Here is a 50,556-nt window from a genome sequence, read left to right on the forward strand (position 1 = left end):
AAAAATGTGCGGAGCAACTTGAACATGACCATGTTAAAAAATATGAAACTTTAGTGATGCGTATCATGGATGCAAATACGCATTTAGTGAAGTCCACTCTTCTTAAAAACTGTGTGCTTAATCTCAAGAGCAAGATAGCAAAGCAACGCTGAAGCTGCAGAGTTTATGGACATGGTCTGAAACTACACAAGACACTTGAATATGAAAGCATTTCAACTTTATAATCTTACCATTTCCCTCAACAGTTGTGCATTCGCTGCCTCGAGTTGTGTTACCATATTCTCTAGTTCAACTGTATATGCCTGTAAAGAACGTTAAACTGATCAGCTTTTGCAAATCAATTACCACTTGGGAAAAAATCTGAATAAACGGGGAAAATGGAAGTTAAAACTCACAAAATCGAGAAAACACAAAATGCTCAATAACCCATCCTCTATTGATTAAAGATAGAGCTAGCTCCCCGATATTATACGACTTAACAAAATTTTCAATCAAATCATCTTACCAAGCGAAACTGATTGACTAACAGCATACAATTGGAACAATTAATTAATTTATAGAAGAATTATGTTATATAAGAAAAGAGAGGTAAAAATAGAAGGTGAAGTAACCTGCTTGCGTTCTCTGGACCTAGCTGCAGACTCTCTGTTTTGATCATCCTTCTCTGCTTCTGAAGCGTAGCCTTATCAACGGGTTCCTCCACAACCCTCCTCTTCCCTCTTCCCGCTGATGCTGCAACTCCAACAACTGTCCCGTCAATCCCATTTCCAAAAACCTCCATGGATGGCCCCTCCTTACCCTGTACCGGCGGCGTCATCTGGAACTGAGCGCCACCGTTGATGGCAGCCGCCGCCCCCGCATCCACGCGGAAACTCGCATGTCCAGGTACTACGGTAGGAACTCCCCTCACATCCTCCTCTCTTACAGCCCCCGCCTTGGCCAAGAAATCCTCCAAAGTCATGGCCTCCAAACCCTCCCCTGCTGCACCCATCCGCCTCTGATCACCACCCTCCACCATCTCCTGCCACACCTCCTCCGCCGTCCGGTTGCCCAATTCCGCCGCAGCCGCAGCCGGGTGGAAATTGGGGTCCGGCGGGAGGTGACCCGGGTTGGGATTGTTATTAGGATCGGACGAAGAAGAAGAGTAAATGGACTTAAGGAGATCATCCATGCTCATAGAACCCAAGGCCTTGGAAGGGTCGTCGGCGCAGTTGGGGTCGTTGTGGTTGCTGGTGTTATTGATGTTGGTGTTGGTGTTGTTAGTGTTGTTCTGGAGATCAGCGAGCATAGAAGAAAGGGAACATATAGAAGATTGGCGTGGCAGATCCGTATTCGTCGTGACCAACTTCGACGACGCCATGCCGGTGCCGGATTTTTAGGGAATCCTTGGGAGATAACTCCAGGGATTTCTCTCAAGGTAAGTCCCACTCTCAGTGTATGAGGCTGTGAGAGAGTGAAATCGCTGCTATTTCGGGGTCGGGCTACAGAGTGAGAATGAGATATATAGCTCAGAGAAGACGACTCAGAAAAAAACAACTTCGAAATACTATGCGAGGAGAAGAGATTGGAAGTTGAAGCACAGAATGCACCCATATTTATAGAGACAAAAGAAAAGAGAAAGTTATGTATGCTGACAAAGTTAAATAAATATACAAATGAAATTAAGTAATGCAATAACATTATTATTTAATTTTTGTAAATTTGTCTGATATTTTCATTTTTAATAAAGTGAAATATTTTCCAATTATTATATGTTAAAAATGATTATTTTAATTGAGTTATTAATTAAAATAAAATGAAAAATTAGTACTATTTTTAGAATCATCGCAGTTTAATATATTTAATTGTTATTTATATATTTTGGAGTATTTTTGTCATTCTTTCTTTTCAATATCTATTTTTGTTAGTTTTAAAGTGAAATATTTATTACTTTAAAGCTATAAATTAGATTTTAAAAAAATATAATATTTAGTCCCTATAGTTTTATCAAATATTATTTTTAATCTTTGTAATTTTTTCAATATTTTCAATTCTTATAAAAATAAAAACACTGAAAAATTAAAAATTATAGAGACCTAAAAAATAAATATTATCTAATTTTTTAAAATTATAAGGATTGAAACACTATAAAAAAATACAAAAACTAAAAATAATATCTAATAAAATTATGAGATCGATTATTGTGTTTTCCCTTTAAAAAAAACCAGAGGAAAGAAATCAATAGATAAATGACAGTTTTTGGTAAGTCCCAAAGCTTTTCAGTAAATTAGTTAAAGAACTTTTTTAAAAAAAAAGTAAATTAGTTAAAAAAAAATGTTTCTTTTTCTTAGCTAAAGAGAAAAATAGAATCTTCAAAAATATTGGCACCAAAATGAAATCTGAAGAATTAAATTAGATTTATGGGGTTGAAAATTTTTTATTAAATGAAAAAATAATGTATTTTAAAATAAATAATTATCATTTAGTAATTGATGATAATCAATTGGTTTAGAAAATTTTTGGCCCAAAATTGATTTAGAAAATGTTATTCATAATCAAAAATAAAAATGTCTTTAATATATTTAAGTGTTATAAATTTATAATTAAAAATAAAATTTAATAAGAAAACATCAATTTTTTTTTAAAATTCATAACTGAAAGAATCTTGGACATATTTTTATCTGATTAATTTTTTTAGATATTTTAAAATATATTAGGAAAAGTGATAATAAAATCTCTCTATAATATATAAATAATAATTTAATCTCTCAAAATATCATAATTTTCTTAAAATTTTTAAAAACTTTCTATTATTAATAAATTTATATAAATTATCAAATTGTCCTTGTTGAAAAAAATAATTTACAACTTTTTTTCTTATGTTCACAACTTTCTTTTTCAAATTTATAACAATGCAACAGCAATCACAATTTTACATGTCAAATTCTTTATTTATTGTTGTATTGTTATGAATATAAAAAAGAAAATTATGAATATAAAAAAAAGGTGTAAATTATTTATTTTCAATAAGAATAATTTAATAATTTTTATAAATTTATTAATGATAAAAAAATTTTAAAAACTTTCAAAAAATTATAATATTTAGAGAAATTCAATTATCATTTATATATTTTAAGAAATTTTATTATTATTTTTCAATATATTATGAACTTTCGTAAAACACAAACATTCTTATCCGCCATATCTGTTTCTTGCATATGCCATTTGTCAAGACTGTACCTTTGTTTCAAAAATCAAGACTTGCCAGTCCAATTTAATCTGGCATAATCTGTAATAAATTACTGATGAAAACTGTTTTTTTATAATCAAGTACTGATAAAAACTTACTATTCTTTTTATTTACCAGAATAAAAATTACTATTCAAGGAAACAATTTTGGTGACGGGATTTATTTTAAAGAAAAATATGAATTATTGTTTTGAAGGTTAAGTGATAATTTTGCTCTTAAATTATAGATTTACGAGCATTTAAAACTTTAAACTTATTTTTAATATCATAATTTTTTTAACTTTTAAAAATAATACAATAATGCCCTAGTGTTAATAAATATTAATTTTTACTATTAGTTGATAATCAAATTACAAAAACTGAGTTAAAAATTAGAGAAAAAATAAAAAAATTTCTCAGTCATTTTCTATAATTTTTAAATCATTTCCAGTTATTTTTTATTCTTTTTTATAATTTTTGAAGTTGTTTTCTATAATTTTTAAGTTAATTAATGTAACATCTCGAATTTCTAATCATGCATTAATGAATGATTACAGAATAAATTAGTAACTTAATGTGAGATTAGAATTATGAATATGAAGTGTTATTTTAACTCATTGAGATGTTATATGAGCAAATATGAGTAGAAGAAAGAAGTTATAGAGCTGGGAATACGGGCGGGCCCGGCCCTTTAGGGCCTGAGCCCTAAAGCTCGATTTCCCATTTTGACCCCCATTTCTCAAGCCCGGCCCTTATACTCAGGGCTCAGGGCCAGGCCCGTAAGCCCTTTCTTAAAAAATAAAAAAAATTAAAATAAAATTAAACATTATAAATAAATTAAAATATTTTAAAATTAAAAAAATTAAAATCATCATAATTTTTTAAAAATTAAATAACATACATTAGAAGTCTAGTAATAAAATTTAAATCTTCATTTAAAAAATAATTCATTTTTTTTATAAATATACAAACATAATAATTATAGAAAAATAAAAAATATCATAAATTTTATACTATACACTAATATTTATTAAATTAAATTAAATTAATTTTAGAATAAATTAAAATTAATAATAATATAATGTGTGTAGGATCAGGTGAGCAGGTCATTGATTTCAAACACGTGTTTTACTAAAAAAAATAATAATAAAAATAATATAACAGGGCTTGAAGGGCAACCCAGGCCCGAGCCCTATTTTACAGGGCTTATTAGGGCCAAGCCCTCAAGCCCGATTACTTTAAAAAAAAATTATTTTTAAAGCCCGAACCCTTATTTAAATAGGGCTTTCAGGCCCGGCCCTCCAGGCCCGGCCCTTATTCCCGACTCTAAGAAGTTACGAAGCAAAGTATGTGAGCATAATAAGAATTTTTCTTACTGTGCCATGCGCTGCAGCTGAGGATGGGTGCATCGCAGTGCATGGTATAGAACTTTGATAAATGACTTTGTGTCTACTCATTAAGAATAGAAGGAGAGATAGAGTTAAAGGGGTCAAGCATGGAGAAAGAACTAGGCTTTACTAGGGCAAGCGATTCCAGGAGAAAGTATGACGTTTCTAACCTATTACTTATCAGGTAAGTCTCGTATTACCTTAACCTCCGATTCTACCCTATTTTTTCTTAGGTTTAACTATTGAGAAATTGAATTTAAAAGTTTTAAGGAGATGATTTCTTATTCTATAATAATAGAAAGGTTTTCCGAAATTAAACTGGTATTTTATGACTGGTTTGAGTCAGAATGATAAAATTTTGAAGTTGTAAGCACAATTTGCCCTAATCTAGAGGGAGAGTAGTAAGAGAAAATTTAATTGTAAGAAAGTTAATACATGTTGTGAGTGAAGATTGGCTATAGCAAGTGTGTGTGAATACAAATAAAGGAAATGAAAGTGATTAGGTGCTTGATTATTGTAATTGACACTTTTTGTCAATAGTAGAATTGACTTTAGATGCCCAATTGTGTAGATTATCCTGTGTGTGATGTGTTGAAATTTACAAAACAGAGTAAAATAAGGTTTTGGGTACGCGGGTAACCCTTTCTTGCGTACAGAAAGGGTTGAGGTAATAATATAATTTATTATGTTTATTAATTATTATAACCGTGTAAGAGTAAGAAATTGTTATTTTATGAGTTGTATGCATAATTGAGCATTGCAAATTATTTTAGCATGAAATTGAATTTTGAATAAAAGTTGATGATTTTCTAGCTTTGTTTTATATATTTATATGTATGTATGTGGTAGAAATTGTAGAAAAAAAGCAATAAAAATTGTGTTAAAAAACATGAGCATAGGGGGTGAGAGTTCACCCAGGATATCTGGAGATGTGTGTGAATATGTGAGTGAAAAATTCACATAGTCGAGATGGCACCATGAGACATTCGGTGCAACATATTATATGCTAGTAACACGGGTAATCTGATATAGCACATTATAGGATTGTTATCATGGGATATTCGAGTAGTCTGCCAACTCTCTAATGCTCATTAGGGTGCAGTTAGGAATCAATGACATCTCTATTATAAGTGTGTAAAATAAGGAAAACTATAGTTCGTAAATAAAATAGATTACCTTTGGTCAGGTGTTTCTACCACCGAAAGTGTGCTCGGGTCAACGAGTGATTGATCTAATAAAACCTATGATTTCATGTCGGGAAGTATTGGAGGTTTGATGGCTAGATGATTATGCTAGTATGTATTTATGTAGAAATACTTTGAAAAGAAGAAATTCTTTCATACTTTGATATATATTTGCTATTACTCTAGTTTTGTTACTTTTTGACATAATTATTTGTGGTAATAGATATTAAATGAATTATATTGATTATTGAGATTTTTATCTCACTCGTGATTATTTATATTTTTTAGATTCTCGTAGTAGAGTTGCAAAGGAAAAAGACATAGGTTGAGTTGATATATCTCATTAAAGCCTTTTTGTAAGAATTGGTGGAATGAATTTGTATATTATTAGTTATGAACTTGTTTATAAGTTGCCATAGAAAATTAAGTGCATGTGCATAAGATGTGAATATTGTGTTTTGGTGGCTTTGGTTTCCTAACCTTTTATATATGTGTGAATGAAAATGTGCATATATGTGGATATAAGGTATAATCGGTATGTTTGTGGAAATTTGGCCTTGTATATGATTTAGATGAAAATGTGAATGTTAGACCAAATTATACGTAATGGGTAATTTATAGGTCAATTATGTGTATATCTGATTGGTTAATCAGGTGTATATTGTCTATTTGGACGTGGTTAAGACCTCAAAAGTGGCCAATGACTTTTGATTTCGATTGGTAATACTCAAGTGATAAATTTTGACTTAAAATAGTTAAATTGCACTTAGGTGTTCAATTTTCAAATGAAATATTAAATTTAAGCGAAACCAGTGTCATTGGTTAAATTATGAAACAAGTCTTGCATGAATGCTTGAACCACCCAAATCGAACATCTGATGCGAAAGGTACCTCCTATTTTGACTTAATTTAAGTGAATTGCACATGTTTTCTTGTGGATTTAGAGGTGCTGCTGTATAATGCTTTTGATGTGTACTATTTTGCAAATCAATTTTATTATTATATAATTTTGGAAATATTTTACTTGGAATTCCAAATTTTTCAAAATAAATAATTTGAATTGATTAATAAATTGTGTTGGAGGATTATATGATAATATCAATTAGGGCATTACAACTAACAATTAGAGTTAAATTTTATTAATGGTAAGGACAACATCGCATCACTTTTAAAAGTTGAAAAGAAATATTGTATCAAAAATGAATTTAAAGTCACATATACTTATAGACTTATAGTTTAATAATAAAATTACCCTTTAACCCAAATTAACAATACAAATAATACGACTGACTATCTTAATATTTAAAAATAATAACTATTAAAATTAAAAGTTTAGGTGATGCTGTGAAGTATAATTATTACAATTTTAATGATATCTTCTTATTGTTAGGTTATCAAAAATTAATAAATTGTTGCCATAAAGTTAAAACCATTATAATTATGTAAGCAACATTAGAAAAGGATAAGTTATCATGTTTCTTATTCATGAATACTGCTTTAATAAGGGAATATTATACTATGATTTTTTCTTTGTCGTACATTCAAAATAATAAATAATATACTCTCTGGTCGCTACCAATAATTTTCCTAAATTTTGAATGGAATAAGGTAATAGACAGATGTAAGTGAAAATATTTTAAAGCATTGAAAAGTAAAACGATGTAATATATTAAGCCAAACGGAAAAAATAACTTTTTATGAAATTAAAATTTTACTCGAAAGATATTCATTCCAACAAACATGTAGAATAAAGTTTCATAAGATCATGCACATCTCTACTCTATTTTAAAGATATTCTTAAGTCTAAAACAAAACTTATATATCAACCAAAGTTAAGGTGAGTAGTTAGATTTCTTGTTATCTAAGCTAGTGATTAATTTCTACAATCGACGGAGCCTATTTTTTATGCTTACAAAAAATCAAAACAAAACTTATGTTGTTATTAGAGCTATCAAAATGAGCTCAATTCGATAAGTTTACTTGTTTAACCCATTAATTCGATAAGTTGAATTAAAGTTTTCTTTTAAATTTTAATTTTTTTAGTGAAATCAAACGAACCTATGATCTAATTTAACCTGCAAGTTAAATGACCCTGCACGTAAGTTAGGTGGGTGGCTCGTTTAACTCACTATAATATTAAAAAACTAATCTTAAAATCCAAATTAATGTATTGTATAGTAATTATATTAAACTTGACTTATCTCATTAATTATATTTTTGGTTAACTACTCTCAAGTTATCAATAATTTATATTTAGATATCGGAATATATCAACTATGTCAATGGAAAAAGTTTCTTATATAGGGAAGTTTGAATTGGAACATTACTTGGAGGAGGCAAACATTATTGATCCTAAGTATTTTTCTTTTAAAAAAATAGATGTCTTGGAATATTGGAAGAAAACCAAACATCTATTTACTATACTTTCAAAAATGGCTGGCGAAAAAGGTGAGTTAGGCAACACTCTTTGTTTATATCTATTGGGACATTTGAATCAATAGATGGAAAAAAGTTTTCAATACTGATAGAGATCGATCATCCATTTAGTGACATTATTGAGGAAGCTAGTAAGATATACCAGAGAGATTGGAATTTAGAGATTTATCATTTTCTTAGGGAATGCAATATTTATGCAAATTATTTGGCCAAATCTTGACATAGCTTAGATGTATCATTTTGTTTCGTTAATTATTTCCCACCTAGCGGTGAATAATAAGACGGATCCTTTGATTATCAGTGACATCATAATTATTTCTTTTTGATAAATGGATGAAGAGTTGGGAATATGAGTGAATCCAGCTCTTTTGAGCCCCATTTCTTAAGCCCAGTCCTTATGTGAAGGGCTCAGGGCCAAGTCAGTAAGTCCTTTTTCAAAAAATAAAAAATTAAAATAAAATTAAACATTATAAATTAAATAAAATATTTTAAAATTAAAAAAATTAAAATTTTCATAATTTTTTAGAAATTAAACAATACACATTTAGAAGTTTAGTAATAAAATTTAAATCTTGGTTAAAAAATAGTTCATTTTTTATAAATACACAAACATAATAATTGTAAAAAAATAAAAAATATCAAAAAATTTATAATATACACTGATATTTATTAAATTATATTAAATTAATTTTAGAATAAATTAAATTAATAATAATATAATGTGTGTAAAATCAGGTAAGCAGGTCATTAGTTTCAAATACATATTCCACCAAAAAATAATTATAATAATATAACAGGGTTTAAAGGGCTGCCCGAACTTAGGCCTTTTTTTACAGGGTTTATCAGAGCCAAGCCTTCAAGCCCAATTACTAAAAAAATTTATTTTTAGAACTCAAACTCTTATTTAAATAGACCCTCCAGGCCCAGCCTTTAGTCCCGACTCTAAATGGGTGACACTATAATTTACTTGAAAAGTACTCTCTCCGTCCCAAATTATAAAGCACTTTTGAAGGAGTTTTTCTATCTCAAAATATAACACACTTTGAGCAAATTAAAGTTTTATTAAATACACTATTTTCAATATTACCCTTTTTCTCTTTATAATTAATTTTCGTCCCTTCTCTTTTTAATGTATTAAACAATGGGTACTTTGAAAAGTTTATATTTTTATTTTGAAAAAATAAGGTTGTTAAGTGTATTTAATGAGGTTTATTGGTATATAAAATTTTGTCCAAAAGTGTTTTATAATTTGGGACGGAGGAAGTAATATATTTTTAGCTTTTTATTATGAAAAATGGCTTGTGATTTATTTAGCAGCTCAATCACTACTATGATGAGTGAATCAACTTTTAATGTATTGAATGAATATAGAATTTTTTTTTATCTCTATATAATGTTCAAGCTTTTATTTTGCTCCTAATAGACTGCATGGTTTTTAATATAATGACGATACTAATGATTTACTGATATATTGATGGCAACACTACGTCTAGAAGAGCGCGAAAAAACATAAGGTTGAGAAAATAGAATGACGAAGGATATTGCAGAACGTCAATAATAATGATATTATTGATCTTTTTATTAAAAAAAAACAAAGAGGAAAATCAAATGTTATTGAATGTTAATTAAGAAAGTCAACATGTTTCTTTTTCTTTTTCTTTTTTTTTGTTATAGATATTAAAATTAAATGTTGAGAGTTAAATGTTGAAGGGAACACAAATATTTGTGTGTATTTAAATTTCTTGTTTTTTCCAATGAGTTAAAAGGGTTGGCTTGTCTAACGCATATGGTGAATCAGGTTTCAATTTTCAACCCACCAAATTAAGATGAGTCAAATGAATTAGCCTGACTAACCTGCAATCCATGAAGGACTAACTCATTAAATTGCTTTTCCGGGCAAAAAACAAAAAAAAAAATCATTAATCTGCTTTGAGGGTTGTAACTTGGGTTTGATTTCAATTTTTGGACTAAGAAATAAGTTAAATAAGCTTAAATATGCATCGCTAATTTAAAACATTTTCCAAGACCATCCATAGTAACTTCTCATTTGCAGGCCGAACATTTTGGTTGAAGAAAAATGGGTCATAGCAACTAATTTAGGAGTTAGCCTAACTGATGAGTTTGGAAAATATCTTCGTACTTGTGTGGATGTTTGAAGATGCAAATCAATTATTTGCTCTCAAGTTCTAAACTCAATTAAAAGCAATTGAGTTTGGATGAAAAAGGTTAAAAAAAAGGCAGCACATTCAGTGCCAGATCATTATACAGTGGAACTCACGTTACTCGAATGCTTTTGCTTTTTAAAAGCATACTAAATACACTAAGTTTTGGTTTTTTTTTTTTTTAATACCATCTGTATTGCTTCAGATCAGCCCTTTGGTAGATTCACAGTGCTCAAAAGAATCTCAAAACTAACTACAACATCCTTGAGAGAGTCGACTGTACTTGAAAGAAGTTTTTTAAGGCTTGCTCTATTATCAAACTAAGTGTCAGAATAATATTGTTACTATGGATGTCTCGACTACACTTCTCTCTGATTTTCAATACTATGAAATTATCGTCTCGCAGAATGACTGTTTTTTTTTCTTCCTATTTCTAGTTTTTCTTCTTGGTTTTTTAACTGTATAATTATACCTTAATCTTATTTTATATATATATATATATATATATTCTTTTTCTTCAAAAAAAATCCATTGCTTTGGAAATTGGAAATTGGAAAAGGTTGAATGATACTATTTTGATGCATATAGATACATACATATAGTATACACTAGTTGTGAGGGACATTATTACTTAGGGTATGTTTAAGAATATATGATAGAATGGAAAGGAATGGTCATTGATGAAATGAAACATGTGATGGAATGGAATGGAGTTAAATAGAATAGAACATTTCATTGTTTTGAAGTTTCATTAAAATAATAAATGATTTTATTTAATTATTATTTAAGAACAATTATAAATTTAATAGATTTAAGTAAGATATAATTATATTTTTTTAAAAATTTTAAAGTAAAGGGGAGTGAAAGAGCGAGAGGAAGTGAGAAAGATGAGAGTAATTTTATAAAAATATTATTTATATTATATCATTTTATCTGGAGAGTCAAGAAAATTGAATTTAGGATAGCAAGGGTTGGCTTGAAAGGTCATCCCAAGTCATTCCATCTTTTTTTAAAAAAATATTTTCTTCCAAACAATGGTATAAGGTTTTTAACTATTCCATTTCATCATAAAAAAAAAAAAAACTCCCAAACATTACCTTACTGTGAACCAAGCTTCTCAGTGAAGATTTTTTTTGCCATGGAGTCTCCTCTTAATGCATGTTAGAGAAGTGTGATTACAAACAAATCAATAAGCATATCCAAGCCAAGAAAAGTCCTCCATCAAATAGGCAGATTATTTAAAATTTTAATATTAAACCTATCTTTATCCCCTTGATGTGCTAGGCAATATGCACACAGATTAGCTTCTCTGCACGTATGATTGACAGAAATTAACTAGCCAATTGCCCCAAATATGAATATCCCCAATTCCTTCGGTGATGTCAAACAGAGAATTATTCTGATGGTATTCACTTTATATGAGCTTAATTACTTCTTTTAAATCATAGTGAACATTGTACGAGCTTAATTACATCTATGATGCATGATACTTGTTAGTGCATTTTAACTCGTATGTAATATTGGGCACCATCATTCAAGTCATTCTTTAAAGATACCCCAACTTGAGGATTTTGAAGAGTAAACTCTCATTTCGTGATAAGTAGACTTATACTTTGTTGCTTTTTTTTTTTTAAAAAAAGAACATAATTTTAAGTTTTATAATTTAAATAATGTAAAAATTGTTCAATGTGATTAGGAATTTAAAAAATAATTTATAGCATATATTTTTATTTTTGAATGCATCTAAGTTAATAAAAATTAAAAAGAGTTTTTTTTTGGGTAAAATTAGTAGTATCCTTTGTAACATACATGAATATCTAAGAAGTTGAAAGCCAAGAACAAGAGTTAATAGTGATTTTGTTAAGAAGGGTTTAAATACACTAATACTTGTTCTGATTTTATTTAGGAGAGAATTTTTTTATTTTATTTATAAATCATATAATTAAATTTTTATATTAAGTTTTCTTTTTAACCCTACATTAAATGTGTACGAGTAAAAAATATAAGTAAAATATGCATATTTAATAGAGACAAAATTAAAAATTAATAAAAGTGCCCATGGAATTGGAGCAAACAGGCAATTAAATATTTTTATTTCTTATAAATAGAAGAGGGAGTAGTTTTGGTTTGGGGGGTTGTTGGTGATATATTATTAATTAATTCTGAAAAAAAGTGTTGAAAATTATGGTTTATTATTAAGGCATTTTTATTTCCAATTATGACTGTCTATTGAGTTCGAAATTGGAAGTCAGGACAAGTACATCATTGTTTATTATATACCAATTTTTAAACAAATTGATTGACGGCATCAAAGATTCTCATTTCATTTTGTCTTGGCCAAACTGTCCATTAGCTCAAGGGTTGGTGAATTATTAATATGAATATTAATTAATATAAACTTTATTTTAAACTCCAGCTTTTGGCTTTTACAAAATTCTGCTCAAAGTAAGAGGCTACTTTTGCTGATATATTTGAAGAACATCAGAATTACTCTCTATACCGATATTTATAAGGCACGGATAGAATAATTTTTTTAATTTTATTTATAAATCATATTCTTAATTTTTATCATAATTTTCTGCTACTAAATGGTGACAAAAAATGTTATTGTAATATGTATATTTAATAGAGATAAAATTAAAGGCTTACTAAATTTTTAAATAAAGTTAATAAATTTTAAAATTTTTTTTAGTTATAATAAAACATCTTCGAAGTTACCAGAAGAGTAGGAAGGAACCGTCTATTCATACTTTGTAAGATGCATGTAAGATGTAATATTTTAAAATTTTATTTTATATTTAGTTAACAAAATGTTATGATCATCATTTCCAAATGCTTATAATATTAACAGAATGACCAAGTGACCAAAAAATGTTTAAAAAACAAACAAACAAAGGAATCAAGGGTGTCTAATAATTTTTAAAGTCAAAGGTAAAATGATATATAGTATATATTTCTTACTATCTTATTTTATTGTTACTAAAAAATCAATATACAAGTTTTTAAATGTGAAGATTTATCTCATAAAATATGCATCTGATAAAACATTAAGTTGAAATTTGAGAAATGTCAAATTATTCAATTACAATAAATTTAAGAATGCATTCTAATTCAAACTTTTAATTTTGTTATACAATTTTCATATTATCTATTTTATATCAAGCCTTTTTTTTGGTTTGAATGAGAAACCAACTCTTGGTCTTATTTGATCAACCCCCTTAAACTAGACAATTGATAAAATGGTCAACAACTAGCTAACCCAGTCAAAAGCGAATTGATTCTAAGCTTATGAATTGAATCAAATTTTGTTAATAGAAAAAAGAAGAAGAAAAAAAAAGAAGGAGGCAAAGCTTGTAATTTTCACATGGGTTAATAGTTGTAATTTGTGAATTACAGTAAATTTAAGAATGCATTTTTTTTTATTGAAGAAATGTATTCACAATTAAAATAATATTACATTAATGATATATAACTTATTAAATTACTCTTTTCATTCATCGCCTTTGTGATAAAGGTAAGAGATGATCAAATATACAAAATTTAATATATAATCTATAAGACATTTTAGTATGATGATCAGTATAGATATTAGACCACCCATTAACATAATAAATGCATTTTAATTCAAACTTTTAATTTTGTTATCCAATTTTCATATTATCTATTTTATATCAAGCTTTCTTTTTCTTTTTTTTTAAACCAGGAAACAACTCTTGATTTGGTTTAATAAACCCCTTAAATTAGTGTCTTTTTCGGTTTAATGATGAGTCTGGTATTTAAATTGGCGTCAATTTTAGCAAGTAAATGTTGAACAGTGAAATGAGTTTGTTTTTTGGCCAACAAAGATCTGTAGTTTGCTTCACACGCGCTATGTAGGAGAGTGGGAAAAAATGATATCTTCTAGAATAAGTAAAACAAAGGAGCGGAAGGTAATCGAATACTCGCTAGCGCGGGTCAATTCTGACGTTTTCATTTTCACCTGAATCAAGCGGATTACTTGATGATAAAGTGTCGGATTTAAAAATTTTATTTAAATAAAAATTTAAGTTTAAAAATAAATTTTTTTAAAATAATCAGATTTAAAAGCTTGGCCCTGATAAATTTTGTAAAAAAAATTTAAGTTCGGGTAACCCTTCAAGCCCTATTATATTATTATTATTATTTTTTTTAGTGAAACACGTGTTTGAAACCAATGACTTGCTCACATAATCCTACACACATTATATTATTATAATTTTAATTTCTTCTAAAATTAATTTAATATAATTTAATAAATATCAGTGTATAATATAAAATTTCTGATATTTTTTTATTTTTTTATAATTATTATGTTTGTATATTTATAAAAAATAAATAATTTTTTAATCAAGATTTAAATTTTATTACTAGACTTCTAAATGTGTGTTGTTTAATTTTTAAAAAAATATGAGAATTTTATTTTTTTAATTTTAGAATATTTTAATTAATTTATAATGTTTAATTTTATTTTTATTATTTTTTATTTTTTTGAAAAAGGGCTTACAGGCCCGGCCCTGAGCTCTTCACATAAAGGCTGGATTTGAGAAACAGAATTCAAAATAAAAAACCAGGCTTTAAGGCTCAAGCCCTCAAGGGCCGAGCCCATAAGGGTCAGGCTCTTAAAGGCCGGACCTGTCCGTATTTCCAACTCTACTTGATGAACCAAGCAAGATATTAATTTAAAGGTTAATAATTAAAAATTATAATTAAATTATGATCAAATTAATTATAAATAAAATAATTTATTAAATTAATTAAAATATTAATTTAATGGACAACTTAACCCCATTGCCGACTCAATTGAATGGTTGACCTAAATTTTTATATATACTATAAAATTAAGAAACAAGAAAAAGGTTAAATTTCATTAACTCAATTTAAAAATTAAACAAGCCTTTTTTTTCACTTTTCTCATATTAAATACATTTTTTTACAAAAATTCTTACTTTCATGCATTAACATGGAATAGGATAAAAAGAAAATACTGCAATAAATACTCGATCCAGTTTAAATTGTAATATAATTATTTTTAGCATCCAAAATATATAATACTTTTTATTTGTAAAAACTATTTTTTAAAATTTTATCATTGTATTTATTAATATAGGCTTCTTGTGTGGCATGAAAAATATCAGGATTAAGAGCAAAAGAGAAAAAAACATGTTATTTTTTTCATGAGAATTAGAGAATGATTGAATTTTATTAATATGATGAATATTGTTAAAAGTGTTTTATGATTATGTGTTGTATTATTGTATAATGTATAACGTCCCCATAAAACACCTTTTCCAGTTATCATATAAATCGAACAGGTGAGGGTACAATAGGTATTCTCCCTCCGTATTAAAGGGCATGTAAATTTTAATCAGTTTATATAGTTTAAGAAAATTACTTAACATAATTATCATGTTTAAAATTAAAAAAATTAGATCTATTTATTTCGTAATTAATAAAATAATCTTCAATCTTATGAAGGGCAATTAAAAAAATATATTAAATACCTTTTGAATTCTATAATTTTATTTCTAAAAATAATAATAAAAAACTCCTTCTATTAAAAAATGTAAGGCATTTTTTGAGGAGTTAAATATTAAAAAATGTAAGGTATTTTTATCTTTCAAAATATAATTATTATCTTTTTTTAAAAGTGTCTTATTAATGAATAATTTTATATTTATTATAAAATATTTAATAAAAATAAATATAAGAAATAGAGTTAATTTAAATAAATAATTATTTTATTAAAAAATAAAATTTAATTAAAAATATTTTATATTTTTAATACACGGACAGTTTCTTCCTTTTGAAAAAAAAAATGTACATGTCAAGGGTTTGACCTGGCTTTGCGGGACCCACACGCTTGGTGTCCCGTGCCGACTAGGGGCGACACGATGCAACGCGCTTTGAACAAAAAATAAAATAAAATATTGAAAAAAAAATATTATTACATTTCCATCGTCCCTTTCCTTTTTCGACACCTCAACCGATTTCCTTTGTCCTTTTGCCGGCTTTGTAATTTACATTTATAGTTTATGTAATCCAAGGACAAGGCCGGCTGCCTGTCCACGTGCAACTTTAGGTCCCACCAGTTTTACTATTGGTAAATTAATTTTCTTCCCAAGAATTTAACCCTCCCTTTTATCTAGGGGGTTGATCGGGTTAATTCTTAAATTAGAGCCCTAAGTATATAATAATGATTACATTTTTGGTAAGAGGCATAGATACTTCAAAGTCATCGACTATATTAATCTAGGTGAAAGACCAAGGATATCATGATGAGTAAAGAGAGAGAGAGAGAGATTCAAGGCTTGTTTGACTGTGTTTTAATTTTTTGCTTTTAAAAATTATTTGGTGATACAATTTTTAAAATTATTTTTCAGAATAAAATAAAAATATATTTAATTTTATTAATTTAAAAATAGTTTTATAATTAAAAATTAATCAATAATGATAACCATAGACAATTTATTACAGTAAATTATTATAGTAATTGATCCAAGTGATTGTAGTACTCCCTTTATTTTAAATTATAAAATACTTTTAGATAAAATTTTAAATACTAATAAATCTCATTAAAGAGAGTTAACAACCTTATCTTTTTAAAATAAAAATATAAAATTTTAAAAATACTCATCATTTAATATATTGAAAAGAGAAGAGACCGGCATTAATTATAACGAGAGGAACGATAATATTAAAATTAATATATTTAATAAAATTTTAATTTACTTAAAATGTTTTATATTTTGGGGCGGAAAAACTCCTTCAAGTGCCCTTTAATTTGGGACAGAGGTAGTATTTAATAATCAAATGACAACAAAAAATAAAATAAAAATAAATTTTTTTATTTTTATTTTAAAATAAAAATGTGAATAATTTAAAAAAAAATTAAATTCAAAAAAATTGTTCAAACAAGTTTTTAAATTTTTTTAAAAATATTTTGGATGAAACAAAAAACTGTTTTAATTTTCAAAATAGAAACGAATGGCCTATTTGATTCCATGTTTTCAGAATCATTTCTTTTTAAAAACAAAAATATGAAAAAAAAAACTGTTTAAAAATTTGCGTTCCATTATCTGTTCTAAAAAATAAAAAATTTAAAAAGTTGTTCTGAAAAACTAAAAAATCAAAACATCTTTTAGATGTGGTATTACTTTTTATTCTGCAGAAAATATCATGTTTTTATTAATGACAATTATGCTAATAACATAAATTATTCTTTTATCTTTTATTTAACCAATATAGATATGTTTTTAAAGACAAGGATTCAAACAGTTTCTTTTTTTTTTTTTTCATTTCTTGTTTCCAAAACAAAACCAAACAAGCCACAAACCATCCTTAATCATACAAGGCTAATCTATCATTCTTGAATACATGTACAAGGAATCTACTAACTAGACTGAATTGTAAATCAAGTTCACTAGCTATGTGAAAACCGTTATATCATTTTAGAAACCTTTGTATTGTCACAAGTTGCTTCTTGTAATTAGCATCCAGCTTCGTTTTAATTTATTTCCCTTGTATGGAGTTATGGACTATGCCCATAGCCAATAACATGGTTTCAAAATGGATAACATGCATTTTGAAGTTTTAAATATATGTCGGCAAAATAACTCTGCCAATACCAGCTCATAATTCTTATATATAAGTGAATTGTTAAAATTGTAGGAACTAATATTAAAGACAGACAAAACTAAAGGGAAATGAAATAAGATCATAGGAACTAAAAACAAAACAAATCAAAGCACAAAAACCTCTTGTCATCATTATAAAAGTTATGTATTTAGGATATTCTTATTATTATTGTCACCATCTTTGTTAAGAAGTTATATGATATCTTTATTCATCATCACGCTTAATTATGGAAGTGATAATTAAACGGTAATTATTCATTGTGAAGATTTTTTTTTTAAATCTTCCTCTCTTTTCTTAAATTTATGTTAGGGATGCTAATTCAGATAGAGTGGGCTTATTCAAATTGAGCTTAATTTAGACTAAGCTTGTTTTGATATTGTTTAAAATATTCTAACATATAAAAAAACTCATATAGCATAACTTGCAGGCACTAACCCCTCAACCTTTTGGGCTATGTTGGGTTGACTTGAATACTCAAATTGTTCAATATTATTTTATTTTATTATTAATGAACAAGAGATTCACTAAGTTCATTGGGATTTAAGTTTGGCTTGAATTTTTTAGGGTTTATTTAGGTAGTTTGAATAAGTTTAAAGTAAAAAAAAATTTTTTTAACTCTTAAGTTTGTTCTTAAATTTTTTCAGATTTATTTAACTTAATGTCTTGAATTTGACTCAAATTATGGTCTTTCATTTACGTGTACCACTTTGCTTGCTTTATCTCATCTAACTTTGCATGCATGAATCTATCCTTTCTTTTCCACGTCACTGTTTCTTTCCCTCTCCTTCTCTCTACTTGCTTCTAAGTCACGTGACAAGTTCCTGATCGTCGCATCCAATTCTTTCATGCATAATATGCAACTGGTGTGAACGGATTTCGCTCGCTAATTAATTCACAAAATTATCTTATTTGGTAATCTACCATTGAAATTATTTAATAATTAAAGAAGGTGAGTGCCATGATTCGAATCAAGAAATTAATGAAGCGCTTTATGCGCTTAAAATATTTTAATTTTTTACATTAATTTGACTCCAAATTTTGTCTTATATGTATATATAGTTTCACATGTTTGAAAATAAAAGTGAATGTTCTTAACCAAAAAACCTAAAAAGGTGAATGGATATGATCTGAGTGATGTAGAACAAATGGTGGACAAGAAGTGCGGGACCGGCAATGTCGGCATTGAACTTTTACATAGACAATGTATTGAGAAAATGAGACTTGTGAATTTACATTCAACCAGTTAAGACACTATCTAATTTAAAAATTAATACATGGTTAAAATCATAATCAAATCACAATCATATTGATCATGGACAAAATATTTTATTGAATTGATCAAAGTATTAGTTTTACGGTTTACCTGATCTTCAATATTATATATATATATATATATATATATGGTAGCAAGAATGTCTCATTGAAGAATAAAAGAAATAGAGATGAAGAAGAAAACAATGCATAATATCTTCAAGGTGTGGGCAATATTTTCTTTTAGGTTTAATCCGCCCTTGCCTATTTTAGTCTTCTGATGCAAATTGAGTTGATGGCAAATTTTTTTTATTGATACAATAAAGACCTTTGAAAGTGGGTTGCATTTAATTTTAAGACTCACCAATGACAATAATGATTTCTATAAAATAATAATTTGACTTTATTTCCAAAAGAAAAAGATAGAAGTGAATGATGGTGAGAGTTATTTTTAAATAATAAGGTGATATTTTGAAGTGATACCTTTTTAAATAATAAAACTCTATTTAAAAATAGGAGAATAACAACTAAGGACCTTTTAAGAATATTAATTTCAATTACGGACTGTGAAATTTTAAAATTTTAGTTAAGGACCATGGTCCTTAATTGTGATAAAAAAATGTAATTTGTGAGATGGGATTCACTAATGCGACTTGAAAATTCACTAACTCAACTTGAAAAAATTACTAACGTATATTGTGAAAACATGAAACCCCACTTGAAAATGAAATGTTTAACAAAAAGCGCCACTTGAGAATTCACTAACTAGACTTGAAAAAATTTTTAACGTATATTGTAACAAAATACAACCCTACTTGAGAATCATTAATAAAAAGTGACTTGCTCAAATTGGTGTTTTTTTTACTAAACAATCGATTCTCAAGTGGAGTTTCATGTTTTCACAATATTTGTTAGAAATTTTTTTAAGTTGAGTTAGTAAATTCTCAAGCGACATTTTTTTGTTAAACGATTGATTTTCAAGTAGGTTTTCATGTTTTCACAATATACATTACAAATTTTCTTAAGATGGGTTAGTGAATTTTCAAATGACAATAATGTATTCTGTCTCACAAATTATATTTTTTTATCACAATTAAGGACCATGATCCTTAAATAAAATTTTAAAATTTCACGGTCCATAATTAGGATTAATATTCTTAGAATATTCTTAATTGTCATTCTCCCTTTAAAAATTATAATTTATGTTAGTTCATGAACAACCCTATATATTTGGTTCATGAACCAACATAGTTTAATGATTAATATTAAAAGGATATTTTTAATAATGAAAAGAAATATCATATTAATTGATATATAGAGTTTTTTTAAATACATTTTATTTTATCAAATGACAATTTTTATTTTTATAACTCTGCAAATGTGAATTTAAAATTTGAAAAGATATGATTTTGATAATTATAACTTCCTACGTAACCTTTTTATAAAAATTATTTAATTTATAAAGATGTGACTTTTAAAAAAAGACATGACTTTTCAAAAACACATTTTTTTGTTTAAAAATATTCCAACAACATATAAATATCATAAATTTCCAATTTCCTCACAATTATATATAACTTTTGTAACATGTATATGTTTTTCAATATAATAATCCCATTCCGCTCATTAAATATTGACCTCGCCCTCATATAAAACTAACTCATGATATATAAATAATAAATGAGATAAGTCACGGGCGAAATACAAGCTAGCCAAGAGTTAAACTTTTTTAAAACAAAAAAAAAAAAGTTGCGTTCCTTTAACTTATTATCTCACAGTATAATAGCAAAGCAATCAGAGAACTTTAAGTTATTATCTATTGTGTGCATCATATTGGGAAAAAAAAAATCAGTATATATAACATACCAAATATTGCTATATATAAGATAAACAATACAATTTACGATGAATTTTGTGCAAAACAAGAAGCAACATGTCTAGTTATGCAATCATGAATATTTTATATTACTTTTTTTTTGGTTAAAATATGAACAAGATATTCATCTTTATATTCATTTTTTAAAATTTTATTTTATTTTTATGGCATTATATTTTATATATACTAAGTTAACATCATTTTTTTCCATAATTACTCTTTTTATTCAAATGAAAAGATAATTTTCTTTCGTCTAACCAACAAAGTAGTAACTGAGTAGTGCTTGATTTAACTGATCAAGATAATTGAATCATTTATTTTAAATTTTGAGAGGTATATATAGTTGTGTTAAATAAATATATCAAATACATTTTTAAAATATTGATAAAGTTGTTGATAATAATAATTTTACATAACAAGTTTAGATTAGTATGGGCAAGAGGTGATAATACTTTCAAATTTCTTAAGATATCAGGCAATAAAATAAAATAAAATAAAATAAAATAAAATAAAAGTAGTATGGTGTGAGCTTACCTTCGCGTTAAAATGAAGGTTTCAATATTCAACATCTAAATACGGCTTCTATAAAATCCAAATTTCGAGTGTTATATCAATGACTCTAAATCGAATATTCCAATATTATCCAACCAGATGATGAGTTTTTGCGCGCGCGCGCACGTATCAGAGTTTAAAACATGCATTACAGAAACGAGCAGCCTCAGGCTATGCATGTTATGCCTTCAAAAAAATCAAGTTTGCCAAAACATGCTTTGATCTAACTATGTTTGTGAATCTCAGTTTACAACTTTTAACTGAAAAACCAAGCATACAGTTATTTCATTGAGCAAGGCAACTAGTCTCTCCGTATAGCATTACAAGGCATTTTTTAAGGCAGTGTATTAAAAATATTATGTATTTTGGGTCTTTTAAGATGCAATTAATAATGTTTTTCTCAAAATACTTTTAATTTAGGGGTACAATTAATAAATTTTTTTAATTGAGATATCCTAAAAAATAAAGGTTAACATAAAAAAGTATATTATTTTAAAGATAATTAGCTAACTTATTAGGAATGTAATTCAATTAAAAATATTTTATAATAATGAATAGGAGGAGTGTGTGTGTACATGCCCACTTCTTTCAACATTATAAGGTACTTTTTTTGAAGTATCATGCTAAAAAAAATATAAGTATTTTGGGTCTTTCAAATTATAATAAATATGATTTTTTTAAAAAATGCAATTAACTAAGGTCAAAAAGCCAAAATAAATAATTTTAGCCCTTATAAAAAAACAGATTCTTGAACTCCTTTCACACTCATGTCACATTGAGGTACTGCAGAAGAAAAAACCTCAAAATCCGATTCAATTTATCATAATCAATTAATTAACATATTGGTTAATCGTATTTTGAAACACGAAAAAAAATTCATTAACTTATCAAATAATCTATCGACCCATGAAAAAGATTCAATAAAAGACATAAATAAATTCACTATCTATTTTACATCAAGTAATACGTGGAGTAACTCTCAATATAACAATAAAATAAGAGGTGTAGGCGGATTGACTCATCAAGTTTTTATTAAAATAGGATCCACACAAAGAAAAGCACTTGCTATTCATTGGTTATTAGGGGCACTTGCTTTCATTTAAAGACAATCAATTAAATATGGATAAAAATATGTAATTTTAAATGGCATTAACTCAATTAGTTAAAAACTGCCTTATCTAATATTTTTGCAGTCCATTATGTATAATTTAATTTCTCACTCTCATCCCTCATATTGGCACTTGCATTCATTTTCATTTAATTTTATCTTTTTTCTAAATAATGTATTTGATCATGACAAAAAATATTTTAAATTTTGTAGTACTCCCTGGAAGGGTTTGGGGTGCATATATAATTTAATAAAAGGATAGGGGTTAATTCGGATGGTTGTTCTTTGGTACAAGTCTACAAGATATACTTTACAGGTTATAAGATGCGATTCATTCATAGCTAAGATTGATCAAAAGTAAAAAAGTTATTATCAACTTTATAAATCAATTCATTTCCTTCCCAAGGATGAGCATTAATAATAATGCCTAGAAATAATTAAAAAGGCCGTACAATCATTTTAAACCACACGATCACAAAAAGAATGAACAATAATGGAGATTGACTGAGACGGCATTTCAGTTTTCCATTACAACCTTGTGTTCCAAAGTCCAATCACAGCCCCTTAAGTCTTTCTTTCCTTCTTTTTTTTTTTTATGGAAAAGATGATATTTTCCTTAAGTCTTTATAGTAGTAAGAGATAAAGCTATACTTCTTAACACATAATTAAATTTACGTACTCTTTTCAGTACTTAATATAAAACAAAATCAATCAGTTTTGCATTAATTAAAAAATGCTCGTTATAATCTTGAAATTATAATATATACATATATATATATATATATATATAACTTTTAAATTTTACCCTTTTTTGCAATTAATAATTTTAATAAATTGTCTAAGAATTCAAACCTAAATAAATAAATAAATAAGGGGTACAATTGAAAAAAAAAATTGATTATTACCTTTTATTAAAGGCAAAAAGGAATTTTCAAACTCCCCCTTCATTGACAGGAGTAAACATATCACGTCCATGCAAAGGAAAAAAAAAAAAAACACAAGAGATGGCGTTAGCCCAACAATAAAGGGCAACTATAAAAAGGCGGGATTGAAATTCCAAGCTATCTTGGTGCACTAGGGTTCTTAAGGCTCTGTTTGGTATAAAGTATTAAATTTTGTGAGATTAGGAATGGGATTGGTAATGAGATTGAAACTGAAAATAAGGATTTAAATTCATATTTGGTTTGTGAGATTAAAAAAAAAAAAAGGCAACAAAAACTAGCTACAAGACTCAACTAGTCTCATCTTTCTCCTTCTTGGCTTCAACTTGTGTCTGCTCTATCTTCCTCCTTCTTAGCTTCATTCCTCACGCCCACAATCTCTCTTTCACACCCACGTTTGTGCTTGGTGCCATTGCAACTGTCCTTTACTTGAGTCTTTGTGTCAGCGATGGTGGCCAACAAGTAGTTTAGATCTGGGTGAAACATTTAGGCTCGCGACTCCATATCTCTAGATCTGCTAGTTCTAGTGTTGCCTTTCTTCTTCATCTTCCTAGTTCCAGTGTCGTTGTTGTGCCTGTGGGAAGCACGATGGAGGAGACCAGCGGATGGTAGTGGCAGAGATGTGAGAGGCAAGGGGTGGAGGGTAGAGGGAGAGACGACAGAGACGGGAGAGATGGAGGGTATTTTTGTCAAAAAATAATCAATCCCAAGATTGATTTTCCGGTACCAAGAGGTGGGTGGTATTGGGTAATCCCACCTAGATAAGTTTGGGCTTGGGATTAAAATCCTTATTCCCTCATTCTAAACATAAAAACTTGGAATTAATCAGTGCTAATGCCAATTCTACTCCCTCATTCCTTTGTACCAAATAGGGTTGTGTTGAGGGACTATGAATCATTTATGCTTTGTTTTAGCTAACATATGGTCTAAAATCTATTCAATCAAAGCCTTTGAATTAGATTGTAACACAATGCAAGAGAAACCCAAATCCCTCATGAAATTAAGGCTTTTTAGAATAGCCCACTCCTCAGCGTCTTGAGCATTGCAATGGCCTATAAAATTTGCAAAACCAGCAATCCAACTCCCATGACAATCTCGAATTAAGCCTACATAATTATTCTTTGGTGACATTGCTCCCTCAACATTTAGCTTTACCCACTGGGACAGAGGAGGATGCCATGTAGAAGCTTTATATAAACTAACTGTTATCCATTTTCAAAGGATCAGGGCATATAGTAAAATTCTTCTTAACATTCATAATAACAATCAACGTTAGGATTAGCACTCAAATTCTTCTTCAAATTCAATGAAACCCAATCAGATAATAGAGAAGCAGTAAAGAACTGAATTCTAAATCTAGGACGAAGATATTTCAACCATACCTGAGAAGTATAACCACAACCTCTAAGGATGTGAAGAACATTTTATACTTCCTTTTGACTCCTCCAATCACTATTGGCAATTTATTATGAAAAACCATCCAAATGAAGATTCTTTTGGCTCCTCTCCACTTCCAAATGGACTCATAAACATGGCCGTGATTAGTGATTGCAGGCTTTTCTATTGCAAAACAAGCAGTTAAAAAACAAAAAAAAAGTAAAAGTTGAGATATTGTATATGGCAAACTTAAAATAATTGGGCCTAATGTAATCCAAAAAAAAATTGGGCTTAATTGCGGCTTATGGGCCCACCTTGTACGGGCCTAAGACTAAGAGTGGCAAGTCCCGATAAAACTTGAAAAGAGTGACTATTTCCGTTAGTATAAGTTTGAAGCGAAGTGAGGCAAGCTAAAAACCCGCCAAAACGAAACTGAAGTCAAGAAAACTACCTTCTCAGTCTTCAAGAAGCTCTCGATCTCGCCCTCAATGGCGTCTAATCTGCCTCCGCAATGGGTTGTCTTCATACTCACCGGAATACTCTTTCTTGCTAGTTCCGTCAACTCCATCCCTACTGAGGAATTAGATTCCATGCTTGACACTCTACGGATTCGAGGTTACGAGCTCTTCTGCAACGCTATTGTCACCTCCGACCTCCAAATAGAGATTCTCTACGGCAAAAACGACACCAGAAGCCACCGTTCCTTCACCTTCTTCGCTCCCATGGATTCTTCCCTGTTCGCCCTTGACATGACCCAATCGGCGACGTCTTACATTGACACCCTCCGCTTCCACATTGTCCCTCGCCGTCTCTCTATCACCAATCTACTCGGACTCCCAGCCGGTTTTTCTCTCCCCACCCTCCTGTTTCGTCGTTACCTCAATGTTACCCAAAGCCCAGATCGGTCTCCGTTGGCGGTGTCGATGTCACTTTTCCCGGTCTATTCTATGGACGCCATGTCGCCGTTCACGGCCTTAATGGCATTATCAGTCTTCGATCGAATACAGCCACTGAAACTGTCTCTGGTTTTCAAGTTGGTTTTCCTAATCGTCGGTCTTCTCCTCCAAGAAGTGGTTTCAGTTCCTCGGAGAGTCATTCGGTTATGGCTCCGCGTCCGACCGCCCGCCCTCCAGGGGAGAATATTCCTCCAGTTAATAGAAAGGCTCACGCTCCTGCCCGTGAACCCGCTAATGCTGATAGCCATTTTCAAGCGGCGTCGCCGTTTCATCGAGCGATTCATCCTCCAGAATCTGACGAATTGGATCCTCTGGAAATGATTCATGTCCCGGAACACAGCCGTTCCCACGCTGCTTCGCCGTTTAATCAAGCGGCTTATCCACCGAAACCTCATGAACCGAATTCTCTAGATAATATAATGATTCATCCTCCGGAAGGTAGTCATTCTCGTGCTGATTTACCGTTTAATCGAGCGGTTTATCCTCCAGAATCCGATGAACCGAACTCCCGGAGAATACAATGGTTCTTCCTCCGGAAGATGGCCATTCTTACGCTGCTTCGCCGTTTAATCAAGCAGCTGATCCACCGAAACCTCATGACCCGAATTCTCTAGATAATATAATGATTCATGCTCCGGAAGATAGCCATTCTCGTGCTGATTTACCGTTTAATCGAGTGGTTTATCCTCCAGAATCCGATGAACCGAACTCCCTGGAGAATACAATGGTTCTTCCTCCGGAAGATGGCCATTCTTACGCTGCTTCGCCGATCAATCAAGCGGTTCATCCTCCAAAATCTCATGAACCAAATTCTTTGGATAATCTAATGATTGGTGCACCAGAAGATAGCCATTTCTCCGCTGCTTCTCAGTTTAATCAAGCGGTTTTTTCCTCCAGATCCTGATGAATCAAATTCTCTAGATAATCAAATGATTCATGCTCTGGATGCTAGCCATTTACTGGCACACTCGCCTGTGATTCATGGTATTCCTCCTGCTAGCTCGACTGAATTGCCGGCGAACGTCTATGTTCCTCCGCCAGTGCTCTCGCATGCTTTTACAACGACTTCTGAGTCACTGGGGTATCGTTATTCTTCAATATCTGCGCCACCTTTAGAATATTCCGACGCAGAGGTACCAACGGCGGTGAGCCCTGATGTGTGGCTGCCGAAAAAACATGGGGTTGCATTGATTGAAACCTTCAAAGGCGATTCAAATGGACTGATTAAAGTGGGGCATTATGCAGATGAAGTGCTGAAGATGCCTCAGCTGTTGACTGATGTTCAAGAAATGTCCGAGAAATATAAACCGTCCTATGGCGCCGCACATTGTGTTGATCCAGATGTAGGGCTTGCAATGCAGTACTCAGCTCATCAGCGCACGACATGCCGTTATGTCTGTGAGTGAAAATTTTGGTGTTTTTTCTTTTGGTTGAAAAAGAGAAAGCTGGCAGTGACAAAATCCACGAGATTTGTGTTTTACATGTAAAAATTAATCTTGGAATTGAAATTTTGTTCTGGATAGTTTTCATTTTATTTCAAGAATTAAAAAAAATAAGTGCTCATGATTTTAGGCTCTAGCTAGTCTAAGGAACGAGACGAACATGTCTAACTGAAAACTGATTGGATTTACCTTTAGTGAGACTTGATTCAATTCTCAAGATTCCATTTAACAGTTATGTTTGACTATCATTTTGATCTCAACTTTTACATTTCAAATATGTAAATTAAATAGCAGGGCGACCATTATCAAATTTAAGACCTCAAAAACTTGTCCAACATTATTAAATAGCTTGTCTAGCGTTGTGCTTTCTAATCAGTTTAACGTAAATAAATATAAAGAAATTAACATTTTATTTGTGATTCTATGTCATTTTGAGTTATTTAATAATTATCTGCATACAGGCAATTCCATCCCAATACAAATTCTAATTATGTCATAATCTTGTCACCTATATACTCGTAAGACTGTCTTGCTTTATATTCACCTTTTGATTTTAAAATGGAATCAATGAAGATTTGCATATCTTCCCCATTGTTTGCCAACATCGCCTCCCTAGATGTCCAGAAATCTTGAAGAGTACAAATACGAATTGAAAAGTGGATGGTCTTTCTTGTTTTGATGACCAAAGAGAAATTCCCCTTTTACATAAATGATTACATGCTATCTTGCCATTTTTCAGGAAAAAAGAAAAACTAGTGTTGAAATTACAATTCTTCTAGGCCATCTCATAACCTCAGGGAGAAAAAAAACTGGTCACAGATTTTAAATAAAACCTATATCTGCCAAGTAAGACAACTCTATTGACAAACCAGATTCACAATCCTGAACCGTCACAGTTCAGTCTGAGCTGTCCAAAGAATGAAGAGTAGGAAGAGCAGAGAAATGGGTTTTGATTAATAAGGGGTAATCTAATCTTCATCATAACCAGCATATTCCATATCTGCCTCACCATCCCCATAGTCTTGTTCCTCAGCTTGCGCTTGGTCCGCATCTGCTGCAGCATTGTCAAGCGGTACATTATTATCAGTCTCATCCACTGCCGCCACCATCTGCGGTGGCGCTGGTGCTTCTGTTATCTTTGCTTTCATGGATTTCAGTTTTTCATTGCTGAAAAACGATGAATACGGTTTGCCAACCTACAGCACCAAATTGTCAAGATGGTCCCCGGGTTTAAGTATTCAGTTAAAATCACAATAAAACACCACATTTTAACTTGTACTGCAAATAATGAACACACCCAATTGACTGAACAGAACATTACCTTCAACAAAGAGTGTCTCTTCTCAGCACTTTCCACAAGCTTGTTCCACCGCTCACTCCTCCTCAATGTTGAGGCAGATCCAACCACCTATAAAAAGATCCAAGACTTGGATCACATTAAGAAGCATGTAACCAAGGAAACTGAAGCATTGAAGGTACAATACCAATATTGCAGACTTTGCCCGAGTGATGCCGACATTCATTCGCCGATCATCCTCCAAAAACCCTATCCCTTTATCTTTGCTTGCCCTGACACAAGAAAATATTGCGATATCCTTTTCACGTCCCTAAAAGACAGAAAAATGTAGCCTTCGATCACAACTTGTTAGCAATGCAAGATGAAAGTTACACTTCATTCATACATGACTAGTACACGTAGCATCTTCCTCCATTGAATTATCCTACAATTTAATAATTTATAGCTATAATTCAATGTAGGCATCGCTTATATTTTTCAGACAATGGAATTTCATTTGGAAACCTTCAAAGATGCACCTTCCTGGGCATCTTGTGTTCCACGGACATCCATTAGAACTACATTCATAATAATTTTTACGTTATATTATCAAGTCAAGAATCTAATGTAAAAATTTTCTAGGCATAGTTAAATAGAAAGAGCTCAATCTCTTTATAAAATCACTCATCAGAACATTTTCCGTATTTAATATTTGATGAATACCATAGGCAACAATATTTTCATCATTATAAACATTGAGTTTGGTTTACCTGGCAACCATCGATAGTACATATGTCTACTACTTTCTCTGATGACACTCCAAAAGTCTCTTCAAAACGTCTTTGGAAGAGCTTTACTTGTTGACTATAGGGAGAAATTATTGCAAGTTGGTTACCAGACTTCAGTACTGGATACAGTGTTACCAGCTTTTGATAAAGGAGCAGAACAAATTCAACTTCCTCTTCATTTACCCATGAACCACTTCCAGCTGGTCGGGCCTCTTGCCCTTCGTGTATGTCAAAGAAGCAAAACGGGCCAAAGCAACAGTAATCATGCCATTCTCGTTCTGTCCGGAATTTGACGTCTTCCCCATCTTCTAGTGAATCTTCATAGAACTCCCTCGAAGGAAAGCTTCTAATCTGTTGAGAGTCACCCATCAGAATACCTACTTAATCAGCGTAACAAATCCATGGCAGAGATCATAAATAATGAGATGTAGATAACTGCAGGAAAACCCGCAGGCAAAATCCTGGATGACTCAAGTCAAGTTCCACTCCACTCTAATTACATTTTTTGCATACTTTATTGTATTAGTCATCCTTTTATGAAGTATAAAAATCCAGGAAGGCTTAAAAAAAAAAAAAAGGAGCAGGGAATGCAATCTCACTGCCCACATGAAACAGGGATCCGTTGAAACTGGATAACTGATAGATCCAATGGTAAATTACAGCAAGATTACGCTCTTATTGTTTTAAAAGGAAAGAGGTAGATGAGAAATCTTCCTGACAACATCACCTAAGAATTTTGTTTTCACTCATGAACGGCAAGATCACGCATAGTCAACAGTTTATTCTCTGAAAATGCCACTAATGCACTAACCTCAGGATGCATTCGGTATTGGGTCTTCAACATGTTCACAGGATAGCCACCCTCCTTCAATCTTTCAAACAAGCTCTTGCCATATCTTAAATCCAAGAAACCAAAAAACACAAATTATGTGGTGAATATCTTAATCCAAAAAAATGATATGGATAGACTTGAGTATCACTATCTGACTATCATTGCAAAAGGAAAAAAAAAAAAAAAAACCATACCCATGATTCTTTGCAACCTCTGAAATCACAGTTGCTGGAAGTTGAGCTGGATCACCTACCTGAAAGGAATAGAAAATGTAGCAGCCATCAGGACAGGAAAGTTGTTGGAACGCAAAGTTCAGCATTTTTAGGATCTGTTTGTGTTCTGTTTTTAATTTTTTTTTTCAAACAAAAAAAAATTTAAAAATTCATTTAGATAACTGTTTGATTTAATTATTTCCAAAACTGTTCTAATTTTTTGTTTTTAAAAATAAAAAAATAGAAAAACCTGAAAGTTGTTTTGTTTTTCTTGTTTTTCAAAATACATTTAATCATTGGAAATTATAATTAGCTTGACCAATTACTATCATAAATTACTACCATTAGCTGCTAACAACTGTCACTATCAGCTGATTTTTTAATTCTAAAACTGTTTTTAAATTAATATAAGCAAACAGATTTTCATTTTGTTTTCTTTTTAAAACAATTTTTAAAAATTGGTTTACAAAATAGTTTTAAAAAAAATGAGAGCAAAAACCAAACAAACACTTAATTTTCTAAAAATTATATATTTATTTTAATGAAAGAAACTTTGAGAAAAGAGAAGAAACAACAGGAAGGAGAAGAATCTTTCCACTTTGCCAAGCATTAATAACTACCATCTCATATATTATTAGCATAAAAATATGAGTCAACTAAAACTGGGCATAATCGAGATTTTTTTTCGGGGGGCATGACAAGTGCAAGTTAAAATACTGATGAAAACGTAGCATATAGAGAGGATTTTCTAATGCAGCAGCAACGAAACGTACCAGAAAAACTTTTTTGCATTGATTGGCCAATGGAACAAGAGTTGCAGGCTCCACCTATTAAAGGGTAAATGCCATATATCATGCAGTGATAGATATAGAATAACCCACATTCATTTTGTGCACACTACATAGGCAGACAAATTACTTTGTGCTAAATATCCCATCCAGGGATGCCAGGGAAAATTCATCAAATTGACCCTAATATTCCACAATTGACCAAGTATGCACATGATTTATAGACATGAATATGTTAAAATTGGTATAATGCTTTGTAGTGGAAAAAATTACCAATGTCTTTTACTATCATGCAAATTAATGAAGTTGATTTTTAGCATGCAATTTTCATATTTGTTTGTCAAGAGTGACGCCCAATAAACCATAATCATTCAAGTTTTTCTTTTTCAGTCCCTTTCCACTATTCTCAATGTCTAGGTCAGAAATCCAACATGGCATCATTGATACTTAAAACTAAATGTTTGTTGCCAGAAAATAGGAAATGCATTGGGTAAGAAAGACTGCAAAATGACATATGATCTATTTCCCCTTTTATTTCTGCCAAAATCAACTTTGATTATTAAATGATATTGCCAGAAAAAAAGGGAAGCGCAGGAGGAAGAGTAATTGTCATGTTTTTAGCATGTGTAAGAAATTTGGTCAAACTTTTCCAAATTAAACCACAGGAAAATCTATCAACTGAATAACATGAGAAGTAAACAAAATAAAAGTGCAAACTTACAGCTTGTGCTGCTTCATCTATGATTACAACATCAAAGCTACGATTTAGTTTACTGAAAACATGAGAACCACTAAAGCTGAGGGTGGAGAAGACCTGCCAAGCAACAAGAAAATATTGAGAAAATCCCATTTCCTTGTTTAAAACATTCAACAGAAAGGCTAAACATACTATTGTGGCTTCATCCAAAATTGCAGCCCTGATACTATCATCATCAGTTCCTGTAGGACCACTACTCTGTTTATCCGTGGATGATTTGTTAGCAGTAGTCCGCTTTTGTTTCACCTGCAAGTAGAATTTACAGCATCAAAATTTGACCTATGGCATGAATCAGCACAAATTACAAAGAAAAGTAGTTAGTCTTTAAGAGATATGTCAGAAAAACTACCCTGCTATATACACTGCTTCACTAACCCCTGCCATATCCAACTGAATAATTATTCCCAATGAGATGATTTTCTAAAGGAACAATTATTAGATTAGAGGATTTTAAATAAACATTGTGACTGTATATTGTGCTGAAGCTACCAAATAAATTAGCAGATGCCAAATGGTATTATAACCAAATTTTGTTGAAACAGTAGCACGGAAAGTTAAAGGATAACAGTTGTAACTCAGCTACTTAATAAGAAATAATCAGTGTTGTCTCTTCATATACATACAAGTTCATCAAGGGCCACTGACTTGATAGAATGGTGTGCTTTAAGACCTATCCGCACAACTTTAGGGCAATAAGGACGGTCACTTTCATCATGTACACCTGAGAAAATCCAACAATAACAAAAATTAACAAAAAATAGATCAGATGCAGGATTCCTAGATAAACAGACTTGTAAAGAAAAATTAGCGTTAATTTCTCCCTAGGAAGGATGCCCTGTTGAAATCTCAACTAACAACAACCCTCTATTTTTTCTTAAAAAAAAGATTATGCAATAGAAACTACAGACTCTTGGAGAACACGCCATATCTTAATTATTTGCTAAAATTAACAATGCTGAAAGTGAAAACCTTCAAAATTTCAGGCATTTGTATTCTTTTAATGGCAGACGTCGTCATTGAAAATAGATTTTTTTTAGGGGAATAAAAAAAAAGCCAAATATGCATGTAACATAAGAAGCTAAAGTGCTTTCATTGCCTGGCGCATATAAGGGCAGCAGGAAGAAAGATGGAATGAGGAAGTTGATACCTCCATTTAGAACACGCAACACAATCTCATCCAGGGCAGAATTTGATGGAGCACATACTAGCACTCGTACACGATACTTGCGACTTGAGGTTACAGCTTCTGGTTTCTAAAAGCATAAAAAATTAGCAGAGATATTATTGTGAGATCCATATGTTGAAAGAATGCTTCATACTCACTAATTCATTTCCAGTGGTTGGGTAGAAACCGTCATCACCATCTTTTGGCATCAAGCTGTCCCTGGGATTAATGCCAGTCAGCCACGGAGATGCAAGTCCCCAATGCTTGTATCTGCAAGAGGACATTACAGAAAAATCAAATCATTACAAACCTTTAGGCAATTATAATAAGATATATTACAAAACAAGAACACAAGGGTCAATTCTAATTATTAATTGCTTTAGTAAAATATATTAAAAAAAATCGATCAATCAATTATAACAAAACAAGAACAAATTTCCCAATAAGAAAATAACAAAAGGAATTATCATGCAACCATGACACAACAAGATCAACATCCAGAACATGAGGGTTACTCAAGCAAATACAGCCCACTAATTCACATACTTTTCCTCAATTGGCAATTGTGGTCCCCGCTTCAGCTCAAGTGTCCCAGTCCTAAGAAGTAAAAGAAATTAATACATCAGCTAAGAAATGGATTAACTAGGACACATTAGGAAAATATACATGCATTCCCTCAAATATATCACTTAGATCCTTACGGCATGCTTGGTAGAAGCAAGATTTTTCAATTTTTACTTCCTCCGCTACATTCCCTCAAATTTCACCTCTAAGCACACTCTTGTAATATTTTTACTCAATATAACAATAGAAACAACAACAACAACAACAACAACAAGCCTTTATCCCACTAGGTGGGGTCGGCTACATGGATTGCAAGACGCCATTGTGCTCTATCATTTATTAAGCTTTTAGAAATATTATTAATTAAGAGATCACGTTCAACAACTTCCAAGAGTGTTCTCTTAGGCCTTCCTCTACCTCTCTTAATCGGACTCAAAGTTATATGTTCCACTCTTCTCACTGGTGCCTCCCTTGGTCTTCTTTGTACATGCCCAAACCATCTCAACCGATTTTCTACCATTTTTTCCTCAATAGGTGCCACCCTCACTTTTTCACGTATGTGCTCATTTCGAATTTTATCTTTACGTGTATGTCCGCACATCCATCGTAACATTCTCATCTCTGCTACTCCAACTTTATGCTCTTGCTGTCCCGTTAGAGCCCAGCATTCACTACTATATAACATTGCCGGTCTGATAGCAGTACGATAAAACTTTCCTTTAAGTTTATTAGGCACCTTACGGTCACAAATAACTCTTTTAGCTTTTCTCCAATTAAACCACCCAGCTTGAATTCTATGTGAAATATCTCCACTGATTTCGCCATCATTTTGGATAATGGCTCCCAAATATCTAAACTTTTCCACTTGAGGTATAATTTGATCTCCCAATTTCACTTCCAAATTATTTTCGAATAGTCCTTTATCAAATTTACAATATAAATATTCCGTCTTACTTCTACTCAGACGAAAACCTTTCGACTCCAATGTCCTCCTCCATAACTCAAGTTTGCAATTAACCTCTTCTCTTGTCTCTGCTATAAGAACTATATCATCCGCGAAGAGCATACATTTCGGGATTTCCTCTTGAATATGTTCCGTCAAAACATTTAAAATCAAGTTGAACAAATAAGGACTCAGAGATGATCCCTGATGTAGCCCAATCTTTATAGGAAAATCCTTTGTTTGACCACTAGGCGTTCTTATACTAGTTTTTACCCCCTCATACATATCTTGTATGGCTTTAATATAAGCAATCCGTACTCCCTTTTTTTCCAACGCTTTCCAAAGCACTTCTCTTGGTATACGGTCATAAGCTTTTTCCAAATCAATAAAAACCATGTGTAGATCTTTATCTTTACAACGATACTTTTCCATTAATTCCCTTAGTAATAAATCGCCTCTGTAGTTGATCTACCTGGCATAAAACCAAATTGATTCTCAGAAATACTTGTCTCCAATCTCAACCTGTGCTCAATTACTTTCTCCCACAATTTCATTGTGTGGCTCATGAGTTTAATCCCTCTATAGTTAGTACAATTCTGAATATCTCCTTTATTTTTATAAATAGGAATTAATGTACTTCTCCTCCACTCATCAGGCATTTTCTTGGACCGTAAAATCACATTAAATAACTTAGTTAACCATCTCACCCCTTCTTCACCTAAACATTTCCACGCTTCGATAGATATACAATCAGGTCCGTTAGCTCTACCATTTGCCATTTTCTTAAGAGCTTCCTTTACCTCCTTATCACGTATTTTTCGATAGAATGACAAATTTTGTTCTCCTTCACCAGTTACTAAATCCTCCAAGTTACTAGATGAATCCTCTCCATCATTGAAAAGTTTAGAAAAATAAGTCTCCCATCTATTTTTAATTTTATCATCTGTAACTAAAATTCTTCCCTCTTCATCCTTAATACACCTTACCTGTTCTAGATCTCTTGATTTTCTTTCCCTACTCTTGGCAATCTTATAAATATTTTGCTCTCCTTCCTTCGTCTCAAGGTTCTTATAAAATTCTTCAAAAGCTTTAGAACGAGCTTCACCCACAGCTCTCTTAGTTTCCTTCTTAGCCATACGGTACCTCTCCCAATTTTCCTTATTGTTACACAAATGTATGGCTTTAAAACAGTTCTTCTTATACTTGATTTTGTCCTGTACACTATTATTCCACCACCAAGACTCCTTATCTCTCGGACCAGGACCTTTCGATTCTCCCAAAACTACTTTTGCAACCTCCCGTATCTTTTTAGCCATATCCTCCCATATGATGTTAGCACTTCCCTGAGAATCCCAAATTCCTTTATCCAAAAGATTTCGCTTGAAAATATCTTGCTTCTCACCTTTTAATTGCCACCACCTAATCCTTGGTGTTACTACTTGTCGACGTTTTTGGATTTTACTCATAATACACACATCAAGGACTAGGACCCTATGTTGTGTCGTTACAGCATCTCCAGGGATCACCTTACAATTTTTACAAAGTTTTCTATCTGTGTTCCTAACCAAAAGAAAATCAATCTGCGACCTTGAGGCTCCACTTTTGTAGGTGATGAGATGCTCATCTCTCTTCTTGAAACAAGTGTTGGCAATCTTAAAATCATACGCCAATGAGAAATCAAGAAGAGTTTGCCCTTCATTGTTTAGCTCTCCAAAACCAAAACCACCATGCACCCTCGCATACTGACCAGCTTCCCTCCCGACATGCCCATTAAAGTCTCCTCCAATAAAAATCTTTTCACTCTGTGGTATGTGTCGAATCAACCCCTCCAGATCCTCCCAAAATAATTCCTTAAGACTGGCTTCTGTCCCGACTTGCGGCGCATAAGCGCTAACAATATTAACAGTCTCACGTCCAATTATCATTTTTAAAGAAATAATTTTGTCTCCAATTCTGCTAACTTCTACAACGTTCTTCTTCCACTCCTTATCTATAATGATGCCTACTCCATTGCGTGCACTTACTTTTCCTGTATACCAAAGTTTGAAACCTTGAATATCCTTAGCTTCTTCTCCACGCCATTTTGTTTCTTGCAAGCAAAGGATATTGATTTTCCTTTGAATCATAACCCCTACAACCTCTACAGATTTACAATTTAATGTCCCAACATTCCAAGTACCAATTCTAATTTTGCTCTTATGGACTAACTTCTTTAGCCGCGTGCGTCCAGAATGACGCGGTAGCCCTTGCTCATTTAACACTACATCCGGGCGCCGATGTAGCGGCTCTAACTCACTTATCACTGTACTCGAGCCATGCAGCGCGTTACTTACGGGCAACGACCTAGCATTAACATTATAACGTCTATTGTCCATGTTCATGATAGATTCAACAAATTTTTACAAATAGAAACCAGCAACATAAAATTATTTATAAAAGATGCCAAAAAAATCTAGAGAGAACCATACTTAGAATGCACTCTTGCTGGAGTTGCATGCAAAATGGTACTAAGAAGTCCAAGTATGGTCTGAGTCTTCCCAGTCCCTGGGGGCCCCTAAAAGAATTTTGGTTAGAATCAATTAAAGCATTTAAAGAGGCCAGAAACCAAAAGACAAAATTACATCATTAGTAATCCAAACAGATGCTGCAAAAAGATTACAAAAAGATAACGAATGTCAGAAAGAAATTACAGAAACAAGTTCATTGTACAAAAGCAGAACCTAGTGACAAAAGTAAAAAGAACGCAAGTTCATAGCCAAGTTCCAGAAGTAATCAATTAAATGGCCCAGCCCAGCTTTGGATGATGAGAAAATGTTTTACAAAAAATATAGGAGGAACAAGATCCCTCACAGAAAAGAAAGTGAAGCTGCAACCCATGAATCAGCTGACAAGTCTCAAGCAGGAGAGACCAAAGGTGCCTCAGTGCCCCAAACCCCTCCCTGCCCATCAAGTGCATGTTTTGTGCCAGCAGGCCTAGACCCGGGCTGAACAGCCAACCCCAATGCCATGTGCGCCAAGGTAAAAAAAGATGTACCCAATAAAAAAAAAAGGTGAAGTTGTCATCAATATGAATAGAGAGAAGAAGACGACTTACAAGCTGGCAAGCAAATTTTACCGTTTCAACAAAAATTAATCTCGTTAAAACTATCATCTCTTTGACATAAAAAATAGTCGTCTTCCTTTTCAGCAAAGGATCAGAAATATTCCAATGCATTCATGGCATCAAAATATTACAGCGGAAAAAAGAAGTTTCAAGCATGTAAGAACATCAAAATTAATTTTGCATCAAAATAAGGCACATATCAAGACACACCTGTATCAAGACAAAGGCTTTAGGTAAAAGACCAGCCTGCAACAGAACATAAAAGTTTGAGGAAAATGCAAAGATATGAATGCTAATTAAATATATACATATGTCTGATGCATATAAACATAAAGATACAGATATTTGATATCCACATCTTTTGAAAAGAGACTCACTGTTATGGCCTCACGTTGATATTGATTGAAAGTGCTTTCAACATATTCCTTCAAAGGTAATGGGATTTTCCAACTCTGATCTGTGGCACCAGAATGCTGTCTACCAGCTGATAATATCAAATCCTTGTAAGGAAGAGAGTTTATAGATCGGATTGCCAAATACTCACGTGCAATGGTGGATAAGCTGCATATCTGCAAAATGCCAAATTAATTTCAGAAAATATAATAACCTTTATCTTGGGAAAACAAAAATTAAGCATCCCTACCCTTTTCAATGAATAACAGAACCTTTTGGAAATTTCCCAGCACACAAAAGCACAGAAGCGTGATTCTCCTAATAAAATGGCTATGATTTAACAAAATACTTTAATATATAATTTAGAAGTTAGGGTTCCTTTGCCATTTTTTAGAAAAATAAGCAAAGAGAGGGATATACAAATTCCTGAAGACCTAAAGCTTGGCCCGGGAAAAGAGCCTGAAATCAGAAACTTCTAGAAAGGCAAAGGTAAGGAAAAGAGAAAAGAGTCTTAAAGTATACCAGATATGTGTAAAAGATGAAAGCATATAAACATTAAGAATACTCAATATATACTTGGAACCATCTATTATGAACATGCATAAATGACAAATGAAGTGCATGCCATCTAATATTTTATAGCAGATCCAACATATTTGTATCACATAATTAAAATATATAGCTTTGTTAAAGATATCAAATATATGAATTTCCCTGTGAGAGAACTCAATATAAAATCTATTAACTCCATTGCAAGACAACAGGACTAGCTGTTTCAACATAGAGCCTCCATGATAAAAAGAAAAAAGAAAAAGCATTTTCATAAGCAGAAAATAATAATTAGAATATTACAACAATGACAATGATGACAAGCCTTATCCCTACAATTAGAATACTCTATCAATTAAATGCAAAGGAAATGAAAATTTTAAAAAAACTCAGTTTAAGAGTTTCCAACCCACATTTCATCCCTGGAATTGAACTTATTAGGTCAGCTTCATGAGAATGAAATCCAGAGAGGATGGCAGGATGCATGTTCAAGAATCAAAGTTGATCTACCAGACTAAACAAGGATAACAGAAAACATGTTAAAATAATATACCTTCAGAAAATACAGCTGCCTTTCTGCCTCGGAAATATGAGAACGCATATTCAACAGTCTTGGGCAAGACTTTGCATCATTTGTATTAAAATGTGAAAACTCTCCAGCCAGATAGAGTCTGACTCGTAGAAGTCTGGCCTCAGAAAATCTACGTATGTGCTCCACCAAAGCAAATGCATACACAGTAGGAAATTTTTTACCATTCAGAAACTGCACCATGACAACGATAAAATAAATTCAGCCATTTGAAGTGGAGCTATCAGAGAAAAAGCAAATAAAGGAAAAGACAAAAGACAATGACAACAGTGCTTTTTGGTTTCTTCAAATTCAAAGCAAGTAGAGCACTGTTTCCCTCCCAAAAAAAGTAGACAACAAAATATTGACATGTTGATTTTCGTTAATTATATGTTTGTAATTGATACATATAAAACACTCATTAGACACGACATGACACATATACAATACATGTATACTTCAGATTTGTTGTGCTGCAATGTCCATGTCAATTTTGCGTCCCATGTCCAGGACAATGCCAATGGTTTCCTAGATCCTTCCTGATTGACAATTAGCTTAACAACAAACAAAGTGCTTCTGGTTGCAAAATATTCTGGAGAGACATAAGAATTGGACTATTTACAAATTCACAAGGAGAAATCTTAACAATTAGAAACAAAAATATACTGCTTTGAACAAAAAAAACAATAAACTTAATCCAAGATGTAGAAGGCAAAATGACAACAATGACAACTCATAATGCAACATCTAGAAGAACACAACATAATTGGACCTAAAGTTTGAAAGGGTACATTTTCTGATCAATAGTACCTTTTCTTTTGAAAGTAGTAGAAGATCATTCTGCGATACTGACTCACCCTCCTTGATCTCACAAGGAAGTTCAATAAAATGAAACCCATCTGCCTCTGTGCAACTCTTTACTACACCTAACTTCCATTCAGTGACTGCAGTTTAAACAGAGTTCTTCAGCACCATTGAGAGAAATTCATTTATCAACACTCAAAACTTTAAATGGAAATCAATGCTCGTAATCAAATTTAAGACTTTCTTGTGCAACTTTGATAATAATGCGCAGAGAAAAAGGGTAAAAAACTTCTAAGGGGGAGCCTAGAGAAATCTTCCTTGTCTTCTCAGCATGAATATAAGACAAGGAATTTACATTGAAGCTATCAAGGAATTGGCGGGAAAAATAATTCTAGCACAGTTTACTATCAAAAAATACATTAGAGGGAGAACTTATCATATTTAAATGTTAACGAGATGAAAGTTTGTTGACATTCAGAAGTCAATATCATGCTTAAATAGACCAAAAACATTGCAAATCCAACAAAAAAGAGAGTTCTTTCGAATCAACAAAGAAGAGATAAATCAGTATAACTAGATAAATAAACAAAAGATACCCTCTTCGTCCTCGTTCTGCTTAATAATCTGAGATTTTGCTTCTTCAAAAATAAGAGGCTCGTAAGTAGAGACATATTCATCAACGTCTTTATACTGAGACTTCACTTTGGGCAGTCTCAATGCATCTCCATCCCCAGACTCTCCCCCATTGTTCTTCTGCTTCTGAAAAGACCCAAAAGTCAAAACTTTCCACGATGAAGAATCGGACAGAAAGACAGGTTTTTGCAGAAGAAAAGGTGTAATTGAGTAACTACCTTGGATTCCTTGAGGAGACGAAAGTAGTCCCAACTAAGAATAATCTGATAGAAGCGGCGTATTACAGATTCTTCCTCAAGCTTTTCTCTGTCCAACGCCATATAGAGAGAGGAAGAGGGGCTTTGGCGCAGTGAAGATTTTGGGGAGACGGGGTTTTAAGAGCGTCCACACAGAGCAGAGCGTCAACCTCGAGTACGCAAAATATAAGTAACAACTGTATCAAAATGTGCTATATACATTTAGCAACGTAAAGTAAATAAATAATAAATATTAAATAACAGAAAAGGACAGAAAAGTTATAGAAAATAATCAAAAAAAAATCTTGAAATCATTTTCTTCTCAGTTAATAGTTAAAGTTCATAAAATTCATGTAACCTGACATTTTGATAGATTGGGTTATAGCCAATTTGTTAGATAAATAGATTAAAAAAAACATAATCTAGCTTATTGGTTGGGGGCTAGCCAACTCGTGGAAAGCCCTTGAATTATTTTTTTTTTAACTAGAACAATTTAAAATTTATATATATATACATTCAATTAAATCAGAAATCACCATCAATCATTCATCTATGCTTCACTAATTAAAAAAAAAATTCCAATTCCAATAAAAAAACATATTTAAAAATCAAAATCAAAGGCATAGATTAGACAAAGAGGGAGAAGCTGAGGGACTAAGAGTAGATAGTTAGATTTGGACTTCATATAGAGCATATAGCAAGAAGATGAAGGCATGGGCAAGAGGCAACAAGGATGACTCAGACTAGATGACGGTGAGAATTAAACTTCAATAGGTGAGGGTAAGAGGTGACAAATGAGAGAAACTTCACGGACCACAACAAAAACTAGAGAGGAGATCAGGAGAGGCAAAAGGACATGCTTGCAAAGCACTACGATTCGAGCTAACCCAACTTATTTTTGAAAACGGGCTCATTTTTCTAGCTTCAATCCAGCAAAATTGGAAGGCTAATGGGTAGCCCATTAGGTTAAGCTCGTTTTCATAGCTCTAATTAATAGTAGGGGCGATATTACACCATTTCTAAAAGCTAAAAGGGAATAATACACCAAAAACAAGTTTAAAATCCTAGACGATCTTAGATTTATAATTTAAAGACCAATTTGTCGTTTAACACTTTATCGAATGAAGGTGATCATTAGTAATTTAGTATTAATTTTGAAGTCTAACAAGATAAAAAAAATACATGATATAATATTGGATAGGATAAAAAATAATTCTCTTTTTGGTAAACAAAAATATAGGTTAGTCAGCCCCAAAGGCTCACTAAGATCAAAGCATGTCTTCAAGTTCAAAAACTCTTACGAAGGAACTTGCACTTTGCCACCAACAAAGTCTTCATGTTGATAGCGAGGTTTAAACCAACTTTATAGGTTATGGGCTAAATCATTCTGTAATATCCTCTCTGACATTACCAAACACAAGGCACAAGACATCATTATAATAATCAGGATTTATTAGATCTCTTATATAAGGTTATCATAACATAAGGGTTTAGAAAATTAGTTTATAAGATTGAGATCTCAAGAAATCCTTTTTTGAAAAGACATTTGAGTTTAAACTCTTATTTAAAACAATTAAATAAGGTAGCGAAAGCATAAACATCAATTACAATCCTTAAAAAAGAACAAAAGGAACAATCAAAAAATTTCAAAAATTACTCCATCTACTGCGATGCAAGCATCACCTGCTATGGTAGATGGCATAGAGGGACCACATCTCTCTTTGTGCAGTGCATCGTAGCGCATCTGCCTCGCACTGCTGTGTACCCCTGCTGTCATGATAGTACTCTAGGACTAATTTTTAGAGTGTAACATTTCACCATCTGACGTCCGATTTGAGCGATTCAAGTGTCCATATGTAGCTCTTTGAGCCACTTAACTATTAGTACTGGCCTTACACCCATATACTTTATCATTTAAAAGTTAGATACTCAAACATAAATTGGTCCATTTTCCTTTCAAAACAACCATAAAGGGTGTCTAAACCCACAAACTTAGTACCAATAACATTTATACAATAACCAAAACAATCCAAACACAATTGGCCTCTAAAACCCTAATTCCATAATGAATTCAAAGGGTGGCAACAATTCACAATAAACATCATCTTGGCCATTCTAATACGTAAACAGCATAAAAATATCACTTACATTAATATCTTGACTTTTCACAACCCATTCAACACAAAAATAAAATTCTACTCCGAAATACACATATTTACATAAATTTTCATACAAGTGACTACTTAATGGCATATAACCCTAAGTTGGCCATAATCAATACAAATTCGTTACATTACAAAAAGAAAGAGTCAAAGCTATACAAATTAAAGCTCTTTAGGACTCAATAGCCCATTCCTTCTCCTTACCCCTATCGGAGCCTTCACCTGTAAAATATAATCATAGGACGAGTCGAGGACTTAGTAATCAAATAACCTAAACAAAATATTCATGTGTGAGAACAGTTAGTGAGTATGTGAAGTGGCATTTAATATACATATTCCATACATATCATGTTACACACACACATGGCTATATATTAGAGATATGCATGATCAACACACCACCTTATATCCTTCTTATTTCCCTCGACTGAATCTGTGGGTTGACAATTTGATATATCTAAATTTATATGACTGGATAGGCTTAAGCTCACCTATTGTAAGAGGCTGGCTCAGCCAAAGATGCCTTCACCCACTATGGGCCACAAATTTCCCCTTCCTACGAATACTCAGGGTGTCGTATGCCTAATCTATCTTAAATAGTACTAGGCTTTCTAAACAAATATAGAATTGCGTACTAGAGCCTCCACGATGCTAGTGTACCTTATGAATTTTCAAATTATGTTCCCGAATAACAACACAAGGGTGAACTCTACCCTTTCACAATAATCATGCCAAACATATACTTAATAATTCCATACATAGCCATAAACATGTAAGTTTACACTTGAATCATCATTTCCATCATAAATCATACAATTTCGCAAGTAAATATATATAAAATAGGATTTAGCATAAAACCTTTAAAGCCTCAATTGTACAAGATATAGTTATCCATCCCACTTCACATAAAATTTCTAAAACATGATCATTTTTCATGCTAATACTATACTAGTTCAAAGCAATAGTAGCTTTGGCAATTGCTACACAACCATCCAAACATACAAATAAAAAATTTAGACAATTCGGTTACCGCAACCCTTTTGTCATAAAAGGATTGTCGTGGTCAAAACTTAGCTCCACAAGTGTCCATAAGTTTAATAAGCCTGATCAATATTTAATCTACCATATTAAATATTTAGTCATCAATTCTCACTTTAATTAATCCATTTTTGCATAATTTTGGATACTCACTATACCTAAAATTTCACTTTAACACCATTAACTCTCCTAACACACCTTTAATTCCATTTAATACCCAAACACATAAATAACACCAATTCTTTCACCCACATTGCTCCTAAACTCTCAATTTTCACTTAGGGTTCGTCCAAACCCTAACTTAAATTCTAAATCACTAATCAATCTATAAACCTAGATTTAGAAGCTTGATTTAACCCTTCAAGACTTTAATTAAAGCAATGGGTTCAGTCAAAACTTAAGAAAGCATAAAATCAAGCACCAACTATACCAAATCTACCAAAATTCACCTAAATGAGAGGGAAGAGGGAGAGGAAACTTACCCAAGGGAGTAACAAACTCTAAATACCTCTAAAATGCTCCAAGAGTTAAACCCTAATAGCCCCAAGCTTCACCTCCGTCGCCCTCTCGCGTTTTCTCTCTTCTCTGCCTCTAATTTATGTAGATTTTGTCCATCTGCCACAGCGTTTAGCTTGTCCTTCACGGTGGCAGATGGCACAAAAAAGACTCATCACTATTTTAGGCTTCCTTCTATACCTTAGTTTGCTCGAACTCTATCCTAGCTTCTTCCAAAGCTGTTCAATGATCCAAAAACCATATTAGTTATCTAAAAATATCATCAACTCAAAATTTTCTTATTTGGACTAGTTTACCTTTTCAAACACTTATAAATTTCAAAGCTAAAAATTTAAGATGTTACACATTACTAATCAGATCAATTTTTATTGGAAACAATAATTCTTTTAACCAAAATATCCCTTACTAAAAGCTACCATGCTTAGACCTAACAATGCTCTAATCGAATCTAGTCAAATAATTATAAAAAAATGATTTGTTATTGAATTTGCTGCCCTATATTATATTTAGACAAATCGCCTTTATTCAACTTCTAAATAAATGAGATTCAGGTTTTTAGTCTCAAAGAGCTAAAGGGGATTCAATTGTGAAACCTTAAAATCAGGGCTTGGATTTCTTCCCACTATGTTCCTTTCTTTTCTTTTCTTTTTTTTGGTGAAACTATGTTCCTTTCTATTGCATCTTTGCTATAGTTCTAACTTCTAAATCATTCATATAAAATTTTGAAGATGTTAATTGGTATTTGTATTTTTAAAAACTATTAAATTTACACTATCAAGTTTAATCTAATGATTTACAACTGCAATAGTGCAAATGTCAACTTACACTGCTCAATGACGGCAATTAGTTACGGATTTTAAGCTTGCTTGGACTAGGGAATTAGAAAGGGCAGACTCTAATATGGGCTGAAACTATGATTAGGTTACCAAGAGGTTAATACACCATTTGGTAGACAGAAAAGTATTTTTTAGAAACAAAATTAGAGATACACGTATCTCATTTTTTAGATACTTTTTTTTCTTTTAGAAATTTTTTTTATAGACCAAACATGCACTAAATGTTCCATCATTATTGTTAAGAGATTATCGATGGTAATGATATTCAACTGGCCAATAGAGAAAAAATTAGTTTGTGTTGATAACTTAATTAATTTGTTTCATTTTTTTTTTTTGATGATGCCTTTTATGCTCTTGATCAACCATTGCCTTTGATTAGAGGTAAGGCCAAGATTGGAGAGGATTTGGATATGGTGAGTGACATAAATTCGTTCACTCAATGTGTATTTCGTGTAGGACAAGACGATAGTATTGTTGAATTTAATCAAATACTATAAAAAAATGTCCTATAATATTTAAAGAATATCAAATCTCAAAATTTTGGAGGAGATTGAGAGCATTTTGATCATGATAATGTTTTTAAATTTTTAAAAGAACATATATTTTAATATTTTTTAACTATTGATAAAATTTAATGGTTATAATTGAAACACTCATTAGGTAAATAAATTTAAGCTATTCATACAATCCAAATCTAAATAGGAGATGTTGAAAGCTTGTTGCTCTTGCTTTGTTTCCCTCCTTTTTCTGCATTTTCTGCTTTCTAAAGTTGATCTCAAGTTGTACAATTGGTTCCCGTATTAAGTAATTAATAGATTAATTGATAATAGATACTTTTGCAATTCATATTAATAATAGTAACAGTAAAAGTAATAAGTGGATGAGAACTAGGAACCTCTGACTTGTGACCCATAATAATACAATTGAAAGAATTTTAATATAGCATCGAGGAGAGAATATTTACAGATGAGATCCAAAAAAAAAAATCTAAAAATGCTATGCAAGAATTTTGGTCTGAAATGAAATAAATGTCTCACCCAAAATGACTAAAAATGCCCTTCTACAAAAAAAAATGCAGCCAAATTATTTGTTATTAATTGTATAACTTTATTTGTTAACTTCTCAATGAAAATTGCTAATTATCTAACTTGTTATATCCCTAAATCTTTCAACTAAATTACATTACCTGTTAATTACATAACTTTATTTGTTAATTTCCTAATATGACTTATTAACTACTTAATTTACTTGTTAATCCATGACTTTATAACTCAACTATATTGGGATATATATAAACTAACTACATTATTATTAATTTTTCAACTTTATTTATTAATTCTATAACAGAACTTGTTAATTTTGTAACTTGATTTATTAATACCATGACAAGACTAGTTCAATCCGTTGATCTAAAAGGCAACTAAATTACTTACTAATTGCCTCTCTTATTCGTTAATTCTTTAACAGTATTTGTTAATTGCTGATCATTATTGTTAAATGATGCTTGATATCTTACTTTTTCAACATCAAACCTATAACAGACCCATTACTTGTGAAACTATATTAAATTGTAAACTATGTAAACTATATAATATTACTTGTTAACCAAATAACATTAATTGTATGATACTGAAATAGATCCTCAAATTAGATCCCTGCAAAGATTTACACTTTAGTTATTTATTTAATACCACTTGTTAATTTTGTGTATCAAACTTGTTAATTTTTTGATTTACTTGTTATTATGCTTTATACAATTTACACAACCAACAAACTCACATGTCAATATCACTTATGTTGAACCATGTATTTTGATGATGATGATAAAACTAAAAGAAAGTTGTTTGTTACTTGTGCATATCATATACATACTAACAAAGTAATAAAACCTCTAAGAGTATGAAGATAAAAAAAAAGCTCAGTATTATAAATTTATTTATTTTGTTCTTTTCTTAGATTCATCAAGCTCACAAGTGAGAGCTATCATATGTTTTAAAATAGTAAGAATGCATCATATTGGAACTTGCATTAGGCTCACAAGTCTATTGAACATAAATATCAAACTCTTAGAATGCATCTTTGTTAACCTGTCCAATTCATGCAAGTTTTGGAAATAACTCACGTGTGCTTTGGCTACTCTTTGTGCATCTTAAAACTCAGAGGATCTAATTCAAGCTTGAGTCAAAATGGAAATTTGCTTGAATTAAACTCTAGAGGTGAAGCTCAACACTATGACGTAATTTATACTTGATCCAAACTAGGTTCAAACTTGTTTTGGCTGATAACAGAGGCAAGTGTTTTAGACATGCTTCTGTGATCTAATTCACATTTGCGTAACTTAAACTTACATGCTTAAATTGTCCTTAGTGTCAGCTTGAAATGTGCTTAAGATGTAATCCACGGATGACTCAAGATTGATTCACACTTGAATGGGTTCGAATACTTAAAACTTTTCAAGATTAACTTAGAGAGCATAAAGCCTGAACAAGCTAATTCAAGTTTGTTTCAAAAAGTAAGCCAAGCATGTTTCTCCTTACAATATGTATGCCTTCCAATTCATACTTGATCCTATTCTTACCTATGCGTGTTTCAAATTATAAAGAAGCTTGGTGCTTCTATCGTCCAAAACACACCTGATTCATTAAATCTCATGCTTGATTTATATTGAAGTAAACTAGACCCTTGTACCAAAAAGCCAATCCACCCATGACACCCTTCCAAACCATACGTGTTTTGTACTTTGACAAATGCATTGAATGTTTCATGAAAAATATGGTTTTTCTGCTTTCTATCTTTATAAATAATCTCCAACAACTATATCTTGTTCCTTAAGATTCCTAATAGTCTTAACAATCTCAAAGTATAAACAGGACCTCATTTAAGTTTGTGAGCAATTATGGAAGTGCATTAAATATCATAATATTGAATTCTTACCACTTTGCACTCAATTTATGTAAAATGTGCTCTTAGTTAGTTCATAGGCCATAATTGTATTATATACTCTTTTGAGAGTTATTGTTGAGTGTGCCTAAATAGTTCTTGTAATCTCTTTAAGAGATAATTTATTGGAAAAACCTTCTGCTTATTCTTAAGTGAATTAAGGGAAGTATTCCCTTGTGTTTGTACAAAAAAGAAATTTTTTCTATGAAGTGTATGGAGAGATTTCTTGATGTCAAGAGAAGTGTTCTCTTATACAAGAGACTTACTGGTATATTGAGATATTTTTAGTGGTTTATAGGTGCCTAAAGTAAACTTGTGGCTTGTGCTGTGATGACAAGCACTAATTGAAACTTGTGTTATAATGAAAAATATTAAGGGTAATTTTGAGGATTGGACGTAAGCCAAATAGTTAGGCTGAACCAGAATAAATTTTTTTGCAATATCTCTATACCTAAACTCTTACATTTAGCTCATCTATTTAACTCTCTCTTGATTCTTGCATTTAAAGTGTTTGTTTATTTAAAAAACTTTGTATTTCATATAAACTGATTTAGTTTCTCAATTTCAAAAGAAATTGTACAATCTTATGTTTTGTTTCTTATCTTCTAATTAGTATTTCAAGTACTTCCTAATGCATTTCTTCTCATACACTTGAATTTTGTGAACTTGTCTTGTTGCTTCTTACAAGTGTTTTGTTAAACCAAAGCAACAGAAGCATTTAAGTTTTACACAGTTTTGTTTTGTTAAACTTCTTATTGCACCTTCAACTTGTGCCAAACTCTGCAAAAGTTTTTGTTCAGTTTTAAAATTTCATTCATAAACACCCAATTCACTCTCCTCTTGGGTATTGTTGCCTAATCTAATATTTGGTATCATAGCAAGTCACTTGTTGAAAAAAACTTAACAGTCTTGAGTAAAAATGGCAACAAGACATTTTTAGAAATGTTTTGATATTCTATCTCTACCTATTTTAAAAAGATATTGGTTTTGATTTTTGGATATTTAGAATGAAATTATTTGTTGAATTCTTGATTTAGATTTATGGGATGTTTTTTTTAAATGATTTCAAAATTAAACCCAAGAGAGACTTATCTGTAAGAGAAAAGAAATATTTCTCTTTAAATATTAAAGCTGTAAATATCCTACAATGATGTCTGCAAGGAAGCTAACAATTGCGTTGACCTACTAGCTCACAAGATATCTTATGAAGATTTTGATATTTTTATATTTGCTAACCCGCCCCTAATTGTATAAGCCTTATGGCTTCTAATATCATTAGACCCTAGTTTTTTGTATGGTTTTTGAAATATCTCCTTTACCTAATCACAATTTGCTACTAATATCAAAGGTTTAACCCTAATAAGGATTACCAAGTTTGTAGTTTATAGAAATGGGATCTCAAAATTTTATACTTTAAAAAAAAAAAAATTAAAATCATTTATTAAACTTTCAATTAGAGTAAAATAATATTTCAAAATCATATAAGACATCTCAAAAGAGTAAAAAGACTCAAAAACAAATAAAAAAATAACAATTCATAAAAAACAAGGCAATGCATCTGGGCTTATGCATGTGTGCCACGGCTACCCCTTTTCTATACCATGAGCTGAAGTGCAAGTATCATAGACCACGGTGTGTTGCATGTTTGATGGCAACTTTATTGTCATTTTTTACAATAACTCGAGACAACTTTGACATACTTCATTTCTCTATTCGATGTCTAAATGAGATGATTAGGTGTCTATAAAAAACTCTTTTCATCAACTAGCTATGGCATAGTTTTTTTTTTCAAATTAAGTCACACAAGAAAGTTCAACATTCAAACATATTTTCAAACTATTTTCACAATTTTCACTACTCAAGGGTGTCTAAACCCCACATATATGCCAATACCTAACATCCAAACCAGATTCAGTGGAT

The 50,556-nt window shown here is 31.3% G+C and overlaps 2 protein-coding genes and 1 pseudogene across 4 annotated transcripts; 1 reads left to right on the top strand and 2 right to left on the bottom strand.

The window, feature by feature from the left end:
- Window positions 1-230: 230 nt before the first annotated feature.
- Window positions 231-1,538, bottom strand: LOC129297109 (ABSCISIC ACID-INSENSITIVE 5-like protein 7; annotated as a pseudogene).
- Window positions 1,539-23,912: 22,374 nt separating this feature from the next.
- LOC129297108 (uncharacterized) lies at window positions 23,913-26,504 on the top strand. The gene has a single exon (XM_054935482.1). It carries the CDS (start codon window positions 25,624-25,626, stop codon window positions 26,410-26,412), a length of 789 nt encoding a protein of 262 aa, XP_054791457.1. The 5' UTR covers window positions 23,913-25,623; the 3' UTR covers window positions 26,413-26,504.
- A 1,676-nt stretch (window positions 26,505-28,180) lies between these two features.
- LOC129297110 (probable helicase MAGATAMA 3) lies at window positions 28,181-41,312 on the bottom strand. Of its 3 annotated transcripts, XM_054935483.1 has the most exons (20): window positions 41,127-41,312; window positions 40,872-41,034; window positions 40,282-40,415; window positions 39,457-39,666; window positions 38,339-38,530; window positions 38,172-38,207; window positions 37,327-37,412; window positions 33,898-33,948; window positions 33,510-33,621; window positions 33,334-33,439; window positions 32,810-32,907; window positions 32,319-32,432; window positions 32,151-32,243; window positions 31,415-31,468; window positions 30,624-30,682; window positions 30,409-30,493; window positions 29,580-29,948; window positions 29,018-29,140; window positions 28,855-28,941; window positions 28,181-28,729 (listed from the first exon to the last, which is right to left on the bottom strand). In XM_054935483.1, exons 1-20 carry the CDS (start codon window positions 41,226-41,228, stop codon window positions 28,502-28,504), a joined length of 2,502 nt encoding a protein of 833 aa, XP_054791458.1. In that variant the 5' UTR covers window positions 41,229-41,312; the 3' UTR covers window positions 28,181-28,501. The 3 variants fall into 3 exon arrangements, 2 of the variants coding, with proteins under 2 accessions (XP_054791458.1, XP_054791459.1); XM_054935484.1 differs by lacking the exon at window positions 33,898-33,948; XR_008590116.1 differs by lacking the exon at window positions 28,181-28,729 and having other exon boundaries at window positions 29,018-29,102.
- Window positions 41,313-50,556: the final 9,244 nt, after the last annotated feature.

Source organism: Prosopis cineraria, unplaced genomic scaffold (assembly GCF_029017545.1).
Source record: "Prosopis cineraria cultivar Desert tree isolate PC_DT_omini unplaced genomic scaffold, ASM2901754v1 PC438, whole genome shotgun sequence".
NCBI classification, from domain to species: domain Eukaryota; kingdom Viridiplantae; phylum Streptophyta; class Magnoliopsida; order Fabales; family Fabaceae; genus Prosopis; species Prosopis cineraria.

Excerpts from the sequence above, each read along its gene's own strand:
- LOC129297108 (XM_054935482.1), top strand. The coding sequence starts at position 25,624 with ATGGCGTCTAATCTGCCTCCGCAATGGGTTGTCTTCATACTCACCGGA.
- LOC129297110 (XM_054935483.1), bottom strand. The coding sequence starts at position 41,228 with ATGGCGTTGGACAGAGAAAAGCTTGAGGAAGAATCTGTAATACGCCGC. Across the intron at positions 33,949-37,326 it reads CCAGCAAGAGTGCATTCTAA|GACTGGGACACTTGAGCTGA; the intron begins GTATGGTTCTCT and ends TTTACTTCTTAG. Across the intron at positions 31,469-32,150 it reads TAGATGAAGCAGCACAAGCT|GTGGAGCCTGCAACTCTTGT; the intron begins GTAAGTTTGCAC and ends ACCCTTTAATAG.